This window comes from Sinocyclocheilus rhinocerous, unplaced genomic scaffold (assembly GCF_001515625.1).
Source record: "Sinocyclocheilus rhinocerous isolate Xijiao unplaced genomic scaffold, SAMN03320098_v1.1 scaffold263, whole genome shotgun sequence".
NCBI lineage: Eukaryota > Metazoa > Chordata > Actinopteri > Cypriniformes > Cyprinidae > Sinocyclocheilus > Sinocyclocheilus rhinocerous.
In genome coordinates this window covers 2,153,515-2,219,318 of record NW_015645086.1, presented here as the reverse complement: position 1 = coordinate 2,219,318, position 65,804 = coordinate 2,153,515, and the positions used below count along the sequence as shown (strand labels likewise).

At 37.5% G+C, this 65,804-nt stretch overlaps 2 protein-coding genes across 4 annotated transcripts in view; both read right to left on the bottom strand.

Annotated features, from left to right (window-relative positions):
• The window catches only part of LOC107705726 (PHD finger protein 20-like), a 32,287-nt gene extending 28,558 nt beyond the window's left edge, over positions 1–3,729 (bottom strand). For 2 of the 3 annotated variants that reach the window (XM_016509162.1, XM_016509163.1), the window contains exon 1: positions 3,587–3,728. The gene's annotated coding sequence lies outside the window, so the exon portion shown is untranslated. Of the gene's footprint in view, positions 1–3,586 lie in introns of all 3 variants that reach the window. The other variant, XM_016509161.1, reaches the window with a different exon arrangement.
• Positions 3,730–8,344: 4,615 nt separating this feature from the next.
• On the bottom strand, positions 8,345–44,968 carry LOC107705724 (rho GTPase-activating protein 39-like). The gene is made up of 9 exons (XM_016509160.1): positions 44,519–44,968; positions 25,754–27,068; positions 20,591–21,224; positions 20,004–20,102; positions 14,311–14,384; positions 11,622–11,821; positions 10,972–11,063; positions 9,739–9,908; positions 8,345–9,649 (listed from the first exon to the last, which is right to left on the bottom strand). The coding sequence occupies exons 1-9, from the start codon at positions 44,902–44,904 to the stop codon at positions 9,455–9,457; spliced, it is 3,165 nt and encodes a 1,054-aa protein (XP_016364646.1). The 5' UTR covers positions 44,905–44,968; the 3' UTR covers positions 8,345–9,454.
• Positions 44,969–65,804: the final 20,836 nt, after the last annotated feature.

Here is a 65,804-nt window from a genome sequence, read left to right as displayed (position 1 = left end):
TGCTTGCTGTTTGCTTCGTTCAGGCATGTAGTAGAATTTCACAAAGCTAGTCAGAACATTCTGTTTTTGCTTCAAATTGGGTTATTATTAAATCAAATTATGTATATGAAATTATATAACTAAATGATATGAAATATATATGTATATAATATACGGCAGTGCGGTAATGTATGTATATAAATGATATGTATATGAATTATATAACTAAAATTAAATAACTGTAATTACAGATTTATGTTAAATAAAGATGCCAGTCTTTATTTTTCTTCTTTTTAGGAAACAAATCAAAGAAAAATAAACATTCTACTGTTCTAGACAGTTACCTTGTTTAATTTCTTAATTCAAGTTATATATTTCTGTTCTATTTGTGTTAAGTTATTTATAATAAGTGAAGTTTACTGTTAAGTGCACTGCTGTCAGACTCATTTTGAATAATAAAGTTTATTGTTAAATTGTTAAATACCCTGCCTCCACTACATAGGCCTATGTTTATCACATCATTATAAGTTTGATCACCACATTTGCGTTACCATTGCAAAAAATGTTCAAAAAAATTATATATACAGTACCAGTCAAAAGTTTGGACACACGAATGGGAAGTGTGTCCAAACTTTTAGCTATACTGTACTGTAATATAGCCTACACATAAAGAATATCGGCCGATATATCGGTATCTGTCTTTTTTACTCCCTAATATCGGTATCGGCCCCCAAAAAACCCATATCATTCAGTCATTAATAATAATAATAATAATAAAATATTGTTTTATTAATATTTTGTCAAATAAACCACATGTAGAGGCTGTGCTTGCTTTGGTTTTAAAAAATAAACATTGTCATCCATAAGAATATCATCAGATCAGATGTGCAGGGGGAACACAGACATTTAGTTTACAGCAATTAACAGTTTCATAACACAGTTTCCCCATCTCAGCACAGACAAGGTTAACAGTGCATTTTATAACAATTAAAATGCATTAAGTAATATTACAGAACGAAATGAGGGAGAGGAAGTGATGATGACATAATTCTCATTTTTGTGGGTCCCTTTAAGCACTTTTTTCTAAGGCTGGTAGAGTGAGGAAAAACATTAAAAAGTAAATAATTTTGCCAGTCTCAAGAGTGGAAAAAGCAAAGGAAACTTGAAGAATCACAGATCCCTTCTTAAATCAAATAGGAAAGACTGACATAATTCACACTAAAATCCACTGCTCTTCATCATTAACCCTCTGGTACTGTTCGGTCATTTTAGACCGGAAGAAAAAAATGTTTTGACATTTTAAAAGTCGCTACTTCATCGGAATAGTATGAAACTCGCTGACTTTTATGGCAGTCAGTCACTATGAAACAAAATAAAATAAAATCGTGGACTTGATTCGAAAAAGCTAAATGGTCGTAAAAAAAAAAAAAAAAAGTCACACTTGTGTTGTTGGAAATGAATGGGAAATACACAAATTACGAAAATACTGAGAATTTTTTGTGTGTACAATCTACAAAACATTCACGATGCAGAAAAAAAAGTGCACAGCAATGAAGTGGTGACACTCTAGTGCAAAACAGACACACTCACCCACCCCACCCCCCACAGACACACATATATGAACTAGTGTGATTATAACACAAAGCATGTTCTTGCAAATATGTGAAAATCAATAATTTTGCCACAATGCAGTAAAAACACAGGAAGGGGTGACACTCTAAAACTTCTAAAGTACAAAACAGACACACACACACTCAAACATACACAGACACACACACACACACTCAAACATACACAGACACACACACTCAAACATACACAGACACACACACACACAAACACACACACACACACACTCAAACATACACAGACACACACACACACACACACACTATTATACACACACAAATTAACTGGTGTGGCTGTAACAATATGGCAAAATTTAACCAGAAGATTCAAATAAGAGGTTGAAATCAGATTGATTAACCGCTGATAAAACATTCCTGTTTATATTTGTTACATTTTTGTTGAACTTTGATGTTATGTGTAATAAAATGTATTTCTTTGTGTTCAGCTTTGACTTTAGTAAAATTAATACAATGTCTAAAAACAACTAGAGAATTTATAGGCCTTTTATATGGAGCTCTATAGGAATCTAGTGGCTAAACCACGGGATTTCAGACGTTTTTCTTTTTTTACTCCCACCAGATGGAACTACCGGTAATCTGCCTTCAAAAATTTGATTTTAAAGGCATTGTCTCTATTTTAACATGAAATACTGCCATAACTGAAAATAGAAAAATATTAGAAAAAAATTGTTTTGGTATTATTATTATGAATTTTTGCATAAATATAAAATAGTACCATGAAATTCTCTCAAAATACAAAACAAAAAAGAACAAATATTATCGAATATATATATATTACATTGATTTCACTGAAAATAATAATAATAAAAAAAAGTTTCATTTCAGGTGTCCGGTCACTTTTGACCGTAAACAACACAAGTATGACTCCCGAATGAACAACACCAGAGGTTAACGATCACATGAAAGCGCGTCATCACACGCGTCGCTGAAGTTTCATAACGGACTCTGGCGCGTGCGCGTCCTCGTGGACAGACACGTTCCTACAGGCGCATACATTTTCAGTACGTCATAATCGCGGGAAACCGGCACATTTGGTTAAATCAATGCATTCACAAACTCCACGGCTCTCCCGCTTAACGGTCACGCATTTCAACAGGCGCTTGAGCGCGGCGTGACGCAAATGGCGCGCAATCCGTTTCCTCCTCGTTGTTTACATTGTCAGGCCAGCGGCTCATTTCTACATGCCTGTCATAACACGCCGCAATCAGCACAACGAACCACAGCGACTGAAGATAAACGTATTTTTGATAGTAGGAGGAAGATATCAACGCAAATATCAAAGAATGCAGGCATTTGACGTTTCCTCCACTTCGCATGCGAAGAAAACGTGGGTGCAACGTTGTCTGCGAACTTGACGCTCACTGCTGTGTTTAGTTTAAGACAGCAGGCGAACAAAACGCTATGCGATACTACCTGCACTTCACAACGACGAGCCAGGCCCTCAAAATAAAGTTTACGTAATTTGCTTGGCATTTTAAATTGCTATTTTGACATTGCATTGTTCAGTTGCCGACAACGATGCGCAACAACAGCAAACCATTTGATTGGGTGAGAGCCCTGACTGACGCGAGCTCCAGCGCTCTGATTGGACCGCGCATCTGTCATTCAAACTCTGACGCTCAGCGGCCTCCGCTCGGCCTACTTCTTGCTGCATGGGACTACCGTAATTATGAGTCGAACAAAAGTCTCCCAGCTATTTAAGAAGCCCAAACGCTCATTTATCGCGATCTACTTAAAGAGCAAGACCGCAGCTGTTGACACTTTCCACGAATGCACTATTTGACAAAATCACTTTCATGCGTCCCATTAGCATCAAACAGGGGGAACACATGCATGGAGGCAAGTTTCGTTTAAACGGACAACATCACATAAAAATGACACATTTCACAATTAAAACAAATAAAACGTCCAAGACGGCTACTTATTATTTTGCAATACATAATCACACCGCCGTTTACCTTTATTGCTGATAAATGTACTCCGGCAGCGAAGAAAGCAAGTCCACACGCGTGAAGACTGCTTTAAGCCGCATGCTTTGAGAGCGCAGCGCATCCACGCAGTTTGTTTTTTCCGGCGCGAGCAGCGTGGCCGGCGTCCGCGAGGTGGAGTCTGTCTGCGCATGCGCGCACGGAAGCTCGCTGAGTCGCCGCTCCTCATTTGATGGAGAATTTTTTGCGTATCCATCTCGCTTTTCACGCTTTCCATCAAAAGGCGACGGGATAGTTTAGACCTGCAGTACAGAAGCCGTATTCTTGTAGGTTATGTGAAGTTCAGAGCAGTTTTGTCGCTTGTTCTGTGAAGATGACAAGACAGAGGCAGGTGTCTTCCCTTCCCTTTAAATAATAATGCCATTCATTTGTACTCTAATCCCGAGACAACATTGATTATTAATTATAGTGTAAGAAATACAAGAGACTAACGTATTTACAGTGTTGGGGAGTAACTAGTTACATGTAACGGAGTTACGTAATTACAAAATAAATTTAACCGTTACAGTTACTGAGAAAAAATGTGTCATTAAATTAGTTACTTATGAAAATGTTAAAGATTACAAGGGGGTTACATCTGAATATTTTCACACACACCCACATACAGATTTTATTGATTTCTTTCCCAAATTGCATTGGCTGCTCTAAAATATGAGACACCAATGTGTCAGGAGTTTAGGACACAGAATAGGAAACGTTTATACGATAACTGTTTTATTTATTTGGGTTTATGTATATGTTTTTTTTTTTTTAGATTAACTGCTAGATGCCGGTGTTTCCTGTCATAGCTATGCAAAGATTTGATTTCAAAAACAGTATCATAGCTATTAAACTATATCTTGATATGATTTTAAATCTGTATTTAACCTCAGAACGATCTCAAAGTAAAACATGGTGCTAAAGTCTGATTATGTGGTGGCTGTGCTTTAAAATTAAGTGCTGAAGGATTCTGAAAGTCTGACAGTAATCAGTCTTGAGTGCTACTGTAAGATTAAACCTGCCTGCTTTAAATGTTTCAAAATGATTTACAGTTGAAAACATTCGTTCGAAATTTAGAAATGTAATCAAAAAGTAATCAAATGTAATCAGTTACATTGCTTTAATAAAGTAATTGAAATAGTTACACTACTTATTACATTTTAAATAGGGTAACTTGTAATCTGTAACCTATTACATTTCCAAAGTAACCTTCCCAACACTGTGTATTTATGCCTTATTTTATTTACACCCCAAATTATCTTGGTCACAGTGTATAGATCAATAACAATGAACAAAAATCTAGTTTAAAACGCATATCCTCCTGAGAACCATAAAAAAAAAGTTTTGTGAATTTTGTTGTTTATTATGTCATTACACTGGTTGGAGCATAAGAAACAAATGGAGAAAAAATAATTTTTTTAAATGATATTTTATTCATATTTTATTCTACGTCCTTTGTAGAGGATACCAGGACTAAGTTACTAAAAAAATAAAATAAATAGGCATGAGAAGGCATGTATAGGCAAAAACAATGGTTTCTTTTTTTCATTCACCAATCGGTTTTTAGGTTTCAGGCTGCTTTTAACCAAACTTTGTACAAAGATGATTCTTAATGAAAGATATAACAGATTTATTTGATATACTTTTTTACTTTATGTAATATGTGTGTAAAATGTCCATCAATTGCTATTCTCATTCTATACAATGTGTCTATAGATCGCATCTAATTTGCAGATTAGGCCTAATGTGTTCTTGGGGAAACCCATAATGAAAAAAAAGAAGTGTAATAATGGGAGTAATAACTTGGCAACATTTTCATAAGAATATCTCATATTTCATAGGAATATTGATCTATAATGTCTTGTTGCGTTTCCCCAAAATGCCTGATTAACATGCCGTTTGTCCTGGTGTCCTCTACAGAAGACGTGTATGAAAATTATGCCGTTTCGTAATAAAAAGTCAAACAAACCCCATAACATTATTCTGAGATGTTGTCTTTTTTACGACAAACAATTTGAAAATTAGTCCGATTTAAATAATTACAAAACATTTTCATACTTTCCTAAGAGTGCTAAATTTCATCTTTCTGTCAGTATAAGTCATATTTAAAGACCAAAGAGAAGGTGTGTTTATGATCAAACCTCCAAACATTTGATATCTCTAAAAAGCCCTGAATGTGCTCTGTACAGGACATCCAGACTTAAAACTGTGGCATGTAGGGTCTCAGAGAAATTCACTAAAATACAATACCCTCTACAGAGGACAAAAGTCTGTGCCTGGGTCCCAGGAGGCTATGCATAGAAAAGTAGAAATGCATTTTTGTATTTAGTTTGTTTCATATGTTATGGAAAAACGTTGATACAGTTACACTGTATGCGTGGGGTAAGTTGTCACAATGTCACTTGCCAATAAACAGTCTAGGCATTTCAGTAAAATATGTAGTGGGAAATAATTATCTTAATTTAAGACTGTTTGAAAACAACATACAACGTTTTAAACGTTCACGGTACTTTGATGTTGGTTAATGATAACATGATATGCAGGTAAACAAATATTAAACGCTTTATCTAAATAATCCGTTTATGGCCACTGTTGCTTATAAACCATCGGCGGACTGAATAGAGCATTTCTTTAAATACATCAGTAGCTAAAGCTTTTGCTGTGGTGTGATACTGCATTTACAGCACTAGGTGTTAGTATAAGATACCTGCCACATCCACACAATAATTATGCAGTCACAGTCAACCTTAAATTCAGAAATGTATATGTTCAGTATGCGTTCTCAAATTAATGTCTGTATGATTTTGTTCCTTCTTTTTTATGTTTCTTTAATAGTCAAAAAATTCAATGACCTGATTGCACAATCAAACTGGCATGGAAGCAGCATGGAGAATGCATGACACACTTCATACATGATTATGATTTGACTACCCAAACTGAGCAAAGACAAGGACCGACAGGTAAGAGCTGACAAAAACACAAGACAATGAATGAACAGCATTGCTCTTTGACTGATCAATACCCCGGAAACACCATCCCTATAGAAAACGAGTATAAATGTGCAGATCTCAAGATTTTATTTTTTGAAACTTGGTTATACATGTGGCCATAGTTCATTCTTAAAGGATTTTTGTTTGAGATTTGGTATTGTTTTCAGAATATGACAGAAGTTTTCATTACTTTAGTTCACATCTAGTGTAACAGCACTGACTTTGCCACAAGAGGCCAGTAAAGCTCAAAGTAGCTTTTCCAATTCTGTACCTTTGTCTAAGAAATGTATAGATGCTCTCACGTGTATGTATTATTAATCAAATCTAATCTAAAATAATTATCTCTCTCTCTTTTTACAATAATGATATAAAACTAGTGCATATTTTTATTATACCTCAAACTAAGCAGATGAGCCAATCATTGCATTCAATTTGTGCTAAACTGAAGAAATGTATGATATGAAAGAAAGATACATAATGGCATAGAATTCTGTAGGACTGAGCTTATTGCGTTTAAGCACCTGGCAAACTCTTGCTCTGTGCATATTGTGTGTGGAAAGGCCGAGACAAATCAAGGAAGTGAAACTCACAACAACTTTTGTGCAATTATACAAATTTACAAATTTTATTTCAGAGTTCTTTATGAAACTATGCAAATTTAAACACACATCCATAATTCACTGCTGTCTCCTCACACGCACCCTCACACAGAGAACAAAATTAGACAAAATCATTTACAGTAAGAGTGCAGGAGGAGTATCAGTCTCTGCAGAGATGATACAGACCCACTAAGGGAAAGGAACTGAGGGGGAAGTGCAACAAGGAAGGGGCTCACTTACTTTCACCATTGAGCTTTATAAACACAACGATCAGTCAGATGAGAGGTCTATATACAAAAGCACAGGCAGAGCTGTTGGGGGATCCCACATTATATCAATAGGAAATGTGATTGACTGAAATGTTCAGATGCTACCAGTGTTGATGTGAAGGCCTGTAACAGTCTTCTAAATGCTTTCATACAAGTGCACACTGCATTCTCAGCTTTGCCACGAGGGGCACTATAGCCAATATTAGCATAAACTGTATTCTTCTGTGGTCAGTTGACTCAGTCAGGGAAACAGCTGTCATTGCAGTAGGTTTGAAGAGAATCTGAGCACAGATCTGAAGGTAACCCATGTCCAAGATGATCTGAGAGGACTGCCATTTGCCACCATGCAGTGGTGTCCAAAACCATAGTGGACATTAAGACTGCTCTCATTCTCAATCCCATAATGCACTGTAACAACAAGTGTACGACCGATGTACACTCAATGGCTAACCACTAGTAAATACCCATTCACTGTAAGTGTCGCGCCAAGTGAATTCACACACCAAATGGCGTCCGCTTCCAGCTCACTAGTATTCATTCACTTCTTCAAGTGGACTATATTAGTGGACTAATTTAGGAAATAGTGAATGAGGGTAGAGGGTTATATAAAGGATATATATATATCTCCACTTTGAGTAAATTCAGTAAGCCCACAGTAATGCAAAAATCCTCGTCAAGTATTTTCCTATATCCCCAAATAATGCAGCGACAACTATATGCAAGTCATTTGTAGATTGATTCCCCTGAAAAATGTAAACACGTTTAAACATTTAGACTACTAGCCTGACATGGAAACAGCTCAACCAATGGCGTGAGTTTGGGGCGGAGCTATTTGTATATTTGACCAATGACATATGGGAGAGGGGTTTAAGGAAAAATAACCATTTAAAAAAACAGTCATTACTTTTTTGTAATTGCTTTTTGGTAATGTTAGTGGCCCAGAAACACTTGTACAACAAGACCGCATGCATGTCTTGGTGTGTTTTTGCATTTGCATACTTAGTATATGTAGAGTATGGTTCTGGCCTAAGTCTCTTCTGAAACGGTTTATTCAGCCTGGGCAAATCTGAGCGTAACATTCTTGGCCATCCACTGATGTTGGAGCTGCTGGATCAACTGAAACCTAGTCAACTTTCAGTGGGCCAGTGAGCAGTAGCTATCTTGGGAGAGGAACAGTTCCTGGTTCAGTTTTCTACAGTTTAGTTCTGCATAATCATCTTTGATGTAGCCAAACCACATCTGGAGGTGAAATTTTCTATTTCCAAATGGGACGACTGGGAAAAGTACTGTGAGGGACAGATTGAAAATTGCTTGTGGTACCAGTTCAGTTGGAGTCAGAAACACGGAGGGTGTGTTTATGTACATGGGCACTTGTGCATCTTATACATCAGCGATCATTCTCATGTAAGGCACCAGACCTCAAGCTTTGACCACCATGCTAAGTATTTCAGAGCTGTCTTTGTGGTCCACAGCTCTGCAATATTAATTCACCTTTTCTTTCTTACACTCAGCCTTGCATACAAAACTGAAGCCAGTAATTCTCCCCGCACTCATACTTGAGCATTAAATAATCAGAACACTCATACCATATTAAATTAAGGAAAAACGCTGCAGGTCATATTGCATGTGTGTTATTACGATTGTGATTGTCCAAAGGATGTATTTCCCTGCTAATCAATATAAAAGACAGAAGAAATAACAAACCCAAAAAGACAAACGTTCATGCATTTGTTTTGTTGTGGAATCAAATCGAGTCAATTGATTCAGTTCAAATAATGTCTGGCTTCAAGAAGAGTCCTAAGAGTCAAGTTCAAGATGATTCACATTGAGCCAAAGCTGGATTAGTTGAGAGAGACATTGTCTGAACTAATAATATGATGCTTAAAGATGATTCTCTGAGCGGAAGAACATCCTGATTCCCATCATCTCCTGGATGATTCACTCAAATGACTCAGATTCAGTTCGGAGCTATGCCGCAAAATAACGAATAAACCGCGACTCTCAGATTAAGCCCTTGATGAAGCTGGTGTCCAAGTGGACGATGAGTATGCGGAGGAAGGACATCTCTTTCCGCGTGTTCTCAAAGATGATTCGAGGATCATCGGACTGACAGCGCAGGCAGTTTGGAGCCATGACCATCGCCAAATTATTCACATCCATCTTAGTCCTACTCACATTCACCGGCTGAGCAAAGACCTGGCATGAGAGAAAGACACAGCTCTGAATTAAGTGTTGTCATTGTGTATAACACCGCACAGGGTTGTGTTCACATGGCAGGGCATTACCTGTAAGAAGTTGATGAAGTAGCAGAGCACGAGTCTGTTGAGCTGTGGGAGCGACTGAACCACACTGATGGCTGCATCAGGATCTTCATAGTGACTGATGCACTGCTTATAGAAGCTCTGAGGAATCACCGGCTCCTCCAGCTCTCTGTACCACAACTTCAACAGAGACGCTGACATAGAGAAACAGAGAGAGGCGTTACATCCCTGTGCTGCATTATTCAGCAATATCACACAAAGATATGCACTTCTTATAGTGGATAGATCTTTAACGACCCTATGAAATGGTTTGATGAACAATTTCCTTTTCTAGTTCTTTTAGAAACATTGTTGGAGCAACAAATCAACAAACTTGTCAACTGTATTTAAATTTCAAAGCAAACCCCTAAATTGCTACTTGTTATTAATAATCAGTGACAGGTGTAATTAGTGTGAGTGGATTGTTTTCATTCTAGAGAGTATTTGAAAAATGTGTCCAATATTTTTGGTTTGTTTTCCACTGAAGAGAAAGACTAAATATTTAATGCATACTGTATCTGTATCTGCTATAATTCATTTCATCAACTTTTATCAGTACAATAGATACTAAAAAGCTAACAGGCAAGGACTAAACAGACAATATTTTTTTGTATGCTGAAAATTTGTGGAAAGACATATTTTCAGTATTTTGTGGACTGAACAATTATCTCCCGGCTACAAAAATCAACAGAAACTAAAAATGTAAAACTAACTAGACTAGCTAAAATAACACATTTAAAAGTTAGTCTAAGTCAGTGGTTCTCAACCAGGGGGCTGCATGATGAGATCAGAGTATTGAAATTAATAAATTATAAATATGAATTATTATTATATTAATATGTTAATACATATTATGAACATTATATTAAAAATCTCAATCTAAATTAAAATGCTAAAAAAAAAAAAATCAAGTGGTAAACTGTAATTTTTCCATGTCAATAATAATGGTTTTTAATATAAAAAAAACTTCTGGAATCACAAAATGCATTTAATAGAGCAATAACCCTGGTTTCTGCTAATAAAAAGCTCGAAAACAAACATAACTACAGCAGAAATACAGAATATATAATAGCCTATATATTGGGGGATACAGTGTTGGACAACTGGGGCCTTCAAATCAAGAAGGTTGAAAACCTCTAATCTTAAGGTCTCACAGACTCTCACTTTCTCCACGTCAGTGCTGTTTGAGATATATATGTGAATGTTTGATCTTCTCACCAGGGACATTGGGATCAAAGAGGCTGTCTGGAAGTTTCCACTGGTCCACCTGTAGCTTAAGTGCATTCACCTCATCAATATCCCCCGGTACTCTGCAGGATGAAGACAACAGCTTCAGCCAAGACTGCTTATGATGCACATATTCTGTTTCTGAATGCTGTTTACCTCATTTAATGCTCAGAAGTGTTTGGACACTTCAATAGCACTAAGGCCCTGTCCTAAATACTGCCCTCAGCCCTTTGGCTACACTGTAGCAATGAAGGGGCCTACTGAATCATAAAATGACAAATGGGACACCCTAAAATCTTGAGGACCATATGGACATGCACACACCATGTGGGACCAGGCTAGGAATAGTGTGCTGGATCACTTGACCACAAGGTGGAGCCAATGTGACAGGCTTAAGATGGCACGATGAGCCGACATGCACAGGATTTAAAGAAAACATGTCCCTGTTACATGTATTTTCATGGATGAAGAGGGATGTTGTAAAAACTGATGAAGGAGGGATGAGAAAGTAAAATCTTTATACTTCAGGATGGCCATGTAGTTTAGCAATTAGAAAGTCTGAATAACATTATAATTTGCTATATATGAAACACGTAACACCATGATAAGCCCTCTTTCCTGTTTCTCTGTCTATGTCCCACCTGAAGATGCCCTCCGTCTGGGCTCCACCCAGGGCCAGTACATACTGAGAGAGCTGCACCTGCACCCAGGGCAGTTTCCTCTCGGGGAAGAGCTCACTCTGCCTCTCCATGATCTCCTCCAGAGCGCTGCCGAACAGAGACGGGGTCACGATGGCGTTCCGACTGTGATCAGTCTCCTCCAGAGTGGGCTTCTTCAGACCCTACAGACAGAACAAGGGACATAGTACATACTTTGTCATTGCAATTTGAACAAAAGAAATAATAAAATGTAGTGATATCGAATGATATAGACTCTATGAACAATATAACTGTTATCAGTTCACTACTAAGTTTGGGGTCGGTAAGATTTTTAAAATGTTTTTGAAAGAAGGCTGCATTTATTTGATCAAAATACAGTAAAAACAGTAATATTGAGAAATACTGTTACAAATTTAAAATAACTGTTTTCTAATTTAATAAAATGCAATTTATTCCTGTGATGTAAAGCTGTATTTTCAGCATCATTCCTCCAGTCTTCAGTGTCACATGATCCTTCAGAAATCATTCTAATATGCTGATTTACTGCTCAGGAAACATTTCTGATTATCAGTGTTGAAAACAGTTGTCCTGCTTAATATTTTTGTGTAAACCATGATACTTTTTATTTTCAGGATTATTTAATGGACAAAGTTTAAAGGAACAGCATTTATTTGAAATATATACATTTTTGTAACAATGCAAGTCTTTTTAGTCACTTTTCATCAAATGAATGCATCCTTGCTGAATAAAAAGTATTAATTATTTTTTTTTTTTAAACAAACTTGAACTTTAGTGTAGATTTTTTATTTTTATTTCTTAGTATCAGCCCAATGTTGTATATTTAATTGCAACTTTTATTTTTACACTTAAATCACATTTGCTGTCATTCACCTAAAGCTAATCACTCATTAATAATTTAACACTCTTAAATGTCATTTTTGTAAATCTCAAAATGAATATCCATTTTTCGTGCATTATAAATGTTATGATGCCTAAATTCACTTGTAGCACTTAACACAAATGAATTTCATTTTTAAAGTATTATGTATTATTTATTCAGACAAAATAGTATATTATTTTAATATCGGGTATTTATCAGTTATCTGAACATGAATGAAATTATCAGCTTTTTGGCTTTGACCAGAATGTTAATATCAGTACATCCAAACTACTTTTCTAGTGTTTTTGTGGAACTTTTATGCTATTTAGGGAACTTGACGGTCTGTGCTCATTATATGCATCCTTTGCATGGAAAAGAAAGAAAGAAAAACATGAGGATGAATGATGACAGAATCCTCATTTTTATCTGAACTACTCCAGCACAAAACCATCCACTGACACATGAAACATCTGTTGATCTGACTGTGTTTCCCTCGTAACTATGTGGAGCAGACGGACACCATCTCAGCTGTAACACAATATGAAAGATCAGCGCTGAGCGGGATAACACGTAGCTGTGTGGTGCGGCGGTAAAAATAGCCCACCCAGTAAAAACGCTGGAAACAGAGGTGGGATGGCTGATTACAGGGTGGGACTGGTGAAAGGACAAATAGGGAGGGAAACAGCTTCTTCTAGTGCCGTGCTGTTACCAGTGAAGCGTGTGTGCATGGACAAGACTTACAGAGGGGCCTGAGGAGTTGTTGTAACCTTTTCTTCTTAGTTTGGGTTAGTGGGTTAGTAATTCTCATGGTGTGCTCTTAAAGGCCGGGTGCTGTGATTGCTCACAGATGTGACCAATTTTAGACGGCTGCACCATATACTGCTTCTTTTGACCATTCGGAGGCTCCTGGGTACAATCTAACAGCAGTGCTGGCATCTATAAATAAACAATACTCCCAGCAAAACTGTTAATTACTGTTTAATTACATTTGACATCACATGATGGAATCGTCCAATTTCTACGTGTCTGGTTAAACCAGGTCACTGAGCACATTTACAGTTGACGCTGCAATCAAGAACTGATGAAGAACCATAGCCTGCCTTTTAAAATGAAACCCAGCTGGATTCCGATCAGAGCTGAGGGGTAATGTGTGTTTATCAGAGTTAACATTTTGACGATATGATAAACTGATAATTATTTTCACGTTATAGCCGATAAGCGATTGAATGTCTGATATTAAAGTGATAGTTCACCCAAAAATGACAATTCTGTCATTATTTACTCACCCTCAAGTCGTTCCAAGTCTGTATGAGCTTTTTTCTTCTGTTGAACATTAAAGAAGATATTTTGAAGAATGTGTGTAACCAAACAACTGCTGACTAAAATGCTGTGGAAGTCAACATTCTTCAAAATATCTTTTATGTTGAATAGAAGAAAAGAAACTCATACAGGTTTGCAGTGACATAAGGGTAAGTAAACAATGACAGGATTTGATGAACTATCCCTTTAAACTATATTGTCTAAATAAATAAAATAAACACTAAAACTAAAATCGATAATTTTAAATGCTACAAGTGTCACATTATAATGTACAGTATGAAAAAATGGATATTAATTTGGAGATTAGCTAAAGATTACTAGTTATTATTAGTAATTATTTGTGTCTTTGCAAATTTACTTTAAGTGGAAGTTGCCAGTAATCTAAAAATAGGGAAATGAGCAGTACAATTAAATAAATCCAACATCTACTGACATCAATTTTTATATATAAAAAAAAACAACAACTCTTACCTTCTTGCCCCCAGTAATGGCCACTTTTTGCAGCTTACGGTAGCAGTACTTTGCGTAAGTGCTGATGGGAAGACCTGTCAAAGACAATTAATATGCAATATTACTGACCACTGACAGAAGGAAATGACATAATTGACCACTGAGTGACCAAATGCAAGTTTTTTTCTGGTCAAATTTGCAATTCAAAGGCCTTAAGGAGAAACACAGTTTGGCTTATGAAAGAGCCTTGTGACTTGTATCAAAGTCCTAAGCATACAATTGTTTCCTAAGAGATTTATAAATAAAGAAGTCTTTAGAAACAAAGCCAATCATTTTCCACAGTTTCAGAGTTCATGTTATGAAAGAGAAAGGCTTTGGGTGGCAGGGGCGTAATAATGACTTCGCAGGCATTCCAAGAGTTTTTCTTAAATATGACTGCATTGTTTTTCCATTCACAAAATGGAAATAACACAAACAACAGCATTTGACAGCACGGTCAGAAAAAAATACATTTGAGATGCTCAACCAATCCAGTTAAAAACACAAGATCAAACACAGAAGGTCACACAAAGACCGACGAGGCATAGACCGACAGAGCTTCTTATTTTACTGAAGACCAACTGCAGTGACTCGTATGCATATAAAAGTGTTTTCCAGCAGCTGAAAACGGAAACCCTCATTCTTACTAAGCATGACTGCTCAACGTCCTGCTGGGAGAATGCTGGAAGTGAACATTTCGAGTGAGATGTGAACGTTTCCTCACAGCTACAAGGTGCATGAGGCGTGAAGTTTAACTGTTACAGGAAAAACTGGCTGGAAAGCAGCGTTTAAAGTACTAATGGAGCCTGTCATCCATGAAATATCGCTCACACTGATATTAAAAGTGAAAGCGATACTGCTACTAGTGACTCTGGCTAATACGCACTGACCTCTAAGAATTACACTGCAGTGCGAGGCGCTATCTGTTTCATTAACCCTTGTGCGACCTTTTGGACATTTTTGTCCTTTTCAGTTTTGTTTTTTGGATCATTTTGCCTGTGTTATTGCCAACTGCATACATTTTGGCACAGGTGTGTATTTACAGATAAACGCACACTGTCGTCAAAGTTTCCCGAAATCAGACTTGACAAGAACAGGAGGGTCTGTATGAGACCGTCTCTATTGCCATCAGGTACAATCTGTGAATCACAAAGACGGTGAGATTTATAGCTCTTGTTCTGATGACTCGTGTGTGTGTGTGTGTGTATGAAGCTGTAAGCTCGTGTTAGATGAGCAGGTCAGATGTTTCACAAGAGTCTGTCTCACATCTCTGTGACACAGTCTCTATTTTCTAGCTGTTCTATTCTCTACTTTCCCTTTGACGTGTTTATTCTTACATTTCCTGATGTATGACCCTCTTCCTTCATCTTTTCATCAGTCCTCAGACCTCTATCACTCAGCATTATAGAGGTCGGTTTTGGTAGGTAGGACTAAAATCAGTGAATTTATAACACGGGAATGATACACTGTTCAAAGGTTTGGGGTCTTTATGATTCCTTGAAATGAATACTTTTATTCAGCAAGGATGCATTAAATTAAATGTATCATGATTTATTTCTTGAGCAGCAAATCAGCATATGTGACCCTGGAGCACAAAAGCAGTCTTAAGTCGCTGGGGTATATTTGTAGCAATAGCCAAAAAAAAACATTGTATGGGTCAAAATTATCGATTTTTCTTTTATGCCAAAAATCATTAGGATATTAAGTAAAGATCATGTTCCATTAATATATTTTGTTAATTTCCTACCGTAAATATATCAAATCTTAATTTTTGATTAGTAATATGCATTGCGAAGAACTTTATTTGGACAACTTTAAAGGCGATTTTCTCAGTATTTAGATTTTTTTGGCACCCTCAGATTCCAGATTTTCAAATAGTTGTATCTCCGCCAAATATTGTCCTATCCTAACAAACCATACATCAATGGAAAGCTTATTTACTCATCTTATTTATGATGTATAAACCTCAATTTCAAAAATTGACCCTTATGACTGGTTTTGTGGTCCAGGGTCACATATTAGAATGATTTCTGAAGGATCATGTGACTCTGAAGACTGGAGTAATGATGCTGAAAATTCAGCTTTGCATCACAGGAATAAATTACATAAAATATATTCCAATAGAAAATAGTTTTTTAATTATAATAATATTTTAACACATCACTGTTTTCGCTGTAATTTCAATCAATTAAATGGAGCCTTGGTGAACATAAGAGACGTCTTTTAAAGCTATTAAAAACTCTTACAGACCCTAAACTTTTAAAATGCAGTATATATATATATATATATATATATATATATATACACCCTCTGTTCTTTTACCATCATATCGTACTGTCATTTATTGAGGTTATTCCTCTTTCTTTCATCACGTATCCTCTTGGACTCATTTGTGAATGTGTGCTGCTTCTCATCCTCAGATAAACACTTTTAGCATCGACCTCTTAAAGATAAAGAATGCCAGTTTGGACACTTCAGCATTTACCGTGAGAAAGGAAATGAGCTGATATGAGGGCTGTTTTGCATACAAATAGTGCCAGTGTTGTAACGGCAGTCCTTTCAGCACATACAGGTTTTTTCCCCCCCACAATGCACCTCTAACAGGAGGCAGGAGGAAGCCACACCCCCACAAAACATCCCGAAACAAGAGCGAGAGAGTAAAAGAGCCTTACAAAAAAAACAGGGCCACATCATATAATAAAGTTCACTGAGAGTGTTTGTTCTGTTTCAAAAGGGCCTCTGAACTCCAGCCCTTCCCACAATGCCATCTCCTGGGACACATGGCGCTGGTAGACAGCTGCTGAAGCCCTGCAATGGTAAAGCCACATTCTTTCTGCCGTTCCAGAACATTCCCAGCATCCAGTCAGAGAGCGGGAAGGTGCAGAGGTGTGACATGGAATGCTCCACTCCAGCCAAAACAATGCTTTGGATGACTAAAGTAAACTGGCGGCACTTCAGTCAGCTCATGAGACAAATAAACACTGTTTAGTGACGGCAGTGTGAGACAAGTGAATTTGTTTCCTTTGTATTTTCCATCCACTAGAACCACAACAACATTCCTGACATTTGGCTTCCACATACACGCATGACGCTGGGATTTGAAAAGCCACTGTTTTTCTGGCTTAGCTGCAACTCATCACTCGAACAAACAATGATGCCACCATAAGTCCTCCCACAAATTCTGTAATCTTGACCATGAAGTTCAAAGATCGCGATCTTGTTGATTGTAGGCCAGTGGCACATGAAACCTAGTCTGCTGCAATCCAACGGAAATCAAACACTGAAACTAAAGGAGTGCATCTGTAATGTGGTAATGCTGTTGTTGCTTTATGCAATTAATGACACTGCAACTCATTGAATGAGATTAATGGAGGATGGATACTGAATTTATGATGTCACAATGACGTTTAAAAGTCATGCAGTATAAAATTATGGTTAAGGATCAATGATTATCAACCATGGTGGTTTGAAGATAACATTATACCCTGAATGATTAAAAATGCTTTAAAAATGTTCACTTAAGTGGACACCAGCACCAGAGGGTTCAACACACTTGCTCCCATTTCAGATATGAAATGCAGACCGCTAAATATCGAATGCTGAGTGCTTCTGAACCCCTCACTGAGTTTCACACTGTGATGTGTCAGGCAGTGCAACGATTTCATCAAAGTCAGACAGAGGGTACTAATAAAATGATGAAGTGGGCTGGATTCAGCCAGCGGCTGCTAAAAGGAAAGTCCTGCGCTAGAGAATCACATGTAAAACAGTTAAAGAACCAAAAAATCAGGGCTGGTGGTTTGTAGGTTCTAACCGCACAAAAGGTGTTCCTTGAACTCATCACCATCACCATCTTATGAAGCAAAACACTTCAGGTTGCTCCAGATGTGCTGCCTCTGTAATAAGTATTCAGTACTAAATGATATCTGAGCAATGAGAGTTCATTTTAGCCATGCACTTCCACCTCAAACAGTGATAGTGGCCATTACTTAACTGGTGATATTGAAGTGAGCACATGTCTCGTGGCACTGCCCCCGTGAAGACAGCGCACAGTGTAATTAACCGAGGCCAGGCTGGAGCTGCTTTATTAAGAGCCCACGCAGAGCTGTCTCGTCAAACTCTTTGTTTTGGAGCGGGGCTCTTGAGAAAGGCTCACTGTGTGCGAGAGGAATATAGACGAGAGATAAAAGAACAAGCTGAGGGTTAAGTTGGATGGCAGCCACGGAGGGTGTAACCTGATAAAAATGTCCCATTCTCCGTTTTTTGTCTCAGTCTGCCTGTTCTTCTTTCTCTTTCCATCTCCTATCACTCTCGCTTCAAGACTGAAAGACGTTCGCAGGATCTTTGTTGCCTCTCAACCCACAAACTCACTCTCTCTTTGCCTGTGCAGACTGGCTACGGGCCAGGGAAGCGTGGGACTCGCAAACGTCTTGTTGCTCAAAGCTTTAATCTTGCCTCTAAAAGAGAGAGCGAGAGAGGAGGGGGATACTCCCCTTCTGTGCTCGGCCAGCTGCTCCCTCTTTGAGTGGTTCTCCTCCACCAGCGGACCCAAAGCATCATTAATACTGTCCCTCCTCAGCCAAACGTGTTACCAGGAAGATTCCCTTATATACACTGTAGACCAAACCCCTTGACGGTGTCTATGAGTGGGAGTGTTTGGGAGCCTCTCTTTCAGTTAAAGATAAAGGACGCTTTAGCTTACAGAACACGAAAAACAACATGAAACAGCATTCACTACGTATTCAACTATAGAACATACAGAGAGAAATAGAGAGATGGATGGATGGCAGAACAAAAGAACGATAGACTGATATAAGGACAGAATAATAGATAGATAGAACGATAGACAGACAGACTGACAGAACAATTGACAGAATGATAGATAAAGACAGAGTGATAGAACGAACAATAGATAGATAGATAGATAGATAGATAGACAAAGACACAAAGATAGACAACGATAGATAGATAGATAGATAGATAGATAAAGACACAAAGATAGACAATGATAGATGTACGCACATTTCCCTGATTGTCTGTGTAAATGACTCATTCCACCATAAACTCACCCTCATCCTCTTCTTCCTCATTGTTCTGTCTCCTCTTCTTCATGGATTTTGAATTCTTCTTGTTTTTTATGTCCTGCTGCTCCATGATGTGCTGAAGTACTGTCAGATAAATAAATACAAAATAAATAAAAACAATAAAACTGTTAAACACTGTAGACCAAACCCCTTGACGGTGTCTATGAGTGGGAGTGTTTGGGAGCCTCTCTTTCAGTTAAAGATAAAGGACGCTTTAGCTTACAGAACACGAAAAACAACATGAAACAGCATTCACTACGTATTCAACTATAGAACATACAGAGAGAAATAGAGAGATGGATGGATGGCAGAACAAAAGAATGATAGACTGATATAAGGACAGAATAATAGATAGATAGAACGATAGACAGACAGACTGACAGAACAATTGACAGAATGATAGATAAAGACAGAGTGATAGAACGAACAATAGATAGATAGATAGATAGATAGATAGATAGACAAAGACACAAAGATAGACAACGATAGATAGATAGATAGATAGATAGATAAAGACACAAAGATAGACAATGATAGATGTACGCACATTTCCCTGATTGTCTGTGTAAATGACTCATTCCACCATAAACTCACCCTCATCCTCTTCTTCCTCATTGTTCTGTCTCCTCTTCTTCATGGATTTTGAATTCTTCTTATTTTTTAAGTCCTGCTGCTCCATGATGTGCTGAAGTACTGTCAGATAAATAAATAAAAAATAAATAAAAACAATAAAACTGTTAATTGTGAACGCTCATATGCTCCGACAGTCTGCCTGAACAATACATGACTTTATTGTTCCATGACCTGTGACGTTTGACCTGCAGTAACCCCTGCGTTTTATTTTTCTCTCCTCCACAGCGTTACATCCTGTTTGGGTAGGCACAATGCCATAATAATTTTAGCAGTGTAACCAATATTGGCCTGCTCTGTTTGTATGTATACAAGTGTTCCAGGCTTTGAATCCATATGGGACAGCCTAAAATATAAACACTCCCCTGTGTGTGTCCTTTCCCTATCCCACAAACAAAAACACTGGACTATCCAAGACATACACTGGCCCTATTTGGCTTAAGTATTTGGACACTCAAACCACACTTATAAATGTATGAATCCAATTGCATTAGACATAAAACATCAGACCAAGTGGCATTTATCTATAATAAATATTTGAAATGACCTACTTTTCTTATCACTACTGGGCTCAATATGTCGCTGGATGTAGCCTTCCAAATAGAGCCTAAACTTGGGCGAAGGTGAGAAGAACGCTAGGCTGATGGCCATCAACTCCCAGCCTGCCTCCAAACTCCTCAAACTCAAGTTTCCGGTGGTCTGTCGCACCAACTGCACATACAGTTCGTCCCTCAAGCCTTGCATCCCCCAGCACTTCGTGACCACCTGAAGGGCTGCGTGACGTTTGTCAAACCTGGCCGGCCTGTCGCCCATGTAGGCCTGGACCAGCTTGAACATCTCGCAGGCTTCCTTCTTGACAGACCGGTCGCTGGTGATCAGCATGGGTTTCTTAATGGAGCCACGGTTCCACGACAGCATATTAGCAATGGAGACGCGCCGGCGAAATAAGCCCTGCGTGTGCTGGTTAAGGTTCTTGCTGGCCCAGTCCTCCATGTTGGCATCGGGTGTAGGTTTGCAGAGGGTGGTGTACGGGTACTGGTAACCGGAACCCGTGCTGCCAACGGAAGGAGGGGGACTGTTGTTGTTGTTTTTATGGGTGAGGTGGGCAGTTCCGTGACCCGCTCTGTCATGGTCACAGTCCTGGGGCGAGATGTCCTGCAGAGTTTTGGATTCCAGTGTTCCTGTCTGGAGACAAAAAGAAAGATTGAGAAACAGAAAGATGTCAGCATGGATGCAGCTGTTCTAGCATTTATTTGCACCATCATGACTGCCGCAGGAACTTGAATCTGAGTGCGTGTGTTGCGTAGGTTGCAGCCGATTGGCTTACACTTTCCCTGCAGAAAACTGGAAACGCTCACATAGATTACGCTCGCTCCCTAAATAGGTGACCCAATATGGAAATCACATCCTAACTTCAAACATTACTGCCTCCCCTCTTCTTTCCTCCTCTCTCCCTCTTTCCTAACTCATTAATGCTCCAAAAACCCCGACCCGATTTCTTCCACACTAAAGAAAATGAATTTAATGACCGAATTTAATGTATTTTTCTCTCATGTAAAAATGATCACATAAACATATATAATTCAATAGTATTTCTAAAAAAATGTGTTTATCCCAATGGAATAGTCACGATAGAATGGAAGTAGCAACAGATCTTTTCTTCCATATTGTAGCACACATCCAAGTATAACGGATTATTGAAAATGAAAAAAGAAAATGTAGGTAGGGCAGGACTTGGTTCTATTGATTATTTGGTTCTATGATTAATTTTGAGATGTGGCCGTTAGATTAAAAAATTTAATGCGAGCTTGCAGACGATTGTGGCGTTTAAAAAGACTAAAAGCTGTTTAACATGGAGTGGGTCACTTCATGGAGGCAGCCATTTTGAAATCACATGACCAGACAAATACTACTCAAACTGTGATAACTGATGTCCAACTGGTAATCGGATACCGTCATTTGTGGAATAAATGAATCATGACTGACTAGGGTTGGGTATCGTTTGAATTTTATCAATTCCGATTCCGATTCTGCTTATCGATTCCGATTCTTTTCGATTCCAATGTGATTAAATAAAATCAAACATTTATCCCATGTCTCTTTTTTTGCAAACCATTTATTGGGGCTGAATACCATTAACAAAAATCAACAGGCTACATAAAAACTGGACTCTTTAAGAGCTGTTTGTGTGCAAAATAGAACTGCATGATTCTGGATAAATTTAGTTTTTTTTTCTCCCCCCCCCCCCAACCCTCTCTTTAGGTCGATGGCAGCGCGAACGCAAATTTAAATGTTCAGATCACAATGGTGTGATCGTACGCTGCACGGACGAACCAAGTGATTACAACATTGATCGCACACGTCAAAGTTTGAGGAATGAAACAGACGAATCATTGTAATTTAGGAATAGAATCATGTTGGTGTTTGAATAGTGTTCGCGATCTTTAACGATCTATTAAATTAAAGTGCTTTGTCATGTTGGTGGTGACACCTCTCTTGAAACATGTTTAGCTATTACAGATATTATACTTAGCTTTTTTGGCTTCTGATCGCAAATGTAGCCAAACTTTGGAGTGCTTAGATTAGCAAGCAAGGTCCTGGCAGATCGCTAGGTTCGGTTCTCACAGATGAAAAAAAAAAAGCGCATAGGAATCGATAGGCGGAATCGAAATTTTTATTTGACAACAAGTATCTGATTCCTGACCTAAAGTATCCAATTCTGGAATCGGAATCGATTTTCGATTCCCAACCCTACGACTGACTGAGATTGTGAATGTGATCGTGTCACACCGTGCCGCAGTTTAACGCAGGGCAGACTAATCTACAAAAACATCGAAATTTAATTTGAGAAATGTACGACCTTTGATTCTTGAGTCAGCCAAGCATGTGACACAACCAAACACAATCATGCTGACATTATTATGGTTACAAAAAGAGTCAATGAGAGATGACAGGTTATGAACATGATGTCGTCTGTATATGCAGTGTCATACATATCCAGCACATTACATTTGTGGTATATTCCCGTAACATAAGGGTTTCCTTTCATGCCCCGGCGCCCCCTGGCATTACGTCACTGTGACACTGTGCCCAAAGTGATACAGATTTAACAATGTGGTCATATTAAATTGTAAGAATGGAGCGTTTCTCCATGCGTCTGGACATTAGTGAGGTTCTGCCTCCATCAAGATGTAATGAGCTTGCTCTGAACCAAATCACTGAGTCAATGTTTCCAACCTCACAACCTTTACATTTATTGTTATATTTTAATCAGACATGCAAGTATGAGAGAGAGAAAAAGACTGATGAAGGTAATGAGGCATGTAAAGGCAAGAAGAAAAAGCCAAAGGGCCAGCAGACGTACAGAGGAGGCTGAATACTACAGATAAACTTGTATTTTTGTTAAATCTGACATTTTTAAATTTGGCCATATTTAAATAAACTTGAAATATTGAATAATCATTATATATTCACAAAGATTAACATAGGCCTACATAATACTTAAGGAAAATGGTCATTTTGATAAAGTTTTACAGGTGATTATTTAAATCGTTTATGATCATTTGAATGATGACAAACCTCTCCTAGTGTATTAAGATCCATTATATTAACTCCACCAACTTATGCTCCCCAGGAGAAGCCAAAACACATGTGGAGCACTACAGTAATGACAAATGAAACTGTCAGCACACACATCAAAACATATTATCCGAATGTGCCAAATCACAGCGAGCTGTAAGAGCCGACTGTCTCATACAACCACAACACCTGGCTGAGTGAATGAGGGGACTGGCCCGGTCTCTGTTTTGCTTTCTCAATTCTTCTGCAAATAGCAGCAGGGCTTGTACTTCTGTTATGTTTCAAAACAGACAGGTTGTTTCTGGTGGAGCACAGACTAAAGGTCAATTTATGTTACAGTTTTTCCAGCACTCGTGTGGGAATGACTTCATGAACAGCATTAACACAGATGCTAATGCTATCAAATGCAGAACCTGAATACAAAACACTTCATCTCTATTTCAAACCTTGGTGGGCTGCACTGCAGCTGCCTTCTAAAGGTATGTTCATAATGACGGTGATAAAATTGCTCGAGTTCCTGCACTGTTGGTTGTAGTAAAGGCCAAAGTATACTTCATATTTTATGCGTACGTGAGGGTCCACGTACAGTCCGTGTGATGTGACACAAATTTCTTCACTAGAATAGTACACGCACCACCCGATTTGTGTAACCGCCTACGTTTGTATGTGCAGGCCCGTACATGCGCATTGAATTTGTTTTGCACTAATCAGTTGTTCCACAGAGTGGCAACACTGGCCCAGGCCGCTGTTTCACAGTAGAAAATGAAACTTTAGAGACGGAAACTAAAGAGCACAGACACTGGACTAAGATGAACCTTTCTAGAGTGCATGTGTCGACCACCTGTGTTCACGCACGCTATGAAATAGTGTCTATTTTGAAAGGCTACGCATTCGACTGTACGCATACGCTAGCGTACACGTACAAAAACGAAGTATACTTTGGACGTAAGCGTTTATACTTGACTTCAAATGTATAACGAAGCAGATTACTCGAGTTCCACTGTCTGCAGTGTCAGTAGTTCCAGTATTGTGACAGGGTATCTAAAAAAGGCAGCAATTTTGCTATAAAGTTCACTACAATGTGGACTGGTGGCAGGTAACAAATGATGTAGGCTATCTGCCTTTATTGTGACCAATATGTGTTTATCCACATAAAACACACTCTACGTTAAATACAGTCATCCATGACGACGGTCTGAAAAAGTAATTTGGTTCTCAAGCTCTACACTGACCTACTTGCTACCCGATTCCCATATGTACATCCCCCACAAACATACAATCAAACACACACACACATTTCAGCTGATCTTTACTTTTGACTCTTTTACATCTCCCCGTCCATCAGTCTCATGCTCACTAAACACATGAGAAAAACAACTGGCCCTCGTACAATCCTATTAATCTAAGCACAACACACACACATAGACAGACAGAAAAAGTAAATCTCCCTAGAATGGAATATTCACACCCTTTTCAGCTCAGGAAACTCCAAGACTCGCCATCTCCTGCATAGTTTCTACAACAACCGGATGGGAAGTGTTGTTTTGCTTTTCCACTCCAAGGAACTCTATTATGGCGCTTTTCCACTGCATGGTACGGCACGGTACGGCTCAGTACGGTTCACTTTTGGGGGGTTTTCCACTGGGTACAGTACCTGGTACTTTTTTTAGTACCACTTCGTTTGGGGTTCCAAGTGAACCGTACCGTTACCAAAACGTGACGTGTAAACTCTGAGAGAATCGTCACTACCCATGGAACTGCCCACCTCACTACCACTGAACTTGCGTCACAAACACAAAAGAACCGCTAGATTTAAATCAGCACAGCCAGCGAAGAGGCGGCGCAACTATAACGACATGTGAATAATCCCGCCCACTCTAAAGCGGTACTGAACTGCAGTGGAAACGCAAACCGTGCCGAGCCGAACCGTGCCGTGCCGTACGGAGCCGTACCGAGCCGAGTCGTACCACGCAGTGGAAAAGCGCCATTAGACACAGTGGGACCATCGAATGTGAGAAGGGTGATTTAAAAAAAAAAAGAGGAATAAAGGACAAATTTGGTGAAAAGGGGGATAAGCCAGATTGCTGCACTGGACCAACCATAAGCAAGTGGACAGCTGCAAAAAGTGTTGGTACCTGTGAAGGTGACCTTGGTGGTTCTGGGGAAGACAAGCTGGTCTGCGATGTTACGCTTTTCTCCAGCGAATCCACTTTCTCATACGTCCTTTTTTGCCGGCCTCCGAGCCCATCTGTCACCAGTGCCGACAACACAACATCGCCCTGGTTGTTGCCCCCGCCCCTATACAGTGATCGGTTACTTGATGTCACATCCTCCCTCGATTCACCCCCTCTTGCCCCCATCTTCAATGAACTGACCAGGGAGCGGGCAGTACTTCCAGAGGCCTCTGAACCCATCTCAGTGTCTAGACTAACCTTGCTTCCATGTAGTGCATTGGAACGGTTTACCACCGCCCTCATTTCCGCCATCAGCTTCTCATTCAATGCATTCAACTCCCCACTGCTGCCCACCGACCCGGGTCGACCCGACCCAGTGCCCAGAGCTGCACGACGTCGGTTCTTCCTTCTCAGACTTGGGGATGGCCCAGTGGAGTAGCCAGAGTCCTGGTACGTGATGGCAGCAGGACCTGGGTACTCCTGAGAGGCCAGACTGCTTTGACGGCTGTGGCGGGGCTCCAACAGCCTCCATGATTGCTTCTTCTCCAGAGAGACTTCTTTCTTAATCCGGGCAGAGACTGGAGACTGTGGCTGGATTTGAGGACTGGCTGTATTTGAAGGCCCCTCAATAGTGTTAGATGTCTGAGGCTGATGCTTGGATGCAGCTGCATCCACGTTCACCATGTGTTTGATGCACTCCCTGCCGGCCGGACTGTACTCACTAGCTGAGGAGCTGCAGATGTGTTTGGAATGGGGGAACTGGAGGAGTTTAGGAGGCTGGGCTCCTCTCGGCAGGCTGTGACTGGTGGAGTAGGGAACTCGGTGTAAGTGGTGCACCCCTTCTACTTCCATTTCCACTGGGGGTTCATCGTAAATGGGGGGATCCATGGGTGGAGGTTCATCGTAGATAGGTGCTGATGGTGTAGCTCCGTATTGAGGAGAGGAGGGGCGAGGTGTACCTGCACCAGAGCGCTGGTGGGCAGAGTAAGAGGAAGAGCTAGTAGTGGGCAAAACCAGACAGAAGTTGGCATCCCCCCTTTTGAGGTGGTAACCCAGCTTGGAGTCTCCAGGAACGGCCATTTTGCTGAGCAGACTGGTTCTGTCAAGTTGCGCTGTGTAACCTGGTTTGGGTGAAGTGCTAGTGTTGGTGGGGCTGAGGTGGAGCAATTGGTGGGCAGTAGCTGGACCCAGAGACTGGTTTCTTCCAATGCTGTTAACTTTCACCAACATGGCAGCCTTGGATCCAGGAGCAGGCTGCCATCTTTGAGTGGCGTCTCTGAAAACACAAAAGGAAAATACTGTTAACACATACTGTGCTGTTATTTACTGCCTACATAGGCAGGTGCTTTTAAAGACAGAATCCAAAATAAAATGGAATTGTTTGTGACCGATTTGAAACGCTCCACATCAGTGTTGTAGTTGAGACCAGCTCATTTGAGTCAAGACCAAGACAAGAAGAGTGTGTTGAGTCTACAGCTCTCAAGATAAGACCAAGAAAATATGGTCTTGAAAGTTGTCCAACTTCTTGACTACAATACTGCTCTACATAAGCAGAAAATCCCATCACACAAATAGCTGGAACCAATATTTGTGAAATCTGGAACCATATATTTGAAAAAGTAGCGGAACTGCAATTGAACCATTTTTACTAAAATAAAAAAAAAAATCCATCTCAATGTGCATACACCATACAAAGTCCATTTTACAATTCTTTTGTAATATGAAGTTAAAAACAATTATCATGTTGCTAGAATGTTACTTCTTGCTATGAAGCATATCTGGCAATATCCTGTGGGTACTTGAGAGCTAAACATGAAACTCTCTGTAAATCTATCCATATCTAATAGAGAGGAATGTGTGGTTGCGATGCCAAGGCTGGCAATATACTTTCCTCTTTCTCGTTTTCTTTCAAAGAATAGCTCATACATGCAAATAGAAAACAAAGATGATTAATCAATGTGTTTAAGCCTTATGTAAAGAAAGGGTAAGCAACAACAATTTTAATATTTATTAGTTTTCGTACCAAAGAACTGCTTATAACTATTTAAATCAAAGCAGAAACAGCATAGTGCAGACACACACACACACACACACACACACACTGCAGTGGAGTGTGTACGAGAAACACAACAGGAAAGGTTGAAAAGACAGTGTGTTCCAGCAGAGTGGAAAGACAGGAATCCACTATGGACTGCTATAGTGACGCTATCAAAATGTTACAACAACATTAACAAACAATACTAACAATATTATGGAATAATACTAACATTACATGACATCATGTAATAATTATATTCACTTATCTCTCACCTACACACACATGCTGAACAACTGGAATTAATTAATGCATGCAAGAAATACACACTTAAAACTTTGGTTTGTATGCTTGCATAAAAGTACACGTGCACACAATTAGTTGTATACAGTTTGTGTAGGTTTAAAACACACAAACCACTCATGTTACACACATGCAAAAACTGATGTCAAACACACGTTCCTGCAAACGCAACGAAACACTTGAAATTTCAAAGTACCCTGTAGAACGCCACTGTGAACTGCAACCAATGAGCACACACACACACACACACACCAATATGCAACCATAAACATCCTGTGCACAAACACACAAGAATGTAAAATCAACATTAGCTGATGTTTGATTGGGCTGATTAACGGTGTAAACCACCTTCAGACCTCAAACCACTAATCCAGATTACAGTGCTACTCTGTGTGCACACGCTAATCTGAACTCTGCCAGACTAGCAGTTTTCTTCCCACCACAAACCCACCAAAACGAAACGCAGATCTCAGTGACCAATCAACACAAGCTGCAACTAACGGATCAGTTTAAGAACTTCTAACCACTTTATATAAGCGCTACTAAACAAACCACACAACATGCGCAGCCTCGTGTACATGACTTTTTTCACCAACATTACAAGAAACAAATCAGCCATTTCTATCCAAATATGAGCAAAAATATATTCTCAATACAAGCGACTGCATCATTCGAGATACACCTGTTGCGCATGACTGTCTAAACTCACCTGAGACAGTGATGCATAGCATATGCTTGAGCGTACGGTCAGCAGACATACTTACCCCTGGCATACCCAGAGGTGGCACGGCGATCTGTAAGGGTGCTTGGGGTGACAGAGAATTGTAGAGGACACCTCCCTCAGCTGGAAACGCAGAAGAAAACAGCCAAATCGAGGAGAAGAGGCAAGTGTCCACCGTTCGAAATGTCTGTTTTTAGCTAATCAAGCTCTTTCCGTAATTCTGTAGGTTATTAACTTCTGCTCAAATTCTTAGCGTCACCATGCGATCGTTTAATTACAGAGTGGTACAGAGAGGGAGAGCGAGGGAGGAAAGGAGGAAGGGAGGGTGAGAAGGAACAGTAGCAGGAATGCGAGTCGTGCCATCGTAACACACACACTTACACACACAAACTTGGATCGCCACTCCCCTGGACCATTCTCGATCCGCTTGACTCGATCAGATCAGACTCCCGGCGTGTGAAACTATACATCTTCAGCTCCCTGAGAGGCCTGCATTAACTAAAGAAGCACTTCACGACACTCCATTCCTTAAGTTTCACTCTGAGCTCAATTATAAACACACACTCTTTGTTTTATTCAAGTGGCTGTCCACCTATTGATCTGAATCTTTTTACGCACAAACTTCTCTCTCTGTTTCTCTGACTGCTGTGGTCTTTCCCACCCATTGTGTCTGCTGTTTCATGGCCAAATGTCAACAATCTATTCACAGTGTCGAGTGAATACACCGTCACAGGCATGTAAATAATCTCAACACAAGGAACAAAACACATCATTCTTCTCTGTCTCAGTCAAGAAAGTTTGCTGGTATAAATATTAGGATAAAGTTATGTTAGCCATCCTTGTAGTACTCAGCATGTATTGGTGACTTAAGCAGTGATTACTAATGGATACATCAGCTCATTTATCTTCAGAGGGGTGAAAAGCGTCTGTGATGCCCAGGTGTTGAGGTTCTCACACACACTCATTCACAAACACGCAAATCTAACCACAAAAAACTCTAAACATCTTGGCGAGTGTAGGCCACGCTGATTGTGTTATTTGCACTGAATACAAAGCGATGCTGAGAGATGCTGGACAGGGGGCCGGAGCGCAGAACTGGGGTGTCCTGAGGGAGTGCATGTTGGAAAAGTTCAAAGGGCATTTCTCCTACAGCATAAACAGGAAATACCAGCGCAGCGTTCACACTAAGCCGAGCAGAGAGAATAATGCATGTGCTGCATTATAGTGATGGAGAAAACCCCGCTGTGCTTTCCCTCTTTGACTGTCTGGAATACACCTACACAAATATTTCAATTAACACACAGAAGCTCACCTCACCTTCAGGTCTAATATACCTGAAGATCTACCATTCATCTCAATGGTACTTGCTCAGCTGGAGCAGGACCTCTGAAAGTATGTAAACCGATTTTTGTTTTCTTCCGCCAGTTATCTGAGATGTAAATGTCATGTGACTGATCACTCTATATTTAAACTCAATAAAGGAGAAACGGGGGGAAAAAACTATTATTTCACGTATTTAAGAGTTGTCCTGGTAGTAGTAAAAAAGTGGACTACATAACAGAGTGCTTATTTCATATTAGAGTGCTGCTCGACCAATCAGATTAACAGATTGTTAGCCCCAGTGTTACGGTGCAACGAACTAAACTTTGTGATGCTACTAACTTGCAAAGCTTCACTGTCGACACCTGAGGTACAAATGTAGCACTGCTAATTACAATTCATTCCAGTAAACTGTTTTTTCCGAATCTGTTCGTTTGCTCACATGTAGCATTAAAACTTCTATTGAACCGGTTCTATTGAATCAATTCATTTTGATAGCTCATGTAAATAAATGGATAAACAAAGGACTCACCGATCCAAGTCCCTGTGAAGCATTTTTTTTATTGAGACGCACCTGTATGTATTTAAATCCAAGTACTCTAGTTTTTAGTTGCAGTTAGTGTAAATGGATCTCTTCAAATTTAATGCCATCATCCTAAACGAGTTCACTCATTCAAAAACCCTCATTGTCTTGCCATCGTAACAGCACTTGCCAGAAAATAGAGCACTGACAAAATTAGACATTATGTCATTGGATAGTTACATTTTAAAGGGACAGTTCACCCAACTATGAAGATTCTGTTCCAAACCTGTATGACTTTCTGTCTTCTGTGGACACAAAAGAAGACATTTTAAAGAACACAATTGTAACCAATCTACACTGGCACCCATTGACTTCTATTGTATGGATGAGGAAAAAAAAAAACTTTTATACAGGTTTAGAATGACATGAGGGTGATTAAATGATAGCATTTACATTTTACGGTGAACTATCCCTATAAATTGATTTTGTAATTATCTTGTAGCAGAGCTAGCTACATTTTCAGAAACATACTTTGAAGATTAACTAATCTCAATCAGGTTTAGCATCTAGCTTGACAAGTTTTAAACTAGCTTCCCTAAAATGAACTGGAACTGTTGTGTAACTAGCTATCGAGTGGCGCAGAGAAGGACACATGCTGTGCTGTGTTGTGGTGAAATCTGTGCAGGTGTCATTATGTGACTGGATTTCAGAGTCTGAGTATCACACTCACACACCCACAAAAACACACCCCAAACACACTGTTCCCAAACAAACTGCACACAGGTACTTAATTTACCACAGAACACTTAGGAAAATAGGCCTATTTGGGAAGGAGAACGAGAAACAGTGAGACACAAAGATGGAGAGAGAGAAGGGGAACAGGGGTGGGTTGTCCCTAAAGGGATTTGTCATGGGAAAGTCAAGCATGGAATCCAAAGAGACTTCGGCATTCACTGGTTTGGGAATGTTGTGAACATAAAGCATATAAAACTATGCATGTGCTTGTTTGTGTAAGCGTGTGCGCATTTGCAAAGACTTAGATAGAGCGTGTGTGTGGCCGAAACACGAGGGAATATCACTCTCCTTTCTTCATCTCACTTCACGAGGTCAAAGCTTTTGACCGCTGACCTCCAGGCCGACCTTATTGACCTGATGTGGGGAATATGAGCTCAAAATACTCCACATTCCATATGGCGGCACTCACACACCCTTATCCATCCCAGACCGCTCACTACATTTGACAAACACGCTCCGTAACACTCGCGCGTCAACACGTGGCTGTGGGAGAATCGATTTGGCAGTCGCAGTGTTTAGTTTCATATACTGAGCTCTCTGTCATCCCCGTCGCTGCGCGTCAACAACTTCTGAGGGGAAAAATACGTTTGAAGCCGCTGAATTTGAAGGAAGAGAAAAATAGAGTTAAGATCCATTTGAAACGTGAGCTAACTCAATTTGGTCATGGAGAGTCAAATTGGGTTAGCAGTCAGGGTGTTTAAATTAGTGTGGGAGAAACAGTGACAGGGCGAGACGAGGGGAAGAGTTTATCTGAACTGTGAGATGGATGAAATAGTTGAGGAACAAAAACAAGCTTGTTATCATAAGGCTTTCGGTTCTTAGCTTACAGAAAACAGTATGCTAATAGCTGCAATTTTTAGCGCGAGCTAGCATGAGCTCACTGTTGCCAACTCTCGCAAGACAAATAAGCAACCGCTGCTTCAAAAACAAGCCCAAAACAATTTTTTTTGATGATTTATTATCATCAATAATATTTATTATCAATAAATGAGCCTGCAACATATTAAACTGAAACCACTCTTTTATCTGAAAAGCAAAAACAGAATCTATTTTACAAAAATCAGCAAACTGCAACAAAAATGGGAACAAAACTCATCTCCAATCACAAGAGCTTCAAAGAGGAGCTGTAACATATAGCCACATATTTATAGCCTACTAAAATATTGGCCATTCGAACCATATTTACTCTTAGTATTAGTATAGGACTACTTGTTTTTTATTACAGCCCGTGATAATTAATACATTACAAAAACATTGTAAAAATTTAAAAATAGGCTAAAAGAAAGTCATCCCACTCCTCTACGTCTACTTCTGTCATCGCTTGGATTACATAGTCACGGCACGTGCCTTCTTTTTGAATGTGATTTTCCGGCGAACATAAATAAAGAAACGAAGTTGCTTGTCAGATTTCCCTAACAAGCAACCATATTTTTTTTTAAATAAGTCCAAAAAACCGCGACCTGGGATTTTTTCACGCAACTTTACAAAAAAAGAAGCCCAAAGTCGCGTATAATACGCGGACTTGGTAACTATGCATGAGCTGCCACAAAAACTTTACAACTTTTATGACAGCGAGAGATGGCTGTCAAAAAGAAATGCCTGTAAAGTACTATTTGTGTGTAGTGTTTTGTTTGTCTAAATTAAATTTAGTATTTTGTCTAGGAAAAATGCTTGGAACAGAGTGAACCTGAAATACTCTACAAAATGGTTTGATGAACACAATTTTCTTCCCTGTGTTGACGTATGTGGTTCTGAAACAGGTTAGGGTGGACATATTAGGATTTTAAAATAGCCAATGGTATTTTGTTTATGTTACAATCTTTGCAAAACCAGGTGGTCATGGTTTGGTAAGTTAGCTGGTAGATGTCAAAGCTACACCTTTCTGCAGGCAAAAAGCCTCTTGTTTTGTGTTAATCAATATTACATTTAAAGTTAATATAATTTAAATGTACTAAACTGCAACTTCATCATTACAAACATGTAATTACAAATATATTTATATATGATATTCAATTGTCAATAGAAATTACATTTTAGTTTACCATAAATGCTTGTTAGTACATTCGCAGTAGACATATTTCAAAGACAACAGAAGTAATTATGAAATTACATGTAAATATGTACTTAAGTCCAACTTAAGTGGGTCAAAAAACACTCCAAAGTTCAGCTAGTGTTAATAAATATAAATTTAAACTACAGTACAATGCGTTTTCATTTAATTGCAATTAACATGCAAGAAAGTGTACAAAAACATAACATCCAGTTCATAAATAAGTTTTTTTTTTTTTAAATATTCCTAAGTATCCACCTTTTTCTCAAGGGAAGGAGTCATGTATTGCTTTTTAAGTATATATTTCTATATACAAGTGTGCAGAACATGAGTCATATTTTTAGTCTATTTTTTAAAAAAAAGAGAAAGACTGTAACTGAAAAAAAAACCCCACATACATCTAGTAAAAGTAAATTGTCATCTTTTTTTGTCAATATTTTTATTAGCATATAGAAGACCTTTAAGTCATGGATTTGATTAAAAGGTAAAAATTTTAATTTTGACTGAATGCTATATTGCTTACGTCAATTAAAACCTAAATTACACTCATTCAGCTCAATATATAAACTCAATACTGTTAATGAGGAGACAAAATCATCAGATGTTTTAAGGTGAGGTGTGTAGTTAGTGAAAACGTTAAATTATCTGTTAACTGTTAAGATACTTTCTCCTATTCCATCTTAACATGCAGAGACAAGTAAACCGTTCCTATGTTGATTAGTTGGGTGATTTCTCCAAAAAGTCGAAACACTCTGCCGCTATCAAAACATTGCTCTGTTTGTTTAACCATCTTGACTAGCATCTGTTTGATTTATCGAAATGATAACAATATAACAACCCGATGACCTCCGAAAATAAAGCTGCTGTCAGTGTAAACTAGGCGTTCTTTGCTCATGCATTAAAAAATTATATAAATTTAGGATCAGCAAATTCATGACAGGAAGTGAGTCACCGTGGCTGTGTGACAATGATACAGCAGTGTTCTCCTGATAATGGCCTACTTTCTAAATGAGGCCATGAGTGATGTGACGCAGGACAAACAGATTAGAGTGTAAATGTCACCAAAGTCTAGCACAGCCTTTGTCAATGTGAGAGCTAAGTGCATGCTGGCACATCATACGATGACACTCAAAACAAAAACTTGCACACGTGATCAACAAATGACAGCATTTACAGGGTAATGTAATACATCTGTCTCCTTTCAATTTGGTCTCTCAGGGAGCGGGTACCATGGTGAAGATGTGTATTTCTCATGGCTATGTGCCACTGAAGAGGAAAATATGGCAAGTATTCAGACGGGCATAAACACAGACAGCTAAAACACGCGGGTCTTGAGTGAGAGGGTTTCTATGAACTCAATGACCCTCCTAATGTCATTCGAGACCTACAAACTTCAGCAAACATTAGGAAATACACTGACTATTTACAATATTATTTGGTTGGTAATTTACAATTTACAAATGTCATGAATATCGCAATGATTTTAATGTGTTTTTATTAGGCCATTAAGTTTTCTGAAGACCACAGTAGCTTTACAGCTACTTTTTTTTACTTATGAGTAGGGCACATTTTCAGATTTTATCAATTAATTTGAATGTAATGTTTTGCTACCGTAACGTACAACATATCAATAGGTGCTATTCACACAGAAATTGTTTTGGTGTTGACAAAGATGTGATCGGGCAGTGGAATGGGAAAAAATGCAAGGTTATTAGACACAAGTTGGACTTCTTTTAACTTAAAGGAACACTCCACTATTTTTGAAAATAGGCTCATTTTCCAACTCCCCTAGAGTTAAACAGTTGAGTTTTACCATTTTCGAATCCATTCAGCCGATCTCCGGGTCTGGCGGTAGCACTTTTAGCTGTAGCTTAGCATAGATCATTGAATCTGATTAGAAAATGAAAAGTTGCGATACGCAGCACCTGAAAATAGGCTTATTGGAAGTTACCTAGCTGGGACTATTTTCAGGCGCTGCGCAATATCATTCCGGAATGAGAGTATAGTTCCTAGTCATATCGGCCTAGAAAATCGCAACTTTTCATTTTCCGTCGGTCTTAGTACGAAAGTACGAGTTGAGCGAAATGCTAACGGTCTAATCAGATTCAATGATCTATGCTAAGCTACAGCTAAAAGTGCTACCGCCAGACCCGGAGATCGGCTGAATGGATTCGAAAACGGTAAAACTCAACTGTTTAACTCTAGGGGAGTTGGAAAATGAGCCTATTTTCAAAAATAGTGGAGTGTTCCTTTAAGTGCCGCACTTTTAGAATGCTGTTTCATGCGTGAGACATTACAAAAAGATGAGAGATGAGCACAACAGTCAAACACGTCTATCAATCCAATGTTTACAAAGAAAAAAAACAATGGAGAATCAGCACAGTGAAATAAAAACCTGAAAAGAGCTACTACTGTATGTCTGATATTTCATGCTTGCATGATGATGACAGGCGGAAAGCTGCTGTTATTTGTTTTTACAAAACATTTACTGTTAATAATAGTCTTACACTTTCAGTCATTTTGAATTTGAACTTGACTTTTTGAATTGACCTCTAAAACTAAATGACTACATTTTGGCTAAGAAATATGTAGCATTTTCTTTTTGTTTCTGATCCTATAGGATATGTTTAAGACAAGCTTGTGCACTATTTGCCTTCATATTTCATGATTCTTTTCTGCAAAGATATTGAATAAGTCATTTGTTTTACGTTTTACGTTTACACCATGTTGAACTTCATGCGTGCTGCACTTGGAATAGAACTTTCTTGAACCAGATAGTTAGAAAAGAAAATGTTCCTTGAATCATGCTGTTTTTTTAATTATGAGATTAGTGATATTTTAATAGTGACTTTTACTTTACTCATGCAGATAGCCTCGCCCCCAAACTAATACCTATAGTTATGCCAGTGTTACTGTGTAAGGCTGGTCATGATGCAATTTTATAATTAGTTTAAAATAGAATTCGATGTTTTCCAGACACCTCGGCATCATACATGTGTTTACCAGGACAGAGCCCAGAGTATAAAAAGCATGAGTGTGTGTCCCGCTGGGTGGCCCTTTGAGAGTTGTGCGCCCTCTGCCTCTGATTCTTCCTTTATCTTTTGCAGCCCTATAATCACACACACACTGCTGAGTAAATAGTACTAGTGTGTACTTGATGTTACTAATCTTGCCTGTTCCATTTTAGCAGAAGCAGAAGATCTCATACCTCTTTGTTTTTTCTATCCCTCCCTTCATTTCTTCACCTGTATTCCTGTAATTACCAGTCAGCAACTTAAAGTCTGCTATGCATTTGGTGAAGTTGGTTTTGAACGTGAACAGAGCGTCTCTGTGTTCATGGGTGGACTGCTCCTCCTTGGACCAGGAAGCATGTGAATACCTCTCTGAGTACTGTGTGTGTGTGTGTGTGTGTGTGTGTGTGTGTTTGTGTGCATGTGTGTGTGTTTGTGTGCATGTGTGTGTGTAGCACCATGCCAGTCTGGGCTTGGCCACAACTTTACTCTACAGGTTCTGGAAGGGGTGTGCTGTTCAGATCTGCCGAGTGCTGACATTTTAAGACATAGATGTTTTATTTTTTTTATCAATGGCTAGGCTGCTAAAATACAGTTGTAGTTGTAGCTAATAATGATATTAAGGCAAGACACCACAGGTGAATCTTGTAACAGTTTTAACTAATTTATATTATTGATTAATCACAGTACACAATTGTTTTTACTGCAGTTATAATCAAGAAAAAAATAATATAAAATTATTTATTACATTAAAATAATATAATATCATATAATATTTATTATCATAAATGTAGGCTTTTTTTTCTTACAGCAAACAGGTTTGGAAAAACATGAAGGCAAGTAAATTATTTTTCATAAAATATATATTTTTTAATGACCACAATATAATGATAGAAGACACATAAGTTTAATAAACATTTATTTGTATTCTTAATATTAATAATACGAATATTTTTATATTATATTTATAATCAATAAATCTTAATTTAAATTATTAAACTTAAATTATTTTATTACATTAAAATATTATATTATATTATATTATAACAAATACAGGCTACTTGTGTCACAATTACGGTATGTTCCTTTTGTCTAAAGACTATGTGCCACTGGTATATCTGCATGTCAGATATAACGTAGCCCCCACAGAGGAAAAGATAACAAGATCTGAAAGGACACATCCAATTAAAGCTCCCGCACGCAGGATGATGGATCCAGAGATATAAATAAAAACAATAACAAAAAAACACCATGAGGTGGTCTGTCATGAGATTAAACTCGATGTCATGCTGTTCTTCAAACATCACATACTAAAAACACATTCAATGAAAACAGACAGACAGACCCCTAACTACTCATCAAAACTTTTCATCATCTTGCCGTTCCAAACCAATATGCTGTTACTTTCATGTTAAGTAGAACATTTGGAAAAACTCTTGGGCAGCTCTTTTTGTAAAAGTGGTTCAAGCAACTAATAAAAGTACAATAAAAGTGGTCCATATGACTTGTGTTGTGCATTACATTTTGATATATAGCTAGGGTTGCAAAAAGGTTGAAAATTTTCAGTAAATTTAGGAATTATTCCAAAACTATTTGATTAGTTTAATAATTTTTACAATATTTTTTAGTTTAATTTTGAGTGATTTTGTTATGTGCTTTTTAAATATTTGCATTAACTTTATTTTATTTCAGTTTTTTTAAGTACTTCTACTTCAATTTATTTTATTTTAGTTAGTTGCCAAGGCAACATTTCAAATTTTTGTTTGACTTTTTTAAATCTACTATTTATATTTGATTTTATTCAATTAACACAAACTTAAATACTTTTAATTTAAGTTAACAATTACAACACTGTTTTTATGATTCTCTTGCTTCATTACTGTAACTTGACTGTTATTGTGTGTAAAAGTTCAAAAATGGACATTTTGTGTTCCACATGACAAAAAATAAATAACTTAATCAAATAAATAAATAACAGCATACATGTTTAAAGCCACATGATGGTGAGTAAATGATTTTTCATAATTGCTTATTTTTGGCTGAACTGTTCCTTTAAGCACAGATCTAATGTTCTGGTTCTATTCTCTTAATCCACTGAGCTCCTCTCATCTCAGTGTCCTCGGGTGCGTGTCTTTCTCTGCTGGGATGCATCTGGTAAAGGGGGATGAGGGTTTAAACCAGTCTTTTGTTCTCGGCTCTGATCTGAAGGGATTTCTGCCTTCTACAGGAGCACATAATGCAAGAATGTATGAGACAGATTACTGCTGCCCACCTCAATCCTCTTTACCAGAGGAACCTCACAGCAAGAAAAGAAAAAGTGAAAGAGGGAGAGGGAAAGAACGAAGGAGGGAGTGAAAAAGACAGATTGAAGCCTCTGTCTCTGGCTTTAGAAAATAGTTGAGTCACAGGACCCCATTCTGAGACTAATCTCTTAACACTCAGCACTACATACAAATCATGAGAATTAGTGCAAATTCAACAAATAGCCGCATTATCAGTGGCAGCTTTTATTTTTTGTCTTATTTAAAAAATAACCTGAAAATCTGTATTAGCTAATCAAAATCCATAATTCTAAGTCCAAACAAATTGATCACAACACTATAAAAGCAGGGATTGACCAGCCACGCAGAGTATCAGGGTATCAGGACTCCACAACTGATTTTAGTAATTATTGTACTTCTATTGTCAGTAAGACAAATTACATAAATAATAATAATTAATTACATTAATAATATGCAATTACTAATAATGATTATTGGTGAGTTTTCACTGCAAAACAACACAAAAAATGCATTTTGGATTGAAAAAGCAACAATTTAAAGTTAAAACGCCTAAATGATGAATTTGTTTCTGACAAACACGCAGCTTTTTCACTTCACAAGACATTAATTGATGGACTGGAGCGGTTTGGATTATTGTGATGTTTTTATCAGCTGTTTGGACTCTCATTCTGACGGCACCCATTCACTGCAGAGCATCCATTGGTGAGCAAGTGATGTAATGCAATTAATTACATTAATAATATGCAATTACTAATAATGATTATTGGTGAGTTTTCACTGCAAAACAACACAAAAAATGCATTTTGGATTGAAAAAGCAACAATTTAAAGTTAAAACGCCTAAATGATGAATTTGTTTCTGACAAACACGCAGCTTTTTCACTTCACAAGACATTAATTGATGGACTGGAGCGGTTTGGATTATTGTGATGTTTTTATCAACTGTTTGGACTCTCATTCTGACGGCACCCATTCACTGCAGAGCATCCATTGGTGAGCAAGTGATGTAATGCTACATTTCTCCAAATCTGTTCTGATGAACAAACAAACTCATCTATACTTTGGATGACATGAGGGCGAGTACATTTTCAGCAAAATTTCATTTTTCTGTGAACTATTCCTAGCATAATGGGGATCAGCATTCAAAACATCAAAACAACATAGTTAGCGATCAACATTTGCTATCAAATATAGAAAGTAACAAACTTATAAAGACACTATAGCATTACAGTAAAACAACCCATCAAAACAAGAATGACAAAGTCTTGTTACTCATAACCCAAAAGATAATATAGCTCTACTCACCTGCGTAAGCCAGTACACAAAAGTCACAAAATCTGGAACACTAATACAGATTTGTAGTGTGTACAGAGCCAAAACAAGAGCTCTTTGTACATCTCTGGCAAAAAAAATGAACACACACATTGACCAGAGAGATGGCCCATATGTTAAAGGCGAGGGGGGAGAGCCCTCCATGATGCCAGTGCCCGATTAGCACAAGGATAAACACACACACACACACACACAAGCTCATATATCCAGACGGGTGGAGAACACCAGCAGTGCTTCCTAAAAAGCAAATATCCCATAACTCTAACTTTATTACAATGTTTCAAAACCAAAATCTTGTCAGCTGCCTAGCTAGACAGCATTTTGGATATACGTGTGTTTCAAATTAAATCAAATGTTCATTTGGGGACATTTTAACATTCAGAACTTGTCTAATGACACCCAAATGTTGTTATCCAAGTAGGCAGCTCACTAGGTTTTAAATGCAGCCCAAGAACCCCTCAAGAGTAGAGCTCTTACCCTCTCTGACATCCACTGGACAAGCAACGCGTGTACAAGTAAAGAGAACCAGGTTTCCTCCATGACCTCAGGGACGTGCGCTGTGACTCTACCCAAAAACAGCTCAGTGTTACTGGGCTACACTCCTTCTGACGGCAGCTTGCACTGAACGTCCTCTAGCTGCACCCCACACACACATACACACACACACACACACTCCAAAAATACGTACAAGCTGGAAAACTTGCCCTACTTTTAATTGAGTGAGTGTGAGCTGCTAATTTGCTTTCCTGAGAACACACGTACACATACAACTTGTACAACAAACAACTACACTGATTTTTTGTATCACTGAGGTACTACTTCAGTTTGAATTTTTTAAAAAGTTTTAGTAATTATGTTTTTTTTTTTGTCATTCGCTATTACATATATTTTTATTTTTTAATTTTAATATTCATATTTTAACATTTCTTTTAGGTAATTTTTTTTATTTTTTATTATTAGTTTTAGTTAACTATAATAGCTAAATTAAAAATGTGATAATAAAAAAATGCAAAAGAAAAAAGGAAAGAAGAGAAAACATGCAAGGAAGATGCTTGAGAAATGGGAAAAATTTTATTTTAGTATTAATAACCATTATACTATTTATTAATATTTTCAAAATTTGTATCAGTTTTTATTTTTGACTTTTAAATTTGCATTTTTTGTGCATTCATAATTTTTATTGGTTTTTGTTTTCTTAAATTATTTCTATTTAGCTTTATTTTTTTATTTCAGTTTTAGTAAGTTTAGTACTTAAACTTATTTTAGTTAGTCATAAAAGCAACATATTTAATTGCATTTCTTTTGTTTTCTTTTTAAGTTTTACTTTTTAGATTTATAATTCATTTTATTTCAGCTCTATTTCAATTACCGAAAACAATTTTAATTGTTTTAGTTAACAATAACAACACTGGATGAGAATGGTATAGTTAACCTAAAAAAAGAGAAACAACTGTGCACTCTAAAATCAGCTGCTGAAAAACCAATAGGTTTGAAGTTTAAGTAGGTGGAAGTGTGTGTGAGGGTGTCCCACCCAAGAAGCTACAATTAGCAAACAGGTATACAAAACAGCTCATTCCAGGGTGTGTTAACGGTTGTGTGTTAACAAGGAAAAGTGTGTGACCATTTAAGGCTGATTTTGTTAGAGGCTGCTAGGCACCTTTCTCTCTCTCTCTCTCATACACAGTGTTCTCAGCAGCTGGAGCTCGACCAGCTAAACAGCATATATGTGCCAAAACAGCTTCAAGAGTCCAACATTAAGAAAATATTAAGAGAACAGAACCTGCAAGCTATTTTTACCCGCAAAGAGACTACGAGGCTGACCCAGAAAGCCAATGTGTGACATCATGTGCGTCAAACCAGGTAAGACCTTATCCAATGAGTCATGGCTTCCAATGACAGATATACTCTGACATATGTGTTCATCAGACAATAAACTTAATAACAAAATGCCTGAAATGGTGAACCTCTGAACACAAATGCTTGTAGCTTTCCAAGCACAATTCCATGCACTATTGGGTTCAGAAATTCATAAACGCAATTCATGATGCAATTCATTATTCAAAAACGCTATTCATAATGAAATCCATGTATGCTGCATTCTCAGTGTGACCACAAGAGGCCCTACAGCAGACTTTAGCATAACCCTTTTTTTCTTCTATGGTCAGTTTTCTCTTTCCGTTCAACTACTGTCCTGATGAGGCATTTTAAACAGAGAGAGGACGAAGCATGTGGAAAAAAACCCACCTCATTTTCAATGCTTCTTTTCATTTTTACTTATTCGTTATAGCTGTATGCTTTTTTAAACATTGGTCTTTTTTGACCCTTGCTAACATACACACACAAAAACTTGGCTTCATCTGCTTCTAGCCATACAGTATATAGGCACAACAGCTACTGTAACTGTGTGTATGATAGAAAGAGAGAGAGAGAGAGAGAGAGAGAAAATGAAAGAGGGAGTTCTTTTTGCAGGGCAGAACTAGAAATGCAAAGGAACTAGGGTGGCAAAAGGGCAGAACATTTCTGAAACTTTCCAGAAATTTTTTAAACTTCCCTGGATTTTTTTGGAAACTTTTGGAGAATTTGAGTAAACATTTGGAAAGTTTTCCTAAATTTTCCACCCCTATGCCAGGGCTGTACAGTGCGACATATATGCTACGAAACGCACGTGCTACGAAAAAACTGGTCTGTGCGATGAATAAATTTACCACTGTAGCACGCGTGCGATACCGTTTTGCATGTTCATAACACAGCCGCTTAGTGTGAAGTGATTTCTTGTGCTTGTTTGTGTGTGTGAGATTGATTATACTTGGTAGTTAGGGGTGTGCGATATGACGATTTTTGATCGTGGACGATTAAAATGTCTCCACGATCTGCTTTTGAAGAAATATCGTTGTATCGTGCTACAGCGTACATTCTATCAGCTGCAGTTCTGGCGCCTCCTCCGTCTCAATATACTGTACAACGCCAGTGTTAACTCAGCGCCAGCGGTAGAGTTACTCTCACGGGACACTGCACTAATGCGCAACTCAAAAGTACATTATTTGCATCTGCTTAAAAGCCTTGTCGGTGTTCTGACGATTTGTGCTACACTGTCAGATTTTGCTACCTCCCATTAAAACAGAGGGTAGCATAATTCGATAGGTTCTGCATGCGCTTTTTCTGAGCGCGTACTCATGAAGCGCGCTCACACTGAGAGCCTGTCAAAAAGCGCCTGATTAATTGGACTAAGTTGTCTTACGTGTCTGATTGATTTAACAAAACTTTCAACCTCTGTAGCACCAGTGCTATGTGAAAAAAAAGTTAACGTACAGCCCTGCCTATGCAAACCTAAAAGGAACTTATATTCAAATTAGACTAGTTGGTGGGTTTCCCGAACGAGTAGCTGGTCTTGAGGAAGCCATGAATAATTAAACTGATCGCTGGTCTCAATCAGATGCATTGTTTTCAGTGTCTAATTATCTATTTTTCGGCTAACTTACGCAATTTAAAATGTGATTTTTAAAAAGGATCCAGGTTAGCTATGTTTTGCTTTTGTTTTTTGTAGGGCTGCACAATTTTGAGTATTTAATAAAGATAGTGTAATAATAATTTGATTCTGTTGAACAACTAAAATTACAATACTTATATTTATGTCTTAATTTCTTCATTTTTAAATGTTAAACAATCAAGTTTTTATTTTGTGGAGGAAATCCTTGAAGTTTATCTTTTGTTGGCAGATCTAAAAGTACTTCTCATTACAAAGCTGGTGAAACAGATATTGCAAGTTGCGTTCCTAAATGCACATTACAAGCAAACCAAACTTACAAAAGCCAAAAAGCTTTTAGTGTGAAAGTGCCAGGAGCAAGAACAGGGCTCTCTGGTTTGAAACACCAGCCAGTTCAGATGTGCTAACTAGACTACTATTAGACTACTAAGTCAAGATGCCCAATTGCTGAGATTGCAACCCAACAAAAAGGTTCATCTGAAAGCACACTATAACCTTCTGAGACAGATTAAAACACGGTCCCAGGCAGTAAGAAATCCCATTAAACACAGCCGTCAAAGTGTATGCCACAGAAAGCAGAGCTCACAGCTTTGGCGTCTACAGCTAAAAAGTATTGTTGACCCAAAAATGGAAATCGAATCATCATTTAATTCACAGTCGTTTCAGATCTGTACGACTTTCTTCTGTTGAAAACAAAAGAAGATATGTTGAAGAATTATGTTTGTCCATTCAATGGAAGTCAGAAGTGTCCAAAACAACATTGGACCACTGAAGAATTAAATCATAATGAGTAAATGATGATTTTTTTTGGGTGAATTATCACTTTAATTGCCACCATAAGAAGTTTTTCAAGTGCTCCAGACATCCTCACCTATTTCCCTGGTTCCTTCTCTCCAGACTGTCCCCTTTATCCTTGGACGATGGCGTCTCCATCCCACTCTCCTGCTCCAGTGAAGAAGACCCCAGTCCAGGTTGGGGTGTCCGCTTGCCATCCGCCGGTCCTCTCTGGACCCTCTCTTGACCCCCCCTCAGCTCGTCCTCAGAGCTCCTCTTCATGGCTTGGAGTTGCGCTAGAGGCACTATGTCACAGTCTTGAGGCCTATGCCAGACCGTCTGCTGGCTTGTACAGTTGTAGTAGTAGAACCGATTGTTATTACTGTCAAAAAGCTCCCACCACTGGTTGCCGTCCGACTGACGGACCGGGACGCTTGGCGGCGGTTCCCACCCGCACTCGCCGGTCAGCAGGTTGACGTACATGCGCTCCCTCGAGCGCGGCTCCACGATCTCCACCCAGTCAGACCTAGAGAGAGAGGACACATGGGTAATGTAGTCAGGATATGGGTGTAATATAGTGCATTCTGTAAAAGAAAATCAAGCAAGTGGTTTTGTTTACAGCTGGTTTACAACAAAAATGCAGTGTAATAGAAAACCCCAGCTTGTAAAATAAACAGAATTTTAACAAACGCCGAATGTAAAATGAGAGCGGAGGTTCAGATCAGGTCAGTAGAAGAAAATGTAATAGTATCTTAAAGATGTTCAGAAGATAGGCCTGCCTGCAACATCAACTAATCCATGTGTTTTAGTTCAACAGATTTACCCTTTTACAGATGCAGACCTGTGATTGGGAGACTCTGGAGGAAGGAGTCTGTTATGTACTGTTGATTTTATAATATTTATTTGGAGTTCACGGTTTTATTTCCATGGCTGCACTCCACTTCACTTTTTTGTGCCCTTCCCTCGCTATCTTCTCTCCGTCTCATTGACTCTATAACATTGCTTGCATTGCACAAGGGTCCACTACTAGTGAAACCTTTCCAGTGGGTTCACTGTAAAAAATGATTGTGATTTTAACTTTAAAAGACTGTAAAAATGCCATGATAAACCTGGCAATTGGTTAACATTGGTTTCTGTACTATATATGGTTAATAACTGTAATAAATCTAACCTTACATTTAATGTAATTTTACAGTAAAATACTGTTAAATATACAGTTTTTGGAAGTAGAAAAAAATCATTGTATAATTTACAGTGAAAAAATGACATTCCCAGAATTTGATTCATCATGTGACTTTCTCATCACCACCTGTTTTTGGTGGTTGTCAAAACTGATATTCGTACTTCAGTAGGTTGGCATATTAACATTATATGGTTAATGTAATCCAGTTTTTACTGTAAATGTAAGTTAAAACCGTAAAACCTACTGTGTTTTTACGGTAAATTTCTGGCAACCACATCTGCCGTTTTTTTTTACAGTGCTGAATTGGAATGTCCTAAGCCCTTGATCACTTGAGATCTGCTATGGAGTTAATTTATTATTTACTTTTTTTTTTTTTTTAAATATATACTGTGTATATATCTCTCTCTGTGACTCTTTACTCTAACAGCTGAGGAGAGCTGCAGCTGGTCCGCATACTTCCATACTGCCTCCACATAAGGAACAGGAGTGTGCAGGTGTGAGCCAAAAACCTTTCAACTTACAGTGACTTACCATGGTTCAACCTCAACACACACTCATGCGTATGATGAACCTACAGCATCAATCACTCATCTCACGGGATTTCTCATCAACATTGGAGATGTTCAGACATACATACATGCGAGTTTTCCCACAGTCTGTTTTTGGAAAACGTAGTGAAACCGCTTCCCTGAATGTGAGGTCAGATGGGCTTTCAGAGTTAGAACTGTTTAGGGGTGACCGGGCACACGGCCCAGAGACAAGAGCATGGCCTCGTGAGTAAGATAGGGAATCTGGCTCTATGCCTGTGCAGCACTGCTCTAATCTTCTTGAACCAAGAGTTACAACAAAGGATCTGAGGCTTGAGATTAATAAACCTATCTTTCTCTGCTACAGATGGCCAACTGCACACGGAATGCACAGGAAACAGATCTTATCCAGCACTGAGATTGCTTGTAATTCCTCCTTGTTACAGGAATTACATGGCTCAAGAGAAACAACAAGCACCTGTTCAGTTCAAGCCAAAAGGGAAAACCTGAAGCGCACCTGTTGCATTCTGTCATGCAGTCTATAATGTTTGTCCGATTTGTAAATCTTTTATTCACACAATGGAAAAGACACTCATTTCAAGTCTAACAGAAGTTCCCTTTTCCTCTTCGAGTGTGATGTCATCACTGACACCGTCATGCTTCCAAACCCCAATGCATTCTGGGGAGGACGACACAGAGGCCACTATAACAACAACCCACATAAATTCTGTCATCCATTACTCACCTTCATGTTGTTCCAAACCTGTATGACTTTCTTTCTTCTGTGAAACATAATATAAGATATTTTGAAGAATGTTGGTAACCATGTTGGTTTTTGTGAGCATGGACTTCCATTTGTTGGGAGAAAAAATGTATTTCACAAGATATCTTCTTTTATGTTCCACAGAAGAAAGTCAGGTTTGAACTAACCCTTTAATTTTAGAGTCACCCAATCTATTTATCTAATCAGGTTTATTATAGGAGGAAAAAAAATCATCCTCAATATTAAATAATTTCTTTGACTTAAATAAAACGAGTTAATTTAGATGTCACCAAGCTTACGGTTTACTGGAAAACATTTTTACAAACTATTTTTAAAATAACTAATAGCTCTTAAAAAGGAAATCACTTTACATTTTAAATCACTGAGGTTTTGTCCAGTTTTGACAATAAAATGTAAACAGACATGTCTCAATTAGAAGTCTGTTTGCATACACAGCGAAACTAGGGAAAGGAATCTGAACCATTTAACCAACAACCAAATTCTGTTTAAGGCATTTACATGATCTTATATGGCAAGTTAAGCATGTAAAAGTGTAGGGGTCAGCATAATTTCGGTAAAAAATTCCGCAACTGCGATATACAGAATGAATCACAGCTCACACAGAAATCACTTTAAAATCAAGCAGCTTTCTGATGGTCAACACGGCGAATTCACATGAAAAACTTGAATTCAAACTGTGTGATGAAATCTTTAGCCCTCATGCAAAATTGAAATGACTGGATCTTGCCCACAAAAATTTACCGAGCAACAGTAAAAATGTGACAGCACCTTAAGACTGTACGAAAACGCACTCATTACATTAACAGTCCAGTCCTTATAATTTACACCATATTCTGTCATATCAACACATCAATCCATGCAAGTACAACAATCCAAACTGTTCCAGCATGCTTTGATGATTCAAACAGTCCCATATGCACCAAAACACCAAACAGCATCAGGCTGTACCTGTAGGAACCCACACACACGTCTACATCTTTTACTACTTTAAAAGTTACTTACTTTACCTTGTGCTTATGTCATGAAGTCAATGTTCTGAAACCAAATCCAAATCCACAAAGACATACAACAGACTAGACCTGCTGAAAGCAGGGACAATCTCTCTGCTTGTGTGCAGCTTCCTCTTCTGACTCAAGGAGGCTACATGAGAAGAAGTGTGTGTGTGTGTGATATCTACCTCCACTGTGAGGGTCTTTCCAGGACAGTGAGTCGGCCCTACCATATCCCAGCATGCAGAGTGAGGGCCATCTGCTGTGTATGGGGGTCAGCAGTGAGCTCATAGCGGCCCTGTAAACCTGACCACAAGCCCCTGACCCCCACACTCACATGACCAGAAGTACGAGAATAGAAACCCTTTGTGCTACAGGGCACGTGTTGGGAGAAGAGAAAAGGAGTCTGTGAGATGATGAGACACAGAGAACACATAAAAGTTGTTGTGATCTCTGTGACTAATAGTGCGTTAAGTCATTTATGAGTTGAAAGCACATGAGCGGCACCACCAAGTTCTGAGTGAGAAACTCTGAACTTTGTTTAAAGGGGTCATATGATGCGATTTCAATTTTTCCTTTCTCTTTGGAGTGTTACAAGCTCTTGGTGCATAAAGAAGATCTGTAAAGTTGCAAAGACTAAAGTCTCAAATCCAAAGAGATATTCTTTATAAAAGTTAAGAGTCAGCCACGCCTACCTTTAAACGGCCCGTTCAAACACGCCCCCACATACCTACGTCACAATGTGGGAAGATTTGCATAACAAGAGGACGATATCTGCTTCGTCATGCCTGGAGCTGATCCGTGCTGAATCATTGGCTCACCCATTTTGGATTAATTCAGAAACTAATCCCCGCTGTGTTCCTTGGAGATGCACAAAGGTTCTGTTCTGGCTTTATAGGTAATATTTTTGTTGGCAAAATTGAGCAAAAACAGACAATATTGTGTTTAAAATATAGCACAATATTAACGTCTTATATATTGAACTGTTGTATAAAATAACATTTGCACTCATGCTATTCTTATATCATATCATATAAATATGAAAAACTCTTACGGGGGCATTTTTCCTTGAATTATCTCTTGAATTTTAGGGGCATATAACTGCATTCTATAGGCTACATCAGGCAGTGAACTGTTGATCTGCTTCATGTTCATCACCAATCAACTGTATGAAATGTAATATGACCTACTGTACATAGGTCTTGGCGGGGGTGTTAATTGCATTAAAATATTTTAATCATGTTATTTTTCATAACTAACTAATTAGATTAACGAGTTAAATTGACAGCCCTAATAAAAGCATAAAAAAATTCAAAAGCTCCAATCACCTTCTTGCTCTCTGACCAAAGTAACTTGAATGCCCTGACTTCGTATTTACAACTTCCCTCCTCATAAATACGAACTTCCCAGGAGGACTTGAATGCACCGTAAGTGCCCTTCTCCATGTGTTTAGACAACATGCACAGCTCAGATATTGATGGGAGAAACAAAGCTTTTCGAAACTTAGAATCAACTGAACTAATCGCATCGCAAAATGATTAATTGTTTTGAAACACTCAAAATGCTGATCAAAATTACATAAATGCAATGAAAACAGCCCAGGCATGCGCAAACATGTTTTATAAACCATCTGCTAATGTTTTATTGAAAGTGTAATCTATTACATGCAATTAACAAATCTAATACTATTACATGTGAAGTGTCTGTAAAATGTGCGTTATTTTTATTAAATAGTAGGGCTTGTTTTTGTTTTTTTTCCTTTTATGGAGTGCTTGGTTAATTGAGCCAATAAGAGACTTCTAACTACAACTTTTAGTTTTTATTATACAATTGTATCATTAAAATGTCTGCAAATTTATAATTTATTCATTTAGAGATCGCCCCCTAGTGGCAAAACATTGAAATTTCGAAACAGTTATGGCGTAACGAAGCATTGTTTGCTGAAATCATGTGACTTTGGAGTTTTTTTTAGATGATGTTTAAAATGATTTGCGAAGGTTTCGAAGCTTCAGGAAACAGCGTTTTGAAAACGCTCATTACTTAGGGCAGCCTGTTATCGTCTGATCACTCTGAAAGTCACTACGAAAGACTACTGAAATGACTTGCTACAATTAAGAGGCATAAGATTTGTTGTTTGGGTGAGTGTCTACAATAAATTGTGGATGGATTATGTCTGATTGGTGGGTGTTTATATGGGTGGGTTTGGACTACTTGTAGTTCAGCGCAAGTTTACAGGTAAATTAATTACAGAAGACACGTGGAGGGTTCAGAAACTTTCTGGTCAACAGAAATATTAAAGAGTCGCATGATGAAAACAGAGCCGTATTGTTTGAGAAATACACCAGTACCCACTGACTAGATAAAGACGGTATTGAGCTGGGGAAAAAAACACTCAGCATAAACTTTCACATGCGCTGTATCTGTGCATGCTTCAAAGAAAAATATGCTTGTTCTTTTGGAGACACTGTCACGAAATAGCCTGGAAATATCCCCAACTTTATTTTCTTTGCTTGCTTTTTGTGAGAAGAGGTCAGAGTGTCATTAATGAACATTTAACTTGTTAGAGAAACAGTGTTAAATGCTTGCTTGCATATGAGATTCAGTGGTTGTATGTGGTCAGTACTCTGAACATGTCTAGACATGCCAACAATGAGACAAGCTGCTCTTACTGTACATGCTTATAAGTTTGCAACTGCCCACCAGAGAAATGTTTTCTCCTCAATTTCCTCTTTTATCAGTTCTAAGTTTTGTTAGTTTTGTGATGCAATGACTAGATAAAGACGGTATTGAGCTGGGGAAAAAAACACTCAGCATAAACTTTCACATGCGCTGTATCTGTGCATGCTTCAAAGAAAAATATGCTTGTTCTTTTGAAGACACTGTCACGAAATAGCCTGGAAATATCCCCGACTTTATTTTCTTTGCTTGCTTTTTGTGAGAAGAGGTCAGAGTGTCATTAATGAACATTTAACTTGTTAGAGAAACAGTGTTAAATGCTTGCTTGCATATGAGATTCAGTGGTTGTATGTGGTCAGTACTCTGAACATGTCTAGACATGCCAACAATGAGACAAGCTGCTCTTACTGTACATGCTTATAAGTTTGCAACTGCCCACCAGAGAAATGTTTTCTCCTCAATTTCCTCTTTTATTTTACTATTCTGAGATCAGTTTTGTGATGCAAGAAAAAAAAAAGACTCTTGTTATCTATTTCTATGTAAATAAATTTGGTCCAGATAATTATGTAATTATATAATATAGATACAAAGAGTTGTACAAAAAATGTAATTAATAAAAAATAAAATACATTTGCGATGTAAAATGTGCAATGTAATAAAAAATAAATATTTTATTTTATTAAATTTTATTTAATTAAAAAATAAAAGATTTATTTTGGCACACCACAATTTTTACATTTTCCTTGAAACAGGAAGTTCAGACAAGACATTAAATTTGAATTTAATTTAATTAAATTTTTTGAAATAAATACGCATTTTTTATTATTAAAGTTACATTTAAATTGAACTTTTATTAAAGTTAAATTTCAAAAATGTGTTGAAGAGGTCAGAGTGTCATTAATGAACATTTAACTTGTTAGAGAAACAGTGTTAAATGCTTGCTTGCATATGAGATTCAGTGGTTGTATGTGGTCAGTACTCTGAACATGTCTAGACATGCCAACAATGAGACAAGCTGCTCTTACTGTACATGCTTATAAGTTTGCAACTGCCCACCAGAGAAATGTTTTCTCCTCAATTTCCTCTTTTATCAGTTCTAAGTTTTGTTATCAGAGATCAGTTTTGTGATGCAAGAAAAAAAAAAGACTCTTGTTATCTATTTCTATGTAAATAAATTTGGTCCAGATAATTATGTAATTATATAATATAGATACAAAGAGTTGTACAAAAAATGTAATTAATAAAAAATAAAATACATTTGCGATGTAAAATGTGCAATGTAATAAAAAATAAATATTTTATTTTATTAAATTTTATTTAATTAAAAAATAAAAGATTTATTTTGGCACACCACAATTTTTACATTTTCCTTGAAACAGGAAGTTCAGACAAGACATTAAATTTTAATTTAATTTAATTTAATTTTTTGAAATAAATACGCATTTTTTATTATTAAAGTTAAATTTAAATTGAACTTTTATTAAAGTTAAATTTCAAAAATGTGTTTTGTGCTTTTTTTATTGAAGTTAAATTTTAATATTTTGGCACATAACACATTTTACATAGTAATTTCCAGAGTTAAATTAAATAATTTTAATTTTAATTTCTGAACTGTTAAAGTCTGAACTGTTTCAGTAGCACATATGCCAAAAAATAAAAATGTAAAATGTATGATGTCAAAGTCATTTTATTTTATATTATATTTTACTATTTAAATAAAACAAATATTTATGCAATTCATGGGTTCTCTAAATGTTATAAATGGGTACCTCCAACCAATCAATTTTTTAAAAATCTAAAGCTGAAAAGCAAATATCTAAAAACCACCTCCTGTGATTATTTTTGTGCACGTTTCTTTAATTTCTGTGGCCAGCACACAAACAGCAGGCTCTCAGGGTCTGACATGAGGATATGGCCAATACATTAATTATATCCAGTATCATAAAACTTTCCAGTATATGACTGCTGGGAAACCCGCACCACATTTGAATGTGTATTTTAAACCGTCACAGAGGGTGACAAGTCTATTTCTGTTCCTATCTCTCTCTCCTAAAGAGCAAAGGAAGCCATCATGTTAACTTACTCCCACATGGGAGCAGTGGGAAACACACATGCTCTCCAACAGTGTGTAGCGATAACACACACCCACACACACACCAGTAAACATGCAAATCACCCTCCAGCTTCACAGCTGTGCCTCATCCCAGGGCAACTTGTCATCTGTTGAAAACTTTATCTGTGCGCTGAGGGAGGAATGGGCTGGACCTCTGGATGATTACGGTCAGCTCTGTTTGAGGATGTAAGGGCTTTTTTTAAATCCTCCAGCACACTCCTCAGACGGGCTCCCATGACTGGGATCAGATGAGTTTAGCATCTGATTTGTTTACACTGTGGTCGCAGTTGGAAGCTGCACGCTACGACAGCAGCATATGCATGAGTGTGTAAACACTCGCATAAACACGATGTCTATCATGCTCACTTCTCTTCTTTTTTATTCTGTCTTAATTTTACTATGAACACTAGCATTCACATAATAAGCACGAATGATTGCTGTTAATTTGAAAGCACACCCTGCTGAAAAGACCGGCTTAAACCAACACGAATTTGCATGCTGGATTACACTGGTTTCATTTTTGAATCCAAACATGGATGAGAATAAGATTTAAGAGCTTTAGCAGAGGGGAAGATTATCAAAGAATAATGATTTCAACTTTGGTCTGCGAGTCAGACATGGCATTCTATTTGTGTGCTGATCTATTAATTTAAAATGCACTTAAAAATATATTTAAATATAATCCAGTGCACAAACATCAGGCTGATATCACTATCCTGATATCATAACTCATTATAAAGAAAGAGACTCATTAGCAGAGTTTATTGAAGAAATTCTTGAAAAGAAAACCTTTTTTAATATTCTAAAACATTTGGAAAACTTTTGTCCACTAAATTAAAGTCATGTGGTACAACCAGCATGCAGAAATATACAGGAGGAAAATTAAAACCAAAACAGGCAAAGATATAAATATCCAATAATTTCGCCTTTTTTTTAAAATGAAAAGGCAAGGTTAGTTCAAGTTGTAAAATGTCATGTGGTGCAACTTGCCAAAAATGTAATGATATTCATGAATTAAAATAAATAAATTAATATTTACCTTAAAATATATTTAAAAGTAATGATTAAGTTGTGTACACTCACATGCATTTAAGGTGTAAATAAAATATTTTATAACTTGTAACTTAACAGTTACACCACATGACATTTTGAGAGTCATTAAATATGATCTTTTCTTGAAAATGCTATAAATGTTTTTCAAACCCATATGAACCACACATGAATATAAAGAGCACATTTTTAAGAACTTGGCATGTCTGTTTTAAGAGATTTCGCCTTTTCTTATCTTGACCCCTGTTCATCACAAAAAGCTATCATAAGGCTTCAGAAGAATTGAAATACTGTACACAAATTGCAAGGACTACTTTCATGGTGTTTTTGTATGTCAGACTATAGGTGAGTTCTTCAACCTGGCCACTGATATGTGTTTAAAATCCGCTGGAACTCTGTTATCTTTCACTCTTAAACTTCATTTCTCTCCAGGTTCCTTTGTGTGCACTTGAATAATACATCCTTTCACAAAAATGTAACTGTGGAAAACAACAGACAATACATGACACAGTACCTTTGAAAACACTAGAGGCAGGTGGGAGGAAAGCCATTTACATGAATTAGGATGCTCAGTATAACAAACACTGCTCCGAAAGGTGATTTATTTGTACAGGTTGTGCCTTCAGATGGCCAAATCATTAGCTGTGGGACGTATAAATCTCAAATCAGGAGTGGAGCCGAGTCAAAGCCAGACAGACAGTCCCACATGTGAGCTGACTCACGCAACACTTCAGTGTGCGTATGAATATGCATATTTAAAAAGGAGTGCTTTTCCAATACACAACCATACAATGCTACTCTGTCTCTGTCGCTTATGTGCAGTTCAGCTCCAGTGTGTTTTACTGGCATGATAGGAACTAGTTACACAACTTTACAGCTAATAAAAACCTGCAAATACAGAACAAGTGAAAGGAAATACAAACACAGATCATAATGAGATAATAAAGAAGCTACATAACTATAATAAAACTAGAAGGAATAATAATGGACGTAACTGTAATTTGCTGACAGACAAGGTCGATTAAGGCTAGTTTTACACAACCAGACTTTTATCAGCATGAAGTATGTCCCTCTCTAGTTTATTCTGGCCAGGAACCACCCACTTAAGACAGGAAGGGCTTGTCTGATTGACATAAGGTGATAATCTGAAATGTGCTTGAGGATATCTAGTTTATGAGCTCAAAACAAACTGCTGCGTAAGTTCCCCTGTACGGTAGGTAAAGCAGTAGGTGTGGGATGTTGTGTTATATGGTAAATGAAACAGGCCCACCTGTTCTTCTCACTTCTGTAGTCACACTAGTCACTTCACTTTATGTAAATAAACACAAACTACAGCGCTTCACACACACCCACAGCATTTTACACTAGACCATCTGCCTCTGTTAGAATGAGGTTTCCTGTCCTATACTCACTGTTTTGAATGATGCTCGCTGACCTCACCTTTTGACGTCACAGCTGAAACAAATAATCTTCTCCATTAGACTTCTGTTAAAAACCTTTAAATAGACACTGAAGCTGCGGCTGAAATCGGTCACTTGTTCACATAATTAGTATAAAACCTTATTTTTTTATTTATTAATTTTTTTAACAAATGAGGACGTCTTCAAAACATCTTAGGTACACACATAGATGAAGTTGGTGTGATTATGATGGAAATTATGAGTTTTAAAAATTACAAAAATGGAACAGTTTATTGAACCGTTAGCTCATGCTCAAAAAAGAGAAACTGACTAGTCACTTCACTTTATGTAAATAAACACAAACTACAGCGCTTCACACACACCCACAGCATTTTACACTAGACCATCTGCCTCTGTTAGAATGAGGTTTCCTGTCCTATACTCACTGTTTTGAATGATGCTCGCTGACCTCACCTTTTGACGTCACAGCTGAAACAAATAATCTTCTCCATTAGACTTCTGTTAAAAACCTTTAAATAGACACTGAAGCTGCGGCTGAAATCGGTCACTTGTTCACAGAATTAGTATAAAACCTTATTTTTTTATTTATTAATTTTTTTAAACAAATGAGGACGTCTTCAAAACATCTTAGGTACCCACATAGATGAAGCTGGTGTGATTATTATGGAAATTATGAGTTTTAAAAATTACAAAAATGGAACAGTTTATTGAACCGTTAGCTCATGCTCAAAAAAGAGAAACTGAGCAAAATATGCAATTTGGTTCAGCTTCTGATATTTATATGGCCAACAATTAAGATGAACTTCTGATAACTTGTAAATCAATGAGATCTTTATAGACTACTTACATACAATATAAATATCCGTTGTACTCTGTATTTCCCAATAATGTCTTGGTAAGATGATATTTGTGACCCTGGACCACAAAACCAGTCATAAGGGTAAATTTTTCGAAATTGAGATCTATGCATCATTTGAAAGCTGATGTATGGTTTGTTAGGATAGGACAATATTTGGCCGAGATACAACTATTTGAAAATCTGGAATCTGAGGGTGCAAAAAAATCGAAATATTGAGAAAATCGCCTTTAAAATTGTCCAAATGAAGTTCTTAGCAATGCATATTACTAATCAAAAATTAAGTTTTGATATATTTACAGTAGGAAATTTACAAAATATCTTCATGGAACATGATCTTTACTTAATATCCTAATGATTTTTGGCATAAAATCATTTTAACCCATACAATATATTTTTGGCTATTGCTACAAATATACCCCAGTGACTTAAGACTGCCTTTGTGCTCCAGGGTTACAAATAATGGTTTAGTTTCATGATCAAAGCTCTGTTTTTATTGTGGGGGCAAAACATATGATGCATATGATTGAGAGATGAACAAAATTAATGTTCCTCAAAAGCCTGACATTTTAACATGATTTTTCACAAACATTATGTATGGATAATGAAGTAAGTCAATCAGTCAATCCAGTAAGTATTTATCTTGAAATATTACTAACAATATAAAAGTTATTTTTATGTTTCCTATATAAAAATTAGTAAAAAAAAAATCACAGCAAAAAGACACAAGTATCACACCCTGACATTTATATAATGATACTAAAAGGTTTTTTATTTGCTAAAAAAAGTATACCATCAATCATGTGACAGATGGCATGTAGTAGATGTGTGTGCAACAAGTTTTTCAGCGACGTTTTGATCATGTTGATAATTTAGAGGTTTCAGAAATTTAAGGTCGGATTAAGGTTAAATGGTGGATTCCTGGATGTCGCCCTGTGATTTTTCCCATAACAAGATATGACATGCAGTCAGAAGGTGTTTATTGGAAAGATGATATTGTGAGTGTTTACATTTCTGTCTGGCATGTTGTGAGTCTTCAAAGAAAGAGGAATCAAACCACCCTGCTTTATCGGTGAACTCTATATTAACAAACTTTGTGTTGTGCAAATCAAGCATAAACTCCTCTATCACTACGTTATGTAAACAGCATTCATACACCCATAGCAATAAGAGTGATATACCAAGGATGCCAGAGGAATCATCATAAGAAATATTTGTGTTGTGACAGGTAGGATCAAACAACCTTTCATTTAGAGCGTGTGAGCTATGGAATGCCAGGTAGTTTCAGATTATGAAGACTGTGTGTGTGTGTGTGTGTGTGAGTTGAGCGCAGTGTGTGGTCTAGAGGAGAGGAATGCTTACTGGGGTACGTGTGTGACTGAAGGGCAATCCCTCTATACACTCATTCACCTCCAAGGACACCTGCATGACATTCCAGAGCAGAGCACTTTGAACTTTGTGTCACTGTCAGAATGCCGTGTGTGTATGTGTGTGTGATGTTCAAACAGAAAGTAGTAGACCTGAGGCACATGGACACACCTCTAATCCTTGCTGGGTTCAAATTTCAAGAAGCAAATAAATTTTACTGGCAAGATAAAACAGGTTTTGAAGTAGTTTTAATGGTGCTTGTTAAGGCAAGCTTCACGATGAATATTGCTCAAGCTTAGAACCGAAGTTCAAAATCTGTAAGACTTTCTTTCTTCTGCAGAACACACAGGAAAACATTTTGAAGAAATTTTTTGTCCAAAGTCAATGGGGTCCAAAACTAATTGGGGTCCTAAATTGATTTTCCTCAATCAGAACGAATCCGATTTCAAATTCTGAAACGTTGCATTCCAATATTCATTCACATGTGCATTACATGTATTTAGCACCCAGATGACGTGGTCAGAATCAGAGAAAACCACAGTGATATTGTCACTGAAGTTACCGCAAGCATAACTGACATTTTTACCTTTATGACATGTCTCAAAAGAGAGCTTACTATATGTTAGAAGAGCTTTTGTTAGCAAATATTTAGTAAATATTCAGTATCTTCCACTGACCAATTTAAAAAAAGATTTTTCCTGTTGATCAGTTTATTTAAGTACTATACCACCGCTTTCAATCTGATTGAAATTCAGATCAATCTCAATCAGAACAACTAAAGTGTTTACATGACAGCTTTTTAGTCCGAGCCATTAATCAGATTAGAAAGGGTTTATTTGGGTGCATGTAAACAAAAAAAAAAAACACACACAGACATTCTTCAAAACTTTATGGTATGTGAATGACGACTTTTTTTTTTATTAAACTTCAAATCTTTAAAGATTTGAAGAAATTTCTAACCCTAAGTATTACATTTTGCATGCATTTGTCATTCACTCACAATACCTGTCTGACACTGTTCCACAATCTGACAAGCAGTTTGTTATGAACCGGCCTGATTGGTCCTGACCAAACACTGGGCTTTTGTGATTGGTCGATCTTCCATCACTCCCTAACTTGCTTGGCTCATTCACACCACTGTGAGAGTCAATAAATGTCTCCACAGGCAGCCATTCAATCACCTCCAGCCATTTGGATTGCTGCTGCCACGAGTGTGTGTTTTTCTGTAAAGGGTGGAGCCGTTCACAAGTACCAACCTGCCGCTTGTAAAACAAATGGGTGGTAAGAGATGAAAAGTGAGTTTGGAGTGTCGCTCGATGCCACGCTGCTGCAGTTCACCTACTAACACACAATATACATTCACGGGCCAGAGCTCATAACAAAAATGCCTTTTATAGAGCAAAAAACCTCATGCTCAGATCATAAATGCCAAATCTAAAATAAATCTCATAAAAATGAAACTCACACTCTTTTCTTTCAAAACCGAATACAGAGAACCTTCAGAAAACCCCCAAAGTGTGAGTGTGTGGTTATTGATTCTGTCTGTTAGTAAACTAATCTGGACATTTCTGACATGCTTTACTGTTACACATTTACAAAGAAAGAATGCAGCTCTTAATGTCTCTAATGCTTGTACAAACACACTCTCCAGGCAGCAGCTGAACACACAAAAACAACACCGATTTGATCAGACATTTAAAGTGTAAATAATTTAGTGTGATCATAATTTGTATTTATATCATTATATTAATTTATATGATATTGCCATAAATTGCTTTACTTAATCATTATTTGGTAGTTTTATTATTATTATTACCATTATTATTATTATTATTGTTTACTTTTAAAATAATGAATTAATTAATTTAATCAAAAATGAAAAGAATTTCCATTACATTTTTTTTACTGTCATTAAATAAAATGTGTGAATAATTTAATATGCAATAAAACATTTTTTGCATTGAGTTACTTAATAAATGTATATACCATTGTACTATATTAGCTATGTATATTTAATGTAATTTAAAAATTGTAGTTTGTCATTAAACTGTTATCAAATAAAGTGTAAACCATTTCATGCAATCAACGTGTTTTTGCAATATATATATATATATATATATATATGCTATTTTATTATTAAACTATTATCAAATAAAAGGTGTAAATATTTAATATGCATTTTTTTTTACCTGCACAATTTCAAAGCTGAAATAAATATGACACCCCTATAACACACAACCTTCTGATTATTATATTCATCATTATTATTAATACACTGTTTATATAGCATACATAGCTGTTACATTCAGAAGTTCATATGCCACATGTTCCTATACTGTATATAATGTTCTGAGTGATCCAGATGAAACATACTGAGTAAATAGATAAGTCTGCATTTGGAAGGGCTTGAGAGCGAGGCTCAGCTGGAGCTCTGATTTACCCTTTTTGGATTACCAAATAAATTCAGGTAATCAGAGACTTAAATTTGATTGACAGATGTACATCCACCTCTCCAACTACATTTTGTACATTCTATGTATGCAGCTAGATGTGAGACTTCAATGACCTCTCTGGCCAATTCAATCAGGAAGCTCAGCAAACTGGCCAGTGAAAACACTTCAAACACAAAATGACAGACAACTTAAAATATATAAAAAATTGGGAGACTTTTTTTTCCCAGCTGTCCATCTCCAAATGTACAGCCAATATGTCCACACCATGCCAAGACCTCTTCACATCCTCCAGTCTCTTCCATGCACGCTCACATGATACTCAATTCACAAGATACTCTCTCAGAGGCCTCCAGTCGGGTCTAAATATATCAGTGTTTGACTGTATCTGGTCAACAGTACGCTGCCAAAGCCTGTGTTTCCTGGAGATGATGGACAACAGCATTTGTGATGCTCTGGAGCTCCGTATCAGACATAATCTCACCACATGAAAAGGCCATCATCTGTTTTCCATACTGCATCTTTAATTGCATCACTCCACTGTGGTTTACATAGGACTGAACGCACCATATGGACTGTATTTACATGCATTTACTTGTTGAAGGATATGCAAATGAACCCAGAATTACATCATACGATTGCAGAGCATAAAGATTATTCATACTAATCTTAACAACAGATTTATCTTTAATCTCACAGAAGGAGCTTCATGATGATTGATGCTCCAGCATTCTCCTGCACATGTGCAAGTTCATGTGCATTAAACAGATCGCTCTAGAAACACAGAGGTCATCATAAAGGTTAATTACCGCCTGTTTGATGAAGAGTGCCAGGTGTGAACTCTCTTACTTTAACATTTGCTGACTTATAGCACATCTGCCTCCAGCTGGGGACCTCAGAGGATATTTGTACTCCAGGAAACTCTCTCTCTCTCTGCTTATTCAGCAGGTGAAATATAATATCGTGTGCCCTATGAGCCCGGCTTGATCAAAAAGAGAAAAGGCCCACCTGTTGTTGCCATTCAATGTATATGCATCCTAGTCAGTCTGTTATGTCTGTGTATGGACTGGGAAATGTCAAGATTTTCATAATAAATCCTTTTATGATTATGTGAACTGGAGGGACCATGATGTGGTGACATTAGACTTCACCACACATCTTTATACAGTATATGCCTGGTTATAATGCTATTTTCCATCGTTTCAAGAATTACTGCTGTTGAGATATAAAAATGAAATAAAAATGAAAATGTACACAAAAATATTGTTTGCTGAAGAGATTTTTGTTCATTGTATATGTAATATTTACTTGTGCTGCTAATGTCCCCTATTTTTACATTCAGATTACCTTTACAGTATTCTAGCGTTAAAATAACTTAAATAATTTCCCCTTTTTTCATACTGTACATTATTAAGTTGTGACGATTAAATTCACTTGTGGCATTTAAAATAATTGATTTTAGTTCAGTTTTTTTCACTCTGTTTGGCAAAATAATCTAAAAGTTTATTATAGCCCATAACAGGAAAAAAAAATGCTTATGTCTATCAGCCAGAATTTTTATATCGGTAAAAAGTTCCAACCAGTTTTGGCCAATACATTTCTGAATGCAGAATTACTGCATTAATATTTTTAAAGTCACTTTATAGAGATTGCTGAGGAGGATTCTGAATTGTTTGTCAGATACCAATCCTTGAAATTAAGAGATACAAAAATTAGACGTATGTCTACAGGACATTATCCATTAATTTTATGGAGATTTCCATTAACCCTAAAACAGAGCAAAATTCAAAATACAGGTAAAACTGTAAAAAATCAATACAGAAAATTCCTTCATATTAATACAGTACATTGTGCCCTAGTTTCACGGATTTTGTTCTAAAAAAGAAAGACATAAAACCTACTAGACTCAATAATGATTTGACAGTTTAACAACTACAGTGCCGCTCTTCACTCTGAAACTGGCAGTGCAAATAAGATTTGCTGCCGAAATAAAAGCTTGTTGGTTTACCATTTGAAAATGAAGAAATTAAGATATAAATAATACTATTGTAATCTTACAGTTGAACTATACAACACATTTTTAATTAAATACTTAATTTTAATTCATTTAATTAAATTTAATTTTACAGTACAACAATATTGTTGCAACATATTTCTTATTTTAATATTTTTTTTATTTAATAATAATCACAATAAAAAACGTTCTTATTTTATAGTCATACTGAATGGGTCAAAAAAGTGGAAATGTGCCATAAAAAACTAAGTTTTTCTTATTTATTTATCTTTTTAAACTTTGACTTTATGATTAATGAAAGAGGGTTGAGTTGCTTCTTGTAAACACTCAAATTTGTACAGGTTTTTCCCAAATCATTAAACCATAAAAAGACATTTCTCAGCTTTTTAAAATGATTTTTAGTTTCTCTGCAGATGCACGCCCCAACAAAATCACTCCAATAACAATTTAGAACAGTCTTTTTTTCATCTGGTACAAATTACTGTATTTTTTCATATGGCAATATATATTACAGAAAAAACAAAATATCACAATGTCATTTGTCATGCAGCCTTTATTTGAATACATATTAGATACACAAATAAATGTACACTGCTGTCCTTGCTGACAAATTCGGGATACATTTGTAAATACTGAAACGACATGAGAGGACAGTGCTGTTTTATGAGAGAGTTCAAAACGAGACATACAGTAGTACTTTAGTCAGTCCATCCAGGACGTGCAATTAAACGCCTCATTTAATACAGTCTTAATCTGATCTGAGGTTTAAAATACCTCGTAATGACTCTGGGATAAGAAAAGATGGGCTGTCCAGGCCTACAGTCTAGACCACTAAACTACATTAAATGCAAAGTGCTGCTTCTTCGTCTAAGACAATATTTATAGAACACTTTCTAAAACAGGTACATGTCCACACACACACACACACAGTCTAATTTACAAGGAAAAACATACAATGTGATCACTCCAATTTCCAGCAACTACGACCTGCCAAGTGCAGGTCAGTCCAGAAAAACACGGGATTCAGATCCACTAAACGATCTCGCAGGCCGCTTCTAAGAACTACATGTGGCTTTAGACACGCTCTCATGTGTGCGTGTGCTTCTCAGTAACAGAGATGGGAATTACATATGCATGTCTGGAAAGCATTGGGCAGAAAAAGGGGCAAAAGGGGGAAAGAAAGACCAAAGGAAGAAACACTGTAAAATAAGTGAAACAGAGAACATAAAAGACAAGTGTGTGTGTGTGTGTGTGTGTGTCAAGTGGTTATGTTTTCATAAAAGATTAAGCATTTCTTACATCCATTTCTGCTGCATTTAAAAATGCAATCATTAAAAGTAATTATTTACATTAATTAAATCTTATTTTTTATTTATTAAGATTAATAATTTTAAAAAATACCTAAAATTAAGTATTAACTCAGATGTAGATTGAGTGTTTCTTCATCAGAACAGATTTAGGAGAAATTTAGCATTAAATCACTTGCTCACCAATGGATCCTCTGCAGTGAATGGGTGCCGTCAGAATGAGAGTCCAAACAGCTGATAAAAACAAATCCATTATTTTTAACTTCAAACCATTGCTTCTGGCTAAAATATGTGCTAAATTCGCTAAACTATGAGTTTTCTATGTATAACATTACTTTCTGCAGCGAAAAAGTAATCTCGTCTGAATCAGGAGAGAAATATGCACAGATCATGACTGGAGTTGTATGGATTACGTGTGGATTATTGTGATGTTTTTATCAGCTGTTTGGACTCTCATTCTGACGGCACCCATTCACTGCAGAGGATCCACTGGTGAGCAAATGATGTAATGCTACATTTCTCCAAATCTGTTCCCATAAAGAAACAAATTAATCTACATCTTGGATGGCCTGAGGTCGAGTAAACTTTCAGCAAATTTTCATTTTTGGATTTTCTATCCTTTTTTCTATCCTTAAAAATAACAAATAAACACTCACATCAATACTACCTGTGAAAAGCCCCCAAATAATGAGTAAATGTCCCACCTCAATGTCTATGGGCCTACACGAAGCATGTCTTTTCATCAGTTTTTTCCACCTCAAGCTCAACTTCTTTATCTAAACTGAGACAGACAGGCACAAACAAACACATTTCGAGAGAGATGATGGTGACTGTTAGAACAGACCTTCTGCAATAGAATATGAAATGGTGAGTCAGATCCCATCAGCACGGCCCCAGAGGAAGGGCCCACTTCATTTGTTGGGTTGTCGGCTAGAGTTTCACCAGAGAGTTTCACACCACACACTCTCCTCACGCACACAGTAACTGATAGGACGATCTAAAACCGACAGCCACCCACCCGTCTTCCTTTCCTAATTTAAACGGCAGCTGGATTAACAGTCTTGGTGAAATAACGGTTAACTCCCACAGAGTTACAGCAGGCCAGTATAGCTTGAAATTGGATAAACATATACCTCAATTTGGCAGTAGCACTGATGCATTTTCACCCAAATACACTAACTACATGCAATTTTAGTCGTTTAGTTTTTATTTCCACTCAATTTACGAGAGTTGAGTCATGCTCAAGCAATTAGCTAGTTGCTATTGCGGCCTCACTCATAATTAAAGGAATTAGCATACCAACATTAGCCTGTGTGCTAGCCACACTCCCTGACCACAGACAAAGGCGACCTTTGTCTATTAGGGTGCTTTCACACTTGGTTCGCTTACCTGGTCCGAACCAGAGTTCGATTGCTCCCTCCCCCTGCCCCCGCTGGACTGCGTTCATATTATTTTATTTGGGTCCGAACCGCGGTTCGTTTGCGTCATCAAGCCAGCAGCTGTTTACCCCATTGCTTAGTAACGATGGCGCAGGAGAAGGCGGCAAATGCATAACATTGCTCTCTGCACTTTTATATATTTACGATTTTAAACCGTTCGTTTTGTTTACAAAGCTTCGGTACATAACGGCACTTACGTCTGTCTTACGAATGTACTGCAAATGCTCTAGTCTAAAGAACGCTGAAGGCGAACAGAAATGAGATATAACGTTACAGCTCTCTGTTTGCAGCGCGTCAGTCACGCTCGTCGGGAAAGTGAGTAAAACACACACAAAAACACAAATTTTTATCAAATAATACGTCATTAATAGCGGTTCACTTCCGCGATTTGGTACGATTGCGTTCACATCAGCAGCGAACCGTACCGGAGTTCACATGAACCGTACCCCAGACCACCCTTTTTAAGCGGACTCAGGTACGGTTCGTGGGTGCGCACCCGAGTTCGGAAGACCGCGTTCACATCATCCAAACCTACCGAACTCTGATGTCAATCGAACCCGGGTGCGCACCAAATGTGCTAGTGTGAAAGCACCCTAAGAATCTGAAAAGAAAGAAGCTTCAAATAAATATTTTAATGTGCGTGAATAAATCCAACCACCCTTATAGATTTAAGTTTCACTTTCCATAATCAGTGACAGAGGAGCATCTTGGCACAGGGATTTAAAACTTTAACAAGACTCAAATTGACACAGGCAGAGTGAAAGACTGGATTTTTTCGATCAGGTAGGGTACAAGTGATTTCAAAACATTTCAGCCAGTTTATATATATATATATTGTGTATATATTATTTATCTCGTATGAGATGCATTTGGTTGAGTTGCGCTGCAGTAAGCGCTTCATTGTAGTAGGCTTCTACGGTGATTATCTCTTCAGCGCGCAGTGCAAGCAGGACAAACAACAATGCAGAATATTAATAACTATGACTGGGACTGTCATATACATAACAATTATAATGAGAACACTATTATAATAAAACACTGTGAATTTTTAGAGTTTAGTTGCTGTGTTTCTGCATGTTGTTGCGTGAAGAACGTGTCCACAAAAGGAGTTCATTCAAAGCCGTGCAGACACGTTCATGTGCATTTGGAGCATTTTGTGCAGATAGCCTATAAGTTGTAATATTAACGTTATGTTGTATAAATAAC

Excerpts from the sequence above, each read along its gene's own strand:
- LOC107705724 (XM_016509160.1), bottom strand. The coding sequence starts at position 44,904 with ATGTACGTCAACCTGCTGACCGGCGAGTGCGGGTGGGAACCGCCGCCA. Across the intron at positions 21,225-25,753 it reads CACCAAGGTCACCTTCACAG|ACAGGAACACTGGAATCCAA; the intron begins GTACCAACACTT and ends TTTTGTCTCCAG. Across the intron at positions 14,385-20,003 it reads TGAGGAAGAAGAGGATGAGG|GTCTTCCCATCAGCACTTAC; the intron begins GTGAGTTTATGG and ends TGTCTTTGACAG.